Here is a 72,089-nt window from a genome sequence, read left to right as displayed (position 1 = left end):
AAAAAAAAGAAAAAAAAAAAGAAAGGGAATAAATTTGCTAATAAACTACCTTTAGAAGTAAAATTTGGGCCACAAAGTAGTGTCCATTTTGGGACCATTTTGAGGCAATATTGTAGCCATATGGCTGTCAATATAGAGGAGATTCTATTTGCATCAAAAAAATCAATACGTTCAATTTTTTAATATTCTCTATTAAATTATTTAGAGTTATAATTTATTTTTAATATACCTTATGTTTTTTTTTTTTTTCTTCACAAATTGCCCTTCAAGATAAAATCATAATTTGTGGTACGCCCAAATAATAAACAAGTCAAAAACCCCCAAATTACAGTACTTTGAAAAACTTTTTCAAAAACCCTTAAATAGAATTCATTACACCTATTCCCTTTGTTCACAATTGGCACACCGAATTCTCGCATAGTTTCAACATTAGGTATCACACAAGCTTCAAGATCAACCAAAACAAGTCTCACATAGCATTTAATAGCTGATACCATTTCCTCTTTGGATTGAATCAAAGTTTTGTAGGTTTAGAGTTTAGGGCTTTATTCTTTAGGGTTTATTGTAAAGATTGTTTCCCATCTGTTCACCTTTTTATTTTTTGATTCATTTTCTATAATACATACGAAACCTTAACGTAGTAAACATGTTTCTATCTTTGTTTTTTCTTTAATAAAATGCTCTGCATCTAGCAATTGTTTGTTGTGGCGAGGTGATCAAATGCCTTGTCTTCTCTTAATTTATTTAAATCTTTATTTTCTATTACATTGCATACTATGGAAAAGTTTAAAATTTCACTCTTCCTTGATGCTAAGAAAGTCTTTCCTAGAGGAAACTCACAAATTTATGAAGTAAGTCACTGCGAATGAGTGTTGACTTGGAGTGGTTTCGAGTGATGATGATGATGAAAAGGGGTAGATTCGAATGAAATAGAGATTGTGGTGGGTTGGTGAAGAAGTTCTAACAACAACAGATCTTATATGGTGTAAAGTTTTGCAGATTAAACAAGACATTGATTAAATTCTAGCAAAGGAAAAAGAACTTACCTATTCTTCATATATAAACTTGGCCTTAAACCCAGTTCTTCTATGAACTCTAAAACCTTCTCAATTGAATATGTATAAGTAATTTGGGTGTATGAAAAAAAATTATTTTATTTTAGAATTTAATATGCATTGTTCTTATTAGTATGTTTACATTAGGGTATGAGATTATCTTGCTCACTATTGTTCCGTAAAAACAATCATTTACAAACAGCCAATTATAACATGCCACGTTATTAGTTTCCAAAGCCACCAAATCATCTTCTTTCTCTTGCACTTTCTTTCCCTCACAATCAATGCCTTCACTACAATTAATACGAACCCAGCATAAGCATGTAGATTGAAAATTCCAACATAATCCCATTCGCTGGAGCACCACCATTAAAGTTGTTGAGTTGGAACACAACAACCATACTAAAGTTAATATTTATTTAGATACAAAGATATATTTAAATATACAAGGAGATTCTCAAGGATACCTCACTTTGGAATCACTCACACATGAGCACTTGACTACATTTCTTGTTGTTGTTCTTGTGTCTTGTACCTTCCAAATGATGTCACTTCCCTTTATATAGTTGTGGTAGCCCAAAAAACACCAAAACATCCCAACTTATTGGGGGTGAATCCAAACAAGTCCTAACAATGGGCCCAGTCCAAGTAAGGAAGCCCATCAAGCCACCTCTATAAAAGGAAGGCATCCCATAGAAAAGAGGTATGCCTCATCTCTACAACACACACACAAACACTTTTGAAGTTCTTCATCTATTCTCTTTGCTTGAAGATTCTGACTTTATCATTAGAGTGCCCCCGGCCGACAACCCTAGTTGGGTGGCGTCAACCATGTTTATTTTTGTAGGTCCATGAGGCCAAGTTCATATCTTCGTTGGATCTCTTCAACAATCCATGTGAGAGAATTTTTAAGGTCTCACAGTTGGCGCCGTCTATGAAAAAGAGCTAAAGAATTCAATGAAGAGAAGAACAAACACCACACTCAAGGTGCTCAGACTAGTGTTACATGTTACCATAAGTAAATATGGTCTACACACGAAGGTTAGTGATCTCGCTTTATACAAGATCAAATTTTAACAATCTCTCTCTAGAAAAAGTAGACCTACTACTAGGTCTTTGTCTTTTTTCTTTTTGATTATGTTGTTTTTACTGAAGTTCAATTTTGATATATATATATATATATGTATTTATACACAAATTTTGTCAAACCTTTGTCGAATATGTATCTTGCTTACTAAAAGTTGGAGAAACAAAACCAAGTTTGCAAATCTACAATAAAGACTTGACACTCTCTGTCTAGAAGAGGTTCTGGCAAGACGAAAAACCAAAACGAGTTGCCAAAGAAATGTTTCAACAAGCCAAAGAAGTTGCCAAAATCACTGACCAATAAAGTTTGGGCAAGGCAAAACCAAGGGGTTGCCGAAGAAAGTGTTTCGGCAAGCCAAAGAGGTTGCCGACTTACCAACCAAGCTGCTTTGGTAAACCAAAGAGCTAAGTAGAGTTGCCGACCAAGTGCTTCGGGAAACGAAAGCACAAAGAGAAGTTGTCGATCAAGTGCCTTGGCAAACCAAAGACAAAGAAGAATTGTCGACCACTCGCCTATCTCAGCTTAAATATTTGTTTTGGAGTATCTGAAGAACTAACATTGCAGCAAATTAACATTGATTGGGCAAGTCATCACCTTCGAGCCAGAGCAAAATCTACTGAGCAAAACAATCAAATGGGCTATTAAGCCATTTAGCAATGGCACTGCCGATCAAGAACAAAGACCAATGGAAGGGACGGACATCATTATGCTCTCACCGAACAAGCACACATACTCTTTGTTGAGTATAAATGATGCCGCTGAATCAACGTAGTTATGCTAAGGATATTAGAACACATTCAACTCAACATTCTTCCCGCCAAGATGACGCCATCAAGAATACATCACTTAACGACATGAACTAGCATCACTAAGCACATGTAAAGCACTCAAGTCCCTTAAACTTTGCTAGGAAAACTAAGAGAATTTGACTTAAACTTCATGATATAAGATTTTATTTTCTGTATATGTTCATTGTATTTGCATGCACGGTACACTTAAATCAATGTATTTGCCACATAATATCTTAGATAGCTTACCAGACATAGGCTCTGTCATGGTGGGAATACAAACCTCGAATCTGGATCACTAACGTACCGCTTGATCATTTTTTCACTTATAGGGGTTGGGAATGGTAGTGTAGACACCCAATTTTTGATCACCCTTAAGACTTGGGCACTTCAATCCAAACACTCGATGATGAAATGTTACGCTGTGCAATTGTTCGAATCTTCAATAAAATGATTCAGTTTTGAGCTTCAAACCCAAACCTTGCACCCCATTTGGACCAAACCCTATTTTTCTAGCCTGTCCATTAAAAAAGCAGCAAAAGCAAAAATGACTGGCAGGCCACACTATGTTGGTCGGCCGGCCATGTTTGTCGAGAACAGATGTGTTGCAAATGTAACAACTCCTATGCATGAGCTCCAAGCCAACTATTCTTTTTTAGATATTTTCGACGTGAAATGTCGAAATTCTATAAATACAGCACCTGTACTCAGTGTTTGGGGTTGAGAAACTTAGTGAGCAAGCCTCTTTCAAAGATATCCAAACCTTTCCTACCGTCTTGATATACATACACTAGATATACACCACTGAAGCTTGACTTTGAAGCTTTTTGCCGAGATTTTGAACACTGTTTCAGATACTTGAGAATGTTTAGCTTGTAGTTTGTGAACCAAGAAACTCTTCCTCTTCTCTAGAGATTGATTCTTCAACTCTTTCCATTTCTTTTTCTTTTAAGCTTCTTGTTCTTCATTTCATTACTGACTTTCAAAGTGTTTTTAGGCTCAAACATGTGATTTATACCTTGTTGAAGGTGGAAGGGTTAGCCACCCTTCCATACACTTGTTCTCTAATGTTGCTTTCTTGTTGTTCTTCTTATTTTTATTTCTTTTCTTTCATTTTCAGTACTATTTTAGGTAGATTTTGATTAAATATGACATGCATGTATGTGTTTAAAGCTTATATAGATAGTTTGATTCTTGTCTCATATCTCTCTTCTGGGAAGATATTGCAAAGCTCTCTTCTAGTTCCTTCTTTGTAGCATGAAAATGGATGTTTCATCCATGTTCCATGAGTAGGAAGATGAGCTTGCAATCATCTCTCTATCACTTTCATTTCTTGCTTTTACTTAGTTTAGTTTTGCTTTTGCTTCGAAGCTACATGAGAGCTCTTTCATCAAGACCATTAGAGACTCTCTTTTAGTTCCTTTGAAGCATAGAAATGGAGGTTTCAATCCATCTTCCATGAGGGGGAAGAGAAGTCTCTTTAGTTTTCTTAATGATGGAACCTCTTGTGTATGAGCTTTGCCTCCAAGAATGGCTCCTTTTAAACCTATTCTCTCTAAGCTTGAGTATTCATTTGCTCTTGTTTTCCATAAGATTCAGTGGGTTTTGGCCATATCTTTGATTGTATATTTCATAATTAGTTTTAGTTAGCTTTGAATCCATTAATTTCTATCCAGTTGCTTCATTAATCATCATTTAAATACCCTTGGGATGTTTGATGATTTGTGAAGCAAACCTAGTCTCTCCTTGAGAATTTTTCATAACAGGAGACAAAAGAAATGATGAACATCCTTCGGAAACCCCTTGTTTTGCTCAGTTTCAGTTATGTCGCAGCAGGTGTTTCCCCAACAATAGTGGCTGGTCAGCCATCACTTTGTACAGTCGACCACTTCTTAAGGCCGGCCGACCATCCCTTTTTGTACAGTTGTGGTAGTTTTCCAGATAAACAGAGCAGATCGTGAGGCCCAAAACAAATCCATTTTCAGACTGTGAACAGAGCAGCTTCTAGCAGTGGGGGTTTCCGGAGGATGTTCTTGCCCACACGCACGCAACTCCCCACCTTTCGTTTAATCTCTTTAGATTAGTAGCATAGATAACTATATTTGTAATTAATTAGTTATTTTCATTCGAATTTGTAATAATTAATTAATTAGTTTATTCATTAGTGTTTGTAATAATTAGTTACATAGGCCATTCGGACCCTTTTGTGCCAAGGCAAACCTGTAATATTTATATGTCTTCTAACCCTCATTTCTTTCTCCTTTTTATTTAACCGCTTACCATTAATTGTATAGCATCATGTTTTCTCTATCATTTCCATGATTTGCATCCATCTTTGCATACATTAGGGTTCAGCTAATCATCCTTGATATCATCAATTATTTCTTACTTGAATACGTGCGCTACCACATGCCTTGAATTGATTCATATGTCATGTTAAGAAGCCAAATCCGATAGTTACATTTTTGTATGTGTTGCATTAATCATGTACATAGTTAAGGTCATGTATTATTTTACACTAACTTCTTCTTGGCTTGCCTCAGAGTACTAGGTAAGCATTTTTGGCTTTAGCATATTCATGTGCGTAAATTGTTGCCATACTTAGCATCTTACCATGAGGCTACATACTTAATCAAAATAAACTGCTTGAATGCCTATGGATAAAGGTTATTTTACTTGCATTGGGGATGATTTTGATCAAATGTGTGTACGAACTAATTTCTTTCCTTTTGAGTTGTGTGCACTCAAAGCCCTTTTAAAAATCACATAAAATCAAGTCATTTCCAAAGCAAGAGAAATAGTCTATACTTGTGTGCCTCACATAGTAAGTTAGCATATTAATAATCAGAACAAGAGCATGTAATGTTGATAAAATTCACATCATGATTAGTAGAGGCCGATCTTTGATCGGGTGAGGGGATGCTTAATTCATGACCTTCCCTTCTCATACCTAAGTTTCCGAACCGAGACAACTTTGGATACGACGGACAAGTTGCCTTTGGCACGAATCACAGGTTTCCTAAATTTCCTAAAAATATTTAGGTGGCGACTCTAAAATCTGGCAATGCAGTCCATTTTTGGCATCTCTGATGATTAATGGATTTTCTAAGATTTGTCAGATTTGGACTCTCATTTGTTTTTCTATTTCACATTGCACTTGTAAAACCAGATTCAGAACCACGGAAGTCTGAACTGTAGGGCTATCATACTCGAGGAGACTAAACCCCTCTGAGGAGCGCGAAAAACCAACTACAGTTTCTGGCAACTCTACTGAGGATTTTAGAGAACTTGACTTGGATTTAATGATGTGAATTTTATTTACATATATATGTTCTTTGCATTGCATTTGCATGGTGCTCATTAGTCACTGTGTTTACCATCTGATATCCTGGGCGACTTGTCGAAAGCTTGCCAAAAGACTGGTCAGACGTAGGCAATGTCATGTTGGAAACATAACCCTCGGATCTGGGTTACCGCCGTATCGCTTGATCTTCCTTTCACTTTTCAGTGTTAAGTGTGAGAGGAATATTAGGTAACCTTGTTGAGGTACCCTTTTGACCAACTGGCCTAGTGCATATAATAAAGCTCTAGTGATTGTTCCAACATAGGACAGGGTACTCGCCCATATGCAGGATGTCGTGATATCACTTCTTTGAATAGTAAAGCTGTAGATCACTCCTAAAGCTAGGACAGGGGAACCCTAACCTCTCATAGGGGTGTTTTGAATGCCTTTTGTGCAAAATGTGAAATCTTTGGCAATGTGTGATGCAATCCTGAGAGAGTCTTAATCTTGTGGCGATTCCTTTCAACCCTAAGGGCCATATCAAAATCAGATTTGAGTCAAAACCCAAGGGTTTGTGTTTGATATGGTGGAAATCAAAAAATCAAGATCTGGGGATTGTATCTAAATGGGCGAATTTTCAGCAAGATCAGAACCAAGGACAAAAATTATGTCTTGCTTTCTTTTGACCAACATACCCGGTACCCTGATCTGATAGGGCCTTTGTTTTTAATGCTAGGTTTGTCTGAGCCAAAGAAGAAGCAGTACCTAACTCAGCAAAGGCCTAACCCAATCCGACCCAGAAAGCCTTAACCCATCACAGTCCATCCCATCCCAGAAAAAACCCACTCAGCAAAAGTCCAGTCCATGTGATCCCCAAACGTCAACTTAGAAAAGATCCATCCAATGCCAAAAGACCCATTCGAAAAAAGCCTAATCCAGTCAAACCCGTCTAGACTAATCCAGTTTAGGTACATCAAAGTGTAATCAAGTCAAAATCCTTGTTAGTTAGCTTTCAGGTTACACCGATCCATTTCCCCAATAGCCAACTCAGCAGACCCGTGATGGCATAGAGTTCAGAAGAGGTTGTGGCCATGATAATAGCCTTTCAAAAAACCATGGATACACTAAACCAAAGAATTGTCGTGTAGGATGAGACCATTGCTAAAACGCAACGCCCATCTAGGGACATCTACCATATATCCAGTCCTGGCTACCCCGCCGAACCTCGATCCACCTCCGCTAGCTGAAAATCTCCAATCACAAATCCTCATGAGGTATTAACTCAATCACAAGCTGTCCGGCCTCTGGGGCACAACACCATGGGGGGGGGGGGGAACTCTCCATGATTTTGATCCCGCCATGATAAAAGTCTCCCAACTTGAAAGAATGCTTAAAAAGTCTCAAGGCTTTAACTTAATCCTGGGCATCGAGGATGGGTACACTAAGGCTTCCGTAAGGTTGCCAACGAACTTTAAGATGTCACATATTGACTGATTCGACGGAAGTGGGGATTCGATCGTCCACATCCTGTCTTCTCATATGTCTTGAAACCAATGGGCTTGACATGAGCTCAGAAACTATCATTGTTCAGAAGGACTCTATTGGAAGTGAAAGCCACCTGGTATGCCAAACTAGAGGACTCGACCAAGTAGAATTTAAGAGAATTAGCTATGGAAATTGTTGATCAGTAGTCCTACAACACTCAGGCAGAGGTGACAATTAGTGAGCTAGAGGCAACTTCTCAAAATCCCAAAGAACCCTTCATAGACTTTGTTGTGAGATTGAGGGCAAAGGCTGCACAAATGACCAACAAGCCCTAGAGAAAGAGCAAGTTTGGATAGTAGTGTAGAATCTTGAGCTCGATATGTTACAGAAGATGATAGTTGTCCCACTATTCACCTTTAAAGATTTGTATGAATTGGGGGTTCAAATTGAGAGAGCATTTAACAAAGGGATTATTCCTAGAACAAGCGAACCAACAAGGAGGGTGTTTTCCAGGAGTACCAGTGCTAGCAGTAGCATTATTCCTAAACCCATTGAAATCAATACCGTTGCCACCAATCCCAAAACTGTTGACCCCCTTGCCAATACCAATCCACAAATAGCCGGCCCAACCCGAGCTCAAGGCAGAACTTTTAACCCCCACCATATGAGCCTAACTCGCACACTAGAAGTCCTGATGGAAAGAGGGCATCTTAAACCCCTTGATCCTCGACCTCTTCCTGACCCACTCCCTGCTAGACATAACCCCACCAAATATTGTGCGTAACATCAGTAGCGCGGTCATGAGACCAATCGTTGCTACCACCTTCGTCATAAGGTTCAGAATCTCATCGACAACCAGACGATAGCTCCACCTCAAGAGCCTAATGTTACCACCAACCCACTCCCCGTACATAACCGTGTACCTCCTTCTCATCAAAATCTGAACCTTATCCATACACTTCCACCTACCTTTAACCCCAGCATATATATCACCCCAGCCCATTTACCCAAGCCTAAGGTGTTCATTCCAGAAAGCACGTACTTATGTATGATGGATGCACTTGAACCCTAATCGTCTCGAACCCTAATCATCTCAAACCCCAAAACTTGAACTCCACAATAGCCCAATTCCAGTCCAACCTACTCTAAAGAGCCCCAACCCAAGCAATTCATCAAGACCAAGTCGATTCAAATACACTGCAAGCACCAATGGCCGAACCCACTACTTTTGAGCTGATGAGCATGATTGAAGATCTTTAGAGAACTATGGCAGATTTAACCTTTGGGGTTTTGGCTCCATCATTGACCGCATCATATGCCACAAAGTTCACATCAAAAAACTCTGCAATCTTGGGGAGAGTTACAGTTGGAAATGGCCAACCCGAAGCTATCTCAAGCTTGGGTGATGGCATATTAACAACAAATGGGCCTTGCGTCGGTATAGCCACCCAATCCCTTGGCTAAGATGAAGCAAGTGGCAAGAACAAGGCTGGGGCAAGTATTGATCCCTATGCCCATCTTCGGTGGGCTATTGAGACTTTGAAGGTCAAAGGGTTAAACAAGCAGCAAGTGCTTGCAGTTGTTGCAAATCCTATGGATGACACTTTTGACACTCAAGTTGGGTGCATTTTGAATCAAGGGTAAGCCATGAAATGGGATGCTTTATCAGGAACACGCATTCTAATTCCAGTCCCAAGCCCATGAATACCTAGCCAACACCCGCCAACCCATTTGCCAATGTTTCTAAAACTAGTACATCCTACTCCTAAAAATAAATCGGCCCTCATCTCTATATGAGTCATGTCTGCGTCTTGAAGGTACTAATAGAGGAAGGGTATTTCAAACCTCTCAATCCTCGACCTCTCCCTAACCCTCTCCTACCTAGACATGACCTTACCTAATATTGCACATTCCACTAGCAGTATGGTCACCATACTGACCATTTCTTTCGCCTTCGCCATGAAATTCAAGACTTAATTGACAATAAGGTCATCACCCTACTTGAAAATCCCAAGGTTGTCAATAACCCTCTCCCTAACCACAATAAATTGCCACTCCATAACATAAATCCCATCAACGACTTGCTGACAACCAACCATTACCCTAGCCAGCACATCATACTCGCCAATGAGCCCAAACCCATTGTGTTCATTCCAGACTCTTCCGATTCCGATCTGAGCAAAAGGAAAAAAATCTTTAGAGAGATGGAAATTTTACTCACTCTTAGTGAGTTCAAGCTTGATGAGCAGTGGGCTCCCTTAACAAATGCCAACAATGATGGTTGGAATGATAAACCTCAGTCTCAGCTAGGGGAATTGTCGAAAGCACTAAGGGCATAGTGTGGAAAAGAAGTTGTTTCAGTCAAAGAGATGTGTGAGGACAACTAGGGTAATTGTGAGGCTCAATTTGTGAGACCCAATTTGGAAGTTTGAAATCAATCCCACTGGGTGTGGATGTTAGTAATGCTGAATTGAAGGCAGGTTTGGACCCTACCATGGGCTACTTGAAGTTTTTCATGAATTCTGCTGATAGACTTGGAGAGTGAAAACCCCTTTTGTCTCAAGGATACTAATTTTGTTTTAAGCCGCGTCCTGTGAATAGTTGAGTTGTGTATCGAGTTTAGAGTTTTATTTATTTTTTATTTTTTCTTGCGTCGTTGCATCAGTTGAGTCTTTTCTTTTGAATCTCTCTTGTATACCTTTAGGTCTTCGTTGTTGTTTTAATAAAGTGAAAGTCAAGTTTTGGATCATTTTATTGTGCCTACAGTAATGCATATGTGACCTTTTCAAAAAAATAGAAAAAGGTTCGAATTTATTTTTTGACTGAGATTCTGTTAATAAGCTTGAATGTTGAGAAGGATCCCCCAAATGGTTTGAGTGGATTCTGGATTGTCATCGCAAAGTCCTTCATGATTTCAACAAAGGTTAAGTTGTTTCTTTTGCAAAACTTGCGAAGACAGATTTAGCATTATGCGTGGTATTCTACACTGTCCTGAGGATTATCTTCATCTTTAGGCAATCATTTTGGCAAGCACAAGACAACTTTCAGACATCACAATCATATAATTTCTCTCCCTGGTAGTTTCATTACTTCAAAGAGAAATGGATAAAAGAAACCAAAAAGAGAAAGAAAAAGGAAAAAGAAAAGAAAAGAGGAATCAAAAAAAAGAGAAAGAAGAAAAAAGAAGAAAAAAAGAAAAGAAAAGAAAGAAGTCAACCATCAAGCCAGGGGTATTCATTGGAATGAAATCCAATCAACCATGAGAAAGGAAACTTTTGTCTAAATTCGGGGAAGCCAATGCGAGGAGATACCATATCGCGAGAAGAACCAACTTTAAAAATTGGAGCAAAAGAAAGGAATAAGACATGTATAAGGGAATGAAGAACCAAGCTCAAATCAAGATGAAGCCAGTTCCAGTATTAGGACAAGGATGACTATTGATCAAATTTCCTACAAATGCTGTAACACTATCCTTGAGAGTCTCGCTAGGCTGAAAACTCGAAAGGACGACCTAGGCAAAAGTTAGAGCATGAAAAAAAAAATGAGAAATCAAATAAATAGAGCTCGCAAGGTTGAAAACTCGAAGGGGCAACTTTGGCAAGAGTTAGAGTGCAAAAGGATAGTGTCAACACCTAAGTGAACCTTAGCCCATGAACTACGTTGGCCTGATTCCCATTCTTGGGAGACGTAGGCAATTTCATTCTAAAGTTCAATCTCAACCACATCCATCTTGACCCAATAACCTTGTCCAATTCATGTCGTCAGCTTCACGTCAATCCCTGAGCTACACCGACTGCTACGTATATCATACTTGCATTGGGTAAGGAAGAACTAGTTTGAATCAACAAGTGGAGACATTTTCAATACTTGAACTTATCAGTAGAATCTTTAACTTGAGCAAAAAAAAAGAAGAGAGAAACGAAACTCGGGTTTTGCGAAACTGAGTTCTAAAGGGAGCATAAGTAATACTAGGGGCACTACGAATAATCAGTCACCTTGAGTCTTTTTCTTCTTTTGGGTCAGTTATGAAGTTCAGTTGTGAAGTTCTATTGTGTTGTGCCTATTGTTTGTCTCGGTCTACGCTTTTCATTGAGTCACCCTAGCGTGTCTGTCGCTCAAAGTTCAACAGAGTGGCATGGTCAAAATTCCATATACGAGTATTCACTCCATACTAAAAAACAAGTTCATGTGTGGAATTTATAAACAAATTGAGAGTGCCCATACAAGGGGCATCGCGTTCATGATCATTAAAAAGTGTATGTGAGGAATTCGTCACTACGTTGGAGGGGACTGGAGTGAGTTCTCAACAGGCCGGGACAAAAAAGAAGCATGAGTCTAATTGGTTGGCAACTGTTCCAGGATCTGATGATCCCCATCACACATGCCTGCATGATGTTAAAATCGATGGCTAGTGACTGGACACTAGGGTCAATTTTTAGTACATCTGATCGAGTCATCAATTGTACAAGGGGCATGAACCCAACCTTTCTCTTAGTTTGCTCAAAGCCATTTGTCGGGCACTTTTCCCTAAGTTAGGGTGAGCTCACCCCCATGATGATTTTGATATGATTCAACTTTCAAAAGTTGTCCCCGACCATTTCAAAACCCTCTTGGGATTGCCCTATTCCCTCTGATTAATACACGTGCTTTGGATTATGCATGCATGCTCATACACTCAGGTTGATTTGAACTGCGTGATTGGTTGCTCTTACTCTTGACTTTGTTTTGTACATAATAGAGTTTCGTCGAGTTGCCTCCCACGGTGTTTTTTAGTTACATTTCAATAAGTTGTGGCAAGTTGCTCTACACTCATTTCATAATGTACATGATGTAGTACTCTATGTACTGCTCATTTTCCTCTGCATACCATACATCTTTCCCCTATATCACACTGTCTTGTGCACTCTACACAGCACTGTCTCATGCACCTCACATCACACTATCTTGTGCACCTTGCATCGTACTGTCTTGTACAACCTGCATCGCACTGTTTTGTGCATTCACCTCACATAGCACTGTTTTGTGCACTTGCATAGCACCGTTTTGTGCACTCCCATAGTACTATTTTGTGCACCCACATAGCATTGTTTTGTGCATTCACCTGTATCGCATTGTTTTGTGCACTCACCCCGCACTGTTTTGTGCACCTTGCACTTTTTTGTACATTCACCTTGCATCGCACTATCCTATGTACCCCCCTAACACTATCTTGTGCACTCCCATAGCACTATTTTGTGCACCCCTATAGCACTGTTTTGTGTACCTCGCACTGCTTTGTGCATTCACCTTTCATGGCACCATTTTGTGCATCCACATAGCATTGTTTTGTGTACCTATATAGCACTGTTTTGTGCATTCACCTGCATCGCATTGTTTTGTACACCTCACTCACACTATCTTGTGCATTCACTGGGTCTAGGTGACCTTAAATCCTTTAAAGATGCAATTCCTTTGGTGTTTTTCATGCCCAAACAATTTCAGGCTATCCGGTATAGTTACTTAACTGTGTTTGTAGTGAGTTCCTAGGCGACCAACTAAGACGGTGAAAACTAGAGTTCGAGTGGCTGAGTCCTAGAATGTAAATGTTTGGAATTTCCAAGGCTAAAGTCTGGTTTAAATACCCAGGGGTGTATCCTCGGCTTGAAATCTGTATAGCACCCCCATAAGTTAAGGTAGCTTGTATGCACCTCAATTCTGGATACTGAACCGAACTAGTTTGTCACCCTATTGGAGAATAGGGAAAGTTGCAAACATAGCCGGGAAGAAAAGTAGTACCCGTGGTTTTCGCATGAAAATGAAGAAAGAAGTCTTAAAATCAAGAAGAAGAGGAAGATCCCCAGCAGAATAAGGTGAAACATCGCCAATTACCCCTATAAGGTGCTTTTTAAGGCACCACTTCCTACCTGCTACATCATATCTATTATTATCTATTACCTCCATTGCATTGCTTATAGCATTTGTCCCATACATCCATTTTATCCATTGTTGTAGCTGGCCTTTCGTGCTCCTTTGAGGGGTTTAGTCTCCTCAGATACAATCGCCCTACAGTTCGAACTCCCGTGGTTCTGAATTTGGTTTCACAGGTACAATATGAAACAGAAAAATGAATGAGAGTCCAAATCCGGCAAATCTTAGAAAATCCATTATTTATCAGAGATACCAAAAATGGACTGCATTGCCAGATTTCAAAGTCGCCACCTAAATAATTTCAGGAAATTTAGGAAATTTGTGACTTGTACCAAAGGCCACTTGTCCGTTATAACCAAAGTTGTCTCGGTTTGGGAACTTAGGTATGAGAGGGCAAGGTCATTAATTGTGCACCCCGCTTACCCAATCAAAGATCGGTCTCTACTAATGATAATATGAATTTTATGTACATTATATGCTCTTGTTCTGATTATTAATATGCTAATTTACTATGTGAGGCACACAAGTATAGACTATTTCACTTGTTTTGGAAATGACTTGATTTTATGTAATTTTTAAAAGAGATTTGAGTGCACACAACTCAAAAAAAAAGTAATGAGCTCTTGCATACGTTTGATCAAAATCATCCCCAATGCAAGTAAAATAACCTTCATCCACAGGTATTCAAACAGTTCATTTTGAGTAAGCACGTAGCCTCATGGTAAGATGCTAAGCATGGCAACAATCACACACATGAATATGCTAAAGCCAAAAATGCTCACCTAGTACTCCAAGGTAAGCCGAAGAAAAAGAAAACAATTAGAAAAAATGCATGATTCTAATTATGCAAGTGGCTAATGCAACACATACAAGAATACGAAAATTAGGTTCGGTTGATTAACATGTCATATGAATTAACTCAAAGCATGTGGTAACGCACTTATTCAAGTAAGTAGGAAACGACAATGATATTCAAGAATGGTGAATCAAACCCGATGAATGCAAAAGTGGATATGAAGCATGGTAATGATATGAAACGAAAACATGATACTATATGCAACCATGATAAGCATATAAGTAAAAGGGAGAAAGAAATAGGGTTAGAAGACATACAAATATTATAAGCTTGCCCTCACACAAGAGGGTCCGAATGGCCTATTTAACTAATTATTACAAACACTAATGAATGAACTAATTAATTAATTACTACAAATTCAAATGAAAGCAACTAATTAATTATAAATATGGATATCTATGCTACTAATTTAAAGGGATTAAACAAAAGACGGAGAGTTAGGTGCGTGTCACGACCCACACTCGACCCTATGGGTTTAGCACCGTAACCGGCCAGTAATCCGAGATTACCGAAGGCCTGCTTAACAGTAATACAGTAAAACAGAGTACAGGGCCTGGCGGAAGCCAAAACAGTAAATAAACAATGTCCAATGAGCTGTGACAGTCTGTATGCAAAAGACTTCATACATATATACATTCAGTACAGAAAAGTATACACAATATATACAATCGTTCGGAGTAGGGACTCAATCCCTCATACAACAGTACAATACAGTCTATACATTCTATTCAGTTAGAACATAACAGTTACAGAGACGGACGGGGGAAAAAGACCCCTAAGCCCTAGCATGGCAGGCTCGGAACCTCGCAGTGAGGCACAGTAGTTGGCTTGACAAAACTGGAGTTTACCCCGACACTTCTAGCCGCGTTCTGGTGCCTGTCCACCTATATATATATATATGAGCAGTGAGCTAAAGCCCAGTGAATAACACAGTGCGTAAAGGGGTTAAGAATGAATGTCTTTACAGTAATGAAAACAGTTCATTGATTCAGTATAACAGTCATTCAGTCATATGTGGTACATCCTTTAGCATAGCAGTACAGTAAACAGTAGGTCTTAAAAGACCGAACAGTAAATGATGGCCATCAGTCAGTAAACAGTAGTGGTTCCAATGAGGGAACCGACAGAGATCTCTGTAACAGTAACAGTCAATAACAGTAGGTGCTAAGGATGCCACAATACAGTTCAAAATATAGGACATACATTCAATCAGTTAACAGTAATCAGTTCAGAAAGCAGTACAGTTCGATTGTTCAGAAGACAACCATTTTTGAACATATCTTTACACAGTTGTTACTCACAGAGTTCTGGGCTACAGTAAAGCTAGAGCGCGTCCCCAGTCGCTAACCCTACACAGTTTACAGATTGAACACACACTAAGCTACACAGTTGGGAAAGATAAGAACTTAATCCCTAATTGCCTCGGTGTGTTCTACATCTATATCCTCAACAAGATGCCTTAAACTAGGCCTAAGAATGCCTAGGATGGGATGAGGATGCAATGACGTGATCAGAAAACAGTTTCAGAATTTTCAGAAAAACAGAGTCTCGCCCGAGCTCAGGTTTTCCCGCTCGAGCGGACAGGTAACAAAGGTACACGCTCGAGCGTCAAATCCCCCGCTCGAGCGTACTGTAAAAGTACTAGATGAGTGAAATCTCCGCTCGACGGACGCTCGACGCCCGCTCGAGCTTGAGACACATGCATCCGCTCGAGCGTCCAATCCTCCGCTCGAGCGGATTGTAAAACAGTGCAAAGATGCTGGATGCTCGGATTCCCTGCTCGAGCATTACTTTCCCTGCTCGAGCGGGAGTGCAAAATCTGGAAATTCCATATTGCACCTCCAAGCTCAAACTCAAGTTTAAAAGCATCAAAACCGATCCTCTTGGGCTGAATTTCCAAAAAACACTTATAAACTCATAGTTAAACATGATTCAAAACTCAATTTGAGAAATCAAAGCCCAAGGGTGTTTAATTCAAACCCAATTTCAAGCCAATTTCATGAACATGGAGAACATGCAAACATGCATGAATTCAAACCAATTCAAAGCTTCAATTTCATGCTCTAGTGAGCCAAATCTTTCAAAAACATGATGAGTTCATGGTCTCTTGTAAAAATATGGGCATGCATGTACAATTTCACGAAGAACAACCTCAAAAATGCAAGAGTATGCCATGCATGCAACAATTAAGCTTCAATTCAACCATAATGAACCAATTCTAGACTTAAATCACTAGAGGCTCAAGAACTAAGCATGAACAAGTTCAAATACATTAATAGAAGGTTAAATTCTCTTACCTAAGTCTTGAATTATAGGCAAGGAAGCTCAATTATGCAAATTTATACTTCAATCCCTTCAATTTCCAAGCAAAACTCAAGATGGAATCCAATTTCTCTCACTCTCTCCCTCTCTTCTCTCTTGGTCGGCTAACGGGTCTCAAAATGGCTGAAGAAATGTTTTGCAATGCAAGGCTAAGGCTTAAACAAAGTTTGGTGTAGTGGCCCACTCAAGGGCAAAGTTGTAGTTAAGTCAAACTATGCAATTTAACTTACTTTAATCTAATTTAATCATACCTAATCACATTTTAACTGAATATGCCATAAAATCATATAATTTCTACTGATCATGAAACACTAATCAATTCCCGGTTCGGCCGCCGCTAAGACCTTCAATTACCAGTTTAAATATAAAACATGAACAGATAGTCAACAGTCACACAAATAGAATTACAATTAAATAGATATACTCAGTCAATTCGGTTTCAATTTCAGTCAATCAGTTCTGTATTTTGTTCAGTTCAGTTATCAGTCATAATCAGTTCAGTTTGACGGTAATCAGTGGTTATTCGGTAAACAGTGACAAGGGTTATTACAGTGCGCGCAAGCAAGAACATCCTCCGGAAACCCCTACTGTTCACTACTAGAAGGTGCTCTATTCACAATCTAAAAATGACTTTGTTTTGGGCCTTAGGATCTGCTCTGTTTATTTAAAAAAACTACCACAGTCGTAGAAAAAGGGGTAGCCGGCCGGCCTTGAGAAGTGGTCGGCCGTACAAAGTGATGGTCGGCCGACCACTATTGTTGGGGAAACACCTGCTACGACAGAACTGAAACAGAGCAAAACAAGGGGTTTCCAAAAGATGTTCATCCCTCCTCCTATCTCCTGTCATGAAAAATTCTCAAGGAGAGAGCATGTTTGCTTCACAAATCATCAAACATCCCAAGGGTATTTAAATGATGATTAGTAAAGCAACGGGATGGCAGTTAATGGATTCAAAGCTAACTAAAACTGATTATGAAAGATACAATCAAAGATATGGCCAAAACCCACTGAATCTCATGGAAAGCAAAAGCAAGTGAATACTCAAGCTTAGAGAGAATAGGTTTAAAAGGAGCCATTCTTGGAGGCAGGAGGCAAAGCTCATACACAAGAGGTTCTGTCATTAAGAAAACCAAAGAGACTCTTCTTCTTACTCATGGAAGATGAATTGAAACCTCCATTTCCATGCTTCAAAGGAACTAGAAGAGAGTCTCTAATGGTCTTGATGAAAGAGCTCTCATGTAGCTTTGAAGCAAAAGTAAAACTAAACTAAGTAAAAGAAAGAAATGAAAGCAATGGAGAGATGATTGCAAGCTTATCTTCCTACTCATGGAACATGGATGAAACATCCATTTCCATGCTACAAAGAAGGAACTAGAAGAGAGCTTTGCAATATATTCCAAGAAGAAGGATATGAGACAAGAATCAAACTATCTATATAAGTTTTAAACACATATATATAGTTCATATTTAATCAAAATCTACCTAAAACAGTGCTGAAAATGAAAGAAAAGAAACAAAAACAAGAAGAACAACAAGAGAGCAACACTAGAGAACAAGCCTTTGGAAGGGTGACCCTTCCACTTTCAACAAGGTTTAAATCACATGTTTAAGCCTAAAAACACTCTGAAAATCAATAATGAAATGGAGAACAAGAAGTATAAAAGAAAATGAAATGGAAAGAGTTAAAGAATCAACCTCTAGAGAAGAGGAAGAGTTTCTTGGTTCACAAACCACAAGCTAAACACTCTCAAGTATTTGAAATAGTGTTCAAAATCTCAGCAAAAAGCTTCAAAGTCAAGCTTCAATGGTGTATATCTTATGTATCTATATCAAGAGGGTAGGAAAGGTTTGGATATCTTTGAAAAAGGCTTGCTCATTAAGTTTCTCAACCCCAAACACTGAGAACCGGTGTTGTATTTATAGAATTTCGATGTTTCACGTCGGAAATATCTGAAAAAGGACAGCTGGCTTGAAGCTCGTGCATAGGAGCAGCTACAACTACAAAATATTTGTTCTTGGCAAACATGGCCGACCGACCAAGAGAAGGGCCTATCGGCCAACATAATGTGGCTTGCTGGTCATTTTTGGTTTTACCGCTTTTTGAGTGGTCAGGCTAGAAAAATAGGGTTTGGTCCAAATGGCGTGCAAGGTTTGGGTTTGGAGCTCAAAACTGAATCATTTTGCTGAAGATTCGAACGATTGCACAACATAACATTTTATCATTGAGTGTTCGGATTGAAACGCCCAAGTCTTAAGGACGGTCAAAAATGGGGTGTCTACAGTTGCCCCTCTTTGACAGAGCTCGAACTCATGAAATGACTTGAGTGAATGTCAAAGGCCAAAGACGACCCATTTGACAATGCCATAAGACTTGGGCAAACAAAGAAAATGCAGATGACAAAAGCCTCCTAAGTCACCCCAATGCGCCATCGCACATACTTCCACCATTGACCTACATCTCCCTTAAGTTGGAAGGATGCCAAGGTGTAGACACCCCATTTTTGACCGACCTTAAGACTTAGACGTCACCAGTTGAGCGCTCGGTGATACTACATATTATGCTCGTTCAGAAGTCTCAGAGTCTCGGCTGTGAACCCTGCCTCCGGACTTCCGAACCCTCTTTTGTGCTTTGCCTCGGTTTGCGAACCAGGCTCAGTTTTCTCTGTTTCTTTTCCTGAGGGGAGGGAGAGGTCTCGTAGACCATCTCTTAATGGCCGTGGGCTACATTTTGTGGCTGTAGGCCATTTTTCCCATTTCGGAGCCCGGTTCCCGGTTTTCGGAGCTGTCAGGCCATGTGCCTCGGTTCGGGACTGCTCAACCATCTCCATTCGCTCTGATTTTTGGGCATGCATCTTATTTACTTCCTTTTGAGGGACACTGGGGTTTGAGAAACCCACTTCGTAGCCGAACGCCACTTTCGGTGCTTAGCAGCCCATTTTTGGGACCCCGAACTGCGTGTTTTGGCCCCCGAGCATTCGTTTTGCATCGGTTTTCGTTCATTTTTGGCAAGTACCTCTGTTTTATCACCAGGAAGGTCACTGGAGGGTGGGAGGCCAGCAATTATCTTGGCAACCAGTTATATTCCATTTTCGCCCTCCGGCACCCGTTTTTCTCACTTCCGAGCCAATGTTGAACACCTTGGAGCCACTTTCTTCAACCCCAAACCACATATTTGTGTTGTACACACATGGGAGGATCCTAATATGATATGGCCGGCCAGAAATTCCATTTGACCCTTTTGAACCCCTCTTAAAAATGGCTTGTTCTCTCTCCTGTTTTACAGTTTCCAAAATCGAACCACAGGGTTGTGATGAGGGGACCTGGGAGGACACCTTTTTGTTGTGGCCGGCCAAAAAATCAACTTGACCTTTTTGACCCCTAGCCGGCCGGCTAGGGGGTGTGGCCGGCCGGCCACCTGCAACTCCAAAAGGTGGCCAGCCTTGATCCATGCAATATGAACTTTATAGCTGTATAGCTGTTTCCCCCAGAAAATATCTCAATCCGGGGGACAGCTGTTGGGGGAGAACTTGGTCTTTTTTTCCCCCACTCTTTCCCTCCCTTTTCTCCCTCTCCTTGGTCCATATAACCAGCTGCCAGCATTTGTATTAGAGGTTAGAAAAAATTGCTTCAAGCATAGGCATCCAAATCTCCCTCTATCTCTCTCATTTTCTCAAAAACTCCTAAGTTCTACCCCATTCCTTCATCACCACCAAGCACCACCACCACCACTCCATTTCCAGCAACTTGGGAAGCTATCCAGCAGCTAAGAGGCACCACTTCTCAAAGCCAAGAAGCAACAAAAGACTTGTCTTCAAGGGTGAGTACCATTTCCCCCTTTTTGAGCTTATTTTTGCAACATTTCTTAGCCATATATGCTTACTGTTTTGAGCTCCGGCCCTAACTGAGAGTGGCCTTATTTTCTGCTCTTTTTCACTTTTTCTTAAGGGCTCAAACCTGTTTGAGCCCCCCATCTTGCACTTGCTTCAATATCTTCCTTGAATGCTATTTTCTTGCATGCTTTGGCAGCCCATTATGCTTCCATTTTTGGGCATTTTACAGAACTAAAAATAGTCTTATTTTGAGCCCCTCTTCAACATTGAAGAAGGGCTCATCAGTGTTTGGGACCTCCATGTGCCACTTCATGTTATATCCCCTCTTTGGTCCCCATTTTTGCATGCTTTGGCAGCCCATTATGCTTCCATTTTTGGTCATTTTACAGCACTGAAAATAGTCTTATTTTGACCTTCTTAACATGTTTCATTAAGGGTCCCTGGCTGTTTGATGAATGTTTTGTATACTTGCTTCTTTGGCCACCTTTTGGCCCATTTTCTTGCATAAGAGCTTAGCCATATCTATGTTTGTTTTTGGGGTTTTTAAAGTTCTGTAAATATGCATATTTTTGGTCCCGCTTCAATGTTGTAGAAGGGAATTTTTCAGTTTGGGCTTTGCATATACCACTTGCTTCTTTGGCCACCTTTTGGCCCATTTTCTTGCATAAAAGCTTAGCCATATCTATGTTTGTTTTTGAGGTTTTTACAGTTCTGTAAAGCAGCTTATTTTTTTCCCCTCTTCAATGTTGTTGAAGGGCCCTAACCTGTTTGGAGTCAGCAGCTGTGAGTTGCTTCATAATCTCATATTTAGGGCCATTTTTGCATACTAGTTTTGCCCTATTTATGCTTGCTGTTTGGCCATGATTTGTACTGGTAAAATGCTTATTTTGGGGCTGTCTTGCTTCTGTCTTTTCATTCCATGTACCAATTATGCATGCTTTGTATAGCTGTAAGCCATTTCACGTACTTAATCTTGCATTTCGGGAGAAATTCCATGCATTGGGTATCATTTCGCCTCGTTTCGGGGCTGCTTTCCCCCACATTTCAGTGCTGAAATCCCATTAGCATGTTTGCATATCATTTTCCATGCCATTGCATTGCGTATGCCATTATCTCGGTTTGCGTGCCTGTGTGCACGCATTTTGAGGCGCTTCATTTTCATCCATCGGCCTCTTATGTGAGTGTGGCTGAGGCTCTCTCATGTTAGTATAAGTCCATGTTACATTCTACATGCCATTTTAGCCATATTGCATTGCGTATGCCATTGTCTCGGTTTGCGTGCCTGTGTGCACGCATTTCGAGGCGCTTCATTTTCATCCATCGGCCTCTTATGTGAGTGTGGCTGAGGCTCTCTCATGTTAGTATAAGTCCATGTTACATTCTACATGCCATTTTAGCCATATTGCATTGCGTATGCCATTGTCTCGGTTTGCGTGCCCATGTGCACGTATTTCGAGGCACTTCATTTTCATCCATCGGCCTCTTATGTGAGTGTGGCTGAGGCTCTCTCATGTTAGTGTAAGTCCATGTTGCATTCTATATGCTATTTTAGCCATATTGCATTGCGTATGCCATTGCCTCGATTTGCGTGCCCGTGTGCACGCGTTTCGAGGCACTTCATTTTCATCCATCGACCTCTTATGTGAGTGTGGCTGAGGCTCTCTCATGTTAGTGTAAGCCCATATCACATCTCCATGTCATTTGCATTGCGTATGTCATTTTCTCAGTTTGCGTGCCCGTGTGCACGCATTTCGAAGCATCTCTTTTTTACAGCATAGTGCATACTAGGTTGTATCTTAGATCGCATTCAGTCATTTTCCTCGGTTTGCGTGCCCGTGTATACGCATTTCGAGACATCTCATTTTCATAGCATTGTGCATGCTAGGCTGTATCTTAGTTGCATTCATGCATATCATGCATATTGCATCGTGTCCGGGATAGGAGTTAGCCCGGGCACGGGAAACGAGGTGCGTTTCGTACTCCGAGTGACGGAACGTGTCTCAATTCCCTAGTCACCGACACTCCGGATCATCCATGATGGAGTTAGGTTCTTGTTGTGTTTACACGTACATTCATTCTATATTGAGTTACACATTTCGACTCCTCGGCCATCATGCATCGATATGCGTGATTGGTGGCACGAGGATCGAGGCATGCATATATCTGTGAAAATACATTGCCATGCCCCTTTCCTGCTCTTTGTTGCAGCAAAATGAAGAATCAGCAACTTTTCGGAGCATGGCACGCTTTCCAAGAATAACTGCTAAACAGAGGCTAATTGGGGCATCCCAGTGGATTTCCGCGCAAGGCAGCCCAGACATGCATCATTCATCAGAAGCAAGGCTGTCCCTGGCTTGTACGCCAGTTTTACAGCTTTCTTAGTTAATTTGATTAATTAATTAGGAATTTGTATATTATTTGGACTGTATTATTTGGACTGTAATATTCTTTTATTCGGGACTGTACTATTTATTCGGACCCTCCGAGCGAGGGCAAAACTGTAATAAGTGTGCGTGTGTGTGTTGTATGTCTTCCAACCCCACGTCTTTCTCCTTTTTATTTACAAGCTTATGATGGTTAGATTAGGGCATATTTCAATTTAGCATACAGTATGACAGCATATTTGCATCATTCATCTGTTTTGCATGCACCGGGCTCGGCGCATCATACTAACTGCATTGTATTTCAATTTCAAAGTTGAATACATGTTAGTTGTAGCATTCCATATGTCATGTTTAGAATAGCCGAGCCTGCTATAGTTGCATTTTTGCATGTGTTGCATTAGGCATTTTTGTATACTTAGGATCATGCATGATTTCTAATGTAGTTTCTATTTTGGCTTGGAGTACTCGGTAAGTTCTATGATTTAGCATCCTTGCATGCGTGTGAGTGACTGCCCTGGATAGCATGCTTACCATGAGGCTATATGCTTATGTGACATAACTGCCTGAATGCCTGTGGGTGAAGGTTGGGTTGTTTAAATTGGAACAAATCATTGACTGTGAGTTTTAAGCCCACTAGATAGTGGCGAAACCATCTTTTCCTAAGCCCACCTGAGGGTGGCAAAATCTGTATTTTAAGCCTACTTGCGAGTAGCAAACCATCTTTCAAAAACAAACACGAAATGTTTTGTTCCAATTCGAGCGACCTAGTCTATACTTATATGCTGTGCGCATCACATAGTAACCTAGGCTAAATAACCGGAATAAGAACATACAATGTTTTCAAAAATAGATATCATGGTTAGTAGAGGCCGATCTTTGATCGGGCGAGCGGGGGTGCACACGAAGTGACCTTCCCCAATCGTACCCAAGTTCCCGAGCCGAGACAACTTTGGTGATGACGGACACGTGGCCTTTGGCACCGAGTCAGGGTTTCCTAAATTTCCCATTAAAAAAACATTTAGGTGGCGACTCTGTATCTGGCAAAGCAGTCCATGTTTGGCACTTCTTTTCAAAAATCTGTTTCTCAAAACGATTTGCAGGATTTGGACTCTTTGGTTCAGACTTAGAACCGTGACAAATTTGAGAGTCCTGAGCTGTAGTGACCCCAAAAATGAACAGAACGGGAGCTCGTTCCTCCCGGGGCGTTCAGGGACGTCTACACAAGGTCGTCCTTAACCCGTCATCATTGATGCCAAGCATCTCAAACGTCTTCATCATCTACTCTAGCCACTCATCAGCCTTCAGTGGCTCCTTTGGATCCTCGATAAACTTATTTTGATTTGATCAGAAGAACTCCCTCTTCAAAAATGATGGCCCTGTTTCTGCAATGTGGGTTTGGACTTAACTCTTAGCCCTGAGAATGTCCATGGATTCTTGCAATGCTCTAGTCATTTAGCAGGCTAAAGCGCCCATGGCTTGCTAACTTGTTGGCTCAGCCATTTTGGCCTGACCAACTCCCTTCTCCTGCATCGTAATTTCATCCAGTATTGGCACCTCCTGCCTCCTAGGCCTGCCACGCTAATCACCACCACGTCCGCGTCCTGACATTCTAATAAAGGTAACACAATTGATTAGCATATTTATAAATTTTCCGAAGCTAATTCACTCACGTCCTAATACGGTGGACAACAAGTAATTCATTCCACATAAGCACTGAATCACATAATCACAAACAATTTTCTTTTCTAGATAATAATCGTCCCGCGACATTGCTAGAGTTCCAGTTAAAAATAGTAGTGATCAAGTGCACTTCTAACAAGACATCTAGAAACTTGTAGATCCAATCAATATCTTAGAAACCAAATCTCATACTCATCTAGTCATATAAACATGTTATCACATAACATACCAGGTCTACTTCTAATATCATCTAGAGAGATAAACCCATTGTGGTAAAAAACCACATCTCACGATCCCAAAGTATCCAATCCCAGTTATTCTGATACCAAGTTGTAATACCCCCGAAATAATAACAACAACCCTTAGCATAATATTCTATAGAATATATAACTTGCGATGTTTAACGTTTCATTGATACTCCTCAATCGTACAAAAGATGACATATGCGTGTGTACATTCATAAATCCTAGATCTTGAATCTATAACATATTCCAATTGTAAATGAATCTAAACAAAAGGACGTACAAATTAGTTTATGCCCTAATGGCTATATCTTTCAAAGTCAATGCTTGGGTACAACAAAAGTAAGTTTAACTCAATACAAATAAAGCCCAAGGCTTGTACAAAATAATTACACAAAAGAAACAAAAAGAAATTCTCGGCTCCAAGTCCTCCAAAGCTATGTCCTTAGTCGAGGTATATCATCAGCACCTGAAAGTTATTTTCCACATAGGGTGAGCTAAAGCCCAGTATAGATACTTTAACATAATCTACAAAACTTAACAAAGTCATAAGGTGAATACATATGTATGCCATTTGCCAAACATTATACTTTTTCCATCTCAAAACAATGTATGCCAATATTAAATATCAATTCATGAAAAATATCTTTTTATATTAGAAAATAGGGCAATGGATACAAAACACTAGAAATCTCTAGATACATGTCTGCCAGTAGACTATACGAGCACTACAAAGCCATTTTACTGGTACTAACCAAAAGGATCGGCACCTAACTGCGCGAGTTTCTCGACTTTCACCAAAGACACACAGTCTAACATAATAACCACAAGCACACCCCCTAACCAGATTCACTAAGGTATACACCACTTTTTTCTCAAAACAATACATTTTCAATGTTTAAGTATGAAACAATGCTTAATGTAAGATATATGAGTAATTAGTTTCCATTCACCTAATCCTCATACAATTTGTACAACAATTAATGCTATCCTCCACCGATAGCCCAAAATAGATATTTCTACTCAACAAATAATTTTTCAACAACAGATATAATCTCATAATTTTCAAAATGGGAGCGATAATATATATCCAACTCCACTCTCATTATCAACAGATACATTCTTCTTGTCATCTCAATCCCACTAGCCCCCCTTTTTTTTTTCTTTCATAAATCAATTATCAAAGATTTTCAAACAAAACATCCTTTACTTTCAAAATCACATTTAAGTAAGGAAATTTTAACATTTCAACACAACCCAACATTTTATACACTCCCACAACATTTCTCAAGAATTTATTTGAATCAAACCCAAGGTTTAACCGAAAATCCCCAAATTACTAACCATTTCAAAGAGCAAATAACTAAGTTAAAAATCATACAAAAGGTTGAAAAAATTTCTACCTTAAGACTAGAAGAGAAAGAAAGCAAGGGTGAAAGTTTGACAAAGCCAAAAATGAGATCCTCTCTGATTAAAACGAAACTTTCGACGAGCTCTACCTTTTTCTCCAAGGAACTATGGTGGAAAAATCAATGGATTAGGAGCATTTGGGGTTTTAAGGCAAGAACTAGAGAGAGATGGTAAAGAAATTAGGGTTTTGAATATTTTAGAGAGAGAGAGAGAGAGTAAGTGAAAAAGTGACTAAAATCCCTTTTTTCCCAAATTGATATACACACAGATTGCTTGAACGACCAAACCACCATTTGAGCGTCAGACATAATAAATGACACTGCTCGAGCAACCAAAGTCGCCACTCGAGCGTCAAACACAATAAGTGACACTACCCAAGCAACCAAAGCCACAACTTGAGCGCACAATGACCCTCAAAAGACTGTTCGAGCAAAAAAAAAAGACCGCTTAAGTGAAGATCACCCATTCCTAGAAGTTTTACAGGCTTGCAAAAATACTGAGACATCTCAAAGACCGCTCGAGTGACCAAAACATCGCTCGAGTAAATCCACAGTGAAACAGACAGCAACTCTTTTGAAAAATTAACTCCTAACTTATTTCAAACACAATTAACTGTAAGAAATGGTTTGGGGAAAAACATATTTTTTCCAAACTTTGGTCTAATTTTTAAGTGGGATCCATGCACCAAAGTTGACGGGTCTAAGTAGTAACGCGTTCTATGCCGCGTTGTGATTCACGTAGTATATTTGGTTGCTCAAAACTATTATCAGGTAAATGAGAAATTGATACCAAAATGGGCCCCATGAAAATGGTGTGTTTGGTAAAATTTCCATAAAGGTTTGAGTTAAGGCTTGTCCTACATTGGTTTGGTGGGCAAACTTTGTGTGGGTTTTTAAGGCTTGTGTTTGGAACTTATGGAGGGCCCCAAGGGATACCCAAGTTTTGTGGAAAGGTGAGGTTATGGGCAAAGTGGGCTAGACCCATTGGATCTAAAACAAACACACACTCGCGCACGTACCGCCGCGGTATCCATTCAGTCGGTCGGGTGGGCTGGGCTGGGCTTGGGTGCGGGTGCGTGGTATGAGTTTGGGTTAGGCTTGTCCAGCCCAATACTAATTCTTTTGGGGCCAAAAACATTTGAATTTTATTTTTTTGTTTGAAAAATAAATTATGTTCATTTTTGTTTTCAAATTTTAGATTGGAAAAATTCAAATTATAGCTTGTACCTCTTCAAATGTTTTGTACAGGTTCCATACCTGTCCAAACATATTCAAATATGTTCAATTCAATCTCAACAGGTTCCTACCTATTTAATTTAAATTTAAATAGATTTTGTATCTGCTTAATTCAAACCGAATAGGTACTATACCTATTCAAACAGGTTTGCCACCTGTTGAATTCAAAATTGAAAAGCCACCATTGCACCTATAAATAGACAAGTTCCTTATTTGGATTTTCACTCAATTTCCATCCTTAATTCTGTTATTACTCTCTACATTTTGCTGCATTATTTTTTCTGTGAGAAAGAGTGTAAACACAAAGTGTGCTTGTTGTGCGAATAGTTTGTAGTGTTGCTACTATTCGTTGTTGATTATTTCATCATGGGAGGTAGACGTCCATAATTTGAAAGCCGAGGAAAGGACGAATCTGTCTTAAGGACACAGTGTTAAACACTAGACTTGATCAAAAATTTGTTTGAGAAAGTAATAAGGTAAGTGGTTAGTTTTCTTTTCTGTTTTATTTATTTTTCTTTATCAGATTTTGATTTTTTTTTTGTAACAAAATAAGAATTTGTTGTTTTATTTTTATTTTTTTTATATGTTGTTTTGATTTTTGTAATCAGACAGTCTCTCTCCTTTCTTTAATTTTTTCCTTGAATTCTTTGAAGATTGTCCAACAATCTTAAGACAGAACCTTTTGTGTCTTAATTGTATTAATAAAATTCGTTTTATAAACTTGATTTATTTGAATCCAATAAAATAATTTTTTTGGTTTTTGTAACAAGGAAATTATTGTGTTGTGTTTTATTTTTCTGGTTTTAATAACTAGAAAAAATAAAATTATTTTGTGTTATAATTTATTTTCTGGTTTTAGTAACTAGAAAATTAATTTTTGTTTTGGTTATGGCTACTACAACTGAAAATGGTACTCTAATTCCGATTGTTACAACGACTTCAATCCCTATCCAAAACCATGTTCAAGTTCCAATAAATCATGGAGAAAAATCGAAAAAATTTAATGGCACCAAGTTTAAAAGATTGCAGCAGAAAATGTTGTTCTATCTTACAATTCTGAATCTTGCCTAATTTCTTCGTGAAAAGGCTCCAGTGCTTAAAGAGGATGAAATTGATCGGCAAGTTGTTGTTGTTGTTGTTGTAGATGCCTGGAAACATTCTGATTTTCTGTGCAGAAACCACATCCTCAATGGCCTAGACAATATGTTGTATAATGTTTACAGCCCTTTAAAAATAGCAAAAGAATTATGAGATTCTTTGGAGAAAAAATACAAGGCAGAAGATGCCGGCACAAAGAAATTTGTTGTCTGTAAATTTTTGGATTTTATTATGGTAGACTCCCAAACAGTAATTTCTCAAGTTTAAAGTTTTCACTTAATTTTGCATGATATTTATGTTGAAGGTATGTCTCTTAGCGAGTCTTTCCAAGTTGCTGCATTAGTGGAAAAATTACCATCGGCTTGGAAAGATTTCAAAAATTATTTAAAACATAAACGCAAAGAGATGACCATGGATGAACTTATTGTAAGACTAAGAATTGAGGAAGATAATCGTATGGCTGAAAAAATGAATGGTAAAAATCCCATTGAGTTCAAGGCTAATGTGATTAAACAAGTGCCCAAACCATATAACAAGAAGAGAAAGTTTGCTGAAGATGGTCCTAAACAAGACGATAACAATTTCAATAAAAAGTTCAAAGGTAAATGCTATAACGGTGGCAAGACTGGACATCGTGCCTCTGATTGTCGACACCCTAAAAAGGACCGCAGAAGTACAAGCAAAAAGACCACCAATCAAACTAATATGACAGAATTAGATTATATCTCTGACAGGGTAAATGACATCAATATCTCTGCTGTGGTGTCTGAGGCTAATTTGGTTGGAAATTCCAAAGAGTGGTGGGTCGACATTGGGGCAACTCGACACATTTACGCGGACAAAAAGATGTCCACTACTTATAATGAGGCTGCAAATGGTGAGCAACTATTCATGGGAAATTTATTTACTTTTGTTGTGGCTAGACAAAGCAAAGTAATCTTGAAGATGACATCGGGGAAGGAACTGGCCCTCAACAACATGTTGCATATACTTGACATCCAAAAGAATTTAGTTTCTGGTTCTTTATTAAGTAAAAATGGTTTTAAGCTTGTATTTAAGTCTGATAAATTTGTATTAACAAAGAGTGATATGTATGTAGGTAAGGGATATATGAGTGATGGTCTCTTCAAGCTGAATGTAATGACTGTTGTACCAAAATCTGCTATTAATAAGAATAGCACAACTTTTGCTTATATTCTTAAGTCAAATTTATGGCATGGTAGATTAGGACATGTGAATTTTAATGCTTTGCGTAGACTTATTGGTTTGGATTATATACCGAAGTTTGAAATTGATCCTAATCACAAATGTGAGATATATGTAGAAGCAAAACTAACTAAGGCTCCTTTTAAATCGATTGAAAGAGAAACTGAACCTCTAGAATTAATTCATACTATTGTGTGTGATTTTAAATTTGTTCAAACTAGAGGAGGCAAAAAGCATTTCATAACATTTATCGATGATTGCACAAGATATTATTATGTATATTTACTTAGAAGTAAAGATGAAGCCTTGGAAATGTTTAGACTCTACAAAACTGAAATTGAAAATCAACTTGGTAAAACCATTAAAATGGTTAGAAGTGATAGGGGTGATGAATATGATGCACCTTTAAATAAATTTTGTACACAACATGGCATTATTCATCAAACTACAGCACCCTATTCTCCACAGCAAAATGGAATTGCAGAAGGAAAGAATGGAACCCTTAAAGAAATGATGAATGTCATGTTACTAAATTCAAACTTACCACAGAACTTGTGAGGAAAAGCAATATTGTCTGCTAATTATGTTCTTAACAGAATACCCTATAAGAAAACAAATAACACTCCTTATGAATTGGGAAAAAGTCAACCACTTTCCTACAAATACTTAAAAGTGTAGGGGTGTTTGGCAAAGGTAGAAGTTCCTATTCTCAAAAAGACTAAAATAGGACAAAAAACAGTGGATTGCGTATTTATTGGTTATGCGCGTAATAGTATTACCTATCAGTTTCTAACTTATAAATCAGAAATACCTGATATACATGTGAACACTATTATAGAATCAAGGAATGCTGTGTTTTTTGAACATGCATCGCACGATCTACAATGGAATCTGAGTTCATTGCTTTAGACAAAGCAGGAGAAGAAGCAGAATGGGTTCGCCACTTCTTAGAAGACATTTGCATGTGGCCAAAACCTGTGCCATCTATTTGCATTCATTGTGATAGTCAATTTGCAATAGGCAGGGCATAGAGTCATATGTATGGTAAGTCACGACATATTCGTCGTCAACATAATACCGTAAGACAATTGCACTTAAGTGGAATAATCTCAATAGATTATATTAAATCTAAAAAGAATATTGCGGATCCGTTAATGAAAGGTTTGACTAAAGAGCAAGTGTATAGTTCATCGAAGAGGATGGAATTAAAGCCTATTACATAAGAGTTATCATATTGGTAACCCTACTTAGATGACTGGAGATCCCAAGAACTAAGTTCAAAGGGACAACTAAGTTATGTGTGGCTCGTAAGAAATCACCAAGGGATTAAAATTACCTACCCACTCCTATGGTAAGAGTGATATCTGCAATATGTGTTATATGCAGGGGTTTAAAGATAAGTTTTGCTTTTAATGATTACTTATATCTTGATTTAGGCATAAAAATCAAGATGAGTATAAGAGATACTCACAATAAGAATCACCTATATGAGTGTCAAACTGGAGCCGGTTCTATGAGAATGAAGAGGCTAAATTCTCTAGAAGCACTCATGAACATCCAGGAGAATTCAAAGACAAAATGAACACAACCGTGAGAACCACGATGTGTCAGAAGATAGTTTGTGTGAAATCTATTGTCTTGGCTTACACAAATAGCTGCACAATTCAAGGCATCGCATTCATTGGTTAGCTAGTAAGTCTGATAAGTTATTACTAGGGAAGGTTCAAAGCCGAAAGCTACCTATCCTGATGCAACATATTTTCGATTTATACTCTTTCGACAAATTCTGCATATTGTTGCCTTTCTGTTGTCATCAAATTCCATTCAGATGGGGGATTGTAATAAATGGTTTGAGAAAAAATAGATTTTTTTCAAATTTTGGTCTAATTTTTAGGTGGGACCCATGTGCCAAAATTGGTGGGTCTAAGTGATAACGCATTCTATGTCGCGTTGTGATTTACGTAGTGTATTTAGTTGGTCAAAACCATTATCAGGTGAATGAAAAATTGATGCCAAAATGGGCTCCATGAAAATGGTGTGTTTGGTAGAATTTTCATAAAAGTTTGAGTTAAGGTTTGTCCCACATTGGTTTGGTGGGCGAACTTTGTGTAGCTTTATAAGGCTTGGGTTTGGAACTTGGGGAGGGCCCCAAGGGGTACCCAAGTTTTGTGGAAGAGCGAGGTTATAGGCAAAGTGGGCTAGACCCATTGGACCAAAAACAAACACACATGCTCGCGCGCGCCGCCGCCGCCATCTGTTCGGTTAGGCGGGCTGGGCTGTGCTTGAGCACAGGTGCATGATGTGAGGTTGGGTTGGGCTTGTACGACCCCATACTAATTCTTTTGGGGCCAAAAACATTTGAATTTTATTTTTTATTTGGAAAATAAATTCTGTCTGGTTTTGTTTTCAAATTTCATATTGGAAAAATTCAAATTTTGGCTTGCACCTCTTTAAATTTTTTGTATAGGTTCCATACTTGTCCGAACAGATTCAAATATGTTCAGTTCAACCCCAACAAGTTCCTACCTGTTTAATTTAAATTCAAATAGGTTCTATATCTGTTTAATTCAAATTGAATAGGTACTAAACCTATTCAAATAGGTTTGCTACCTGATGAATTCAAAACCGAAAAGCCATCATTGCACCTATAAATAAACAAGTTCCTCATTTGGATTTTCACTTAATTTTTCGTCCTCAATTCTGTTATTACTCTCTACATTTTGCTGCATTTTTTTTTCTGTGAGAAAGAGTGTAAACACAAAGTGTGTTCGTTGTGCGAATAGTTTGTAGTGCTGCTACTATTCATTATTGATCATTTTATCTTAGGAGATAGACGTCCACAATCTGAAAGCACCGAGAAGAGGACGAATCTGTCTTAAGGATACAGTGTTGAACATTGGACTTAATCAAAAATTTGTTCGAGAAATTAATAAGGTAAATGATTAGTTTTCTTTTCTGTTTTACTAAATTTTTCTTTATCAGATTCTGATTTTGTTTTGTAATAAAATAAGAATCTGTTATTTTATTTATTTTTTTATATATTGTTTTGATTTTTATAATCAGACAGTCTCTTTCTTTTCTTTAATTCTTTCCTTGAATACTTTGAAGATTGTCCAACATTAACAACTTAACTCAACTATCAATAAGATGATACAAGAGCTTGAACAACAGTTAACGGTACAGAATCTCGGATCTGAGAGTATGAAAAGGGTTGGATCTAAACTAGAACCATTATAGGGTGGGAGAAAAGAAGGGAGGAAACGGTTGGTTTTTGTGAGTTGGCATATTTGGCAACTGCCAAAACTTGTACCAATTTGGCACAAGTTTTGTCATTTACCAAATATAATAGTTGTCAAAGCTTATCATTGGAGAACCACTTTTGCTCCACACTTGCTATAAAATGGCGTTGGCAAGTCCAATGACAAACCATTAGAAATGATCTTAATATTACTATTTATTTTATTTTATATTATATTTTATAATATAATATATATAATTTAATACATAACAAATATATATGGTGATCATTCACCGAATTCTCTTATTATAATAATATCATATATATATATATATATTATAAAATTAAATTATAATATATTATTTATAATAATTTTATATAAACACTTCAAATATATAAAGCACAGAAAATCATAAAATAACACATATTATTGTATTATTAATGTAAAAATGTACAAATAAATACTATTTATCTTACATCTCTAATTTAATACTATTATGTTATTAATTTCCTCACTCAATTTTAGTACAATCATAACCATCTAACCTAATTTGTTAAATAAATATAGAGAGCAATGGGTCTAAGGCCCCATTTATTTGGAGAGTTAGAGGGGGGATTGGTATTGATAGCGAAGTAGGACCCACTAATATTGTGTTTGTTTTAAGAGATGGGGAGGGGATTAATAGTGAACTCCGGATTAGGATAGGCCTTCCAAGGGGATTCAGATGGGCCTCCATAACTTGGTATTAGAAAAATAGTTCGGCGGACTAGAAATTTTTTATTTTTATTTATTTTTTATTTTATTTTTTACATGTCGGGCATTTTTTTTGAACATTAATGTTTAATTTTTGTATTTTTTGTTAAGTAAAAATCATTATTTTATTATTTTTGTTTTTTTCTAAAAATTTTTTATTTTATTTTTATTTTTTTAAAATTTTTTACATGTTGGGCATTTTTTTAAAAATATTAATGTTTAATGTTTTTGTATTTTTTTTATTTATTTTATTATTTTATATTTATTTTATATAAAAATAATTTAACAATCCCTATGCTAACAACTATCATCAAAATAAACAAAATTTTACTTAATTCCCTCGCTATCAATGCCCTCACTATCAATCTCCTCCATTTCACCTCTGAAAACAAACGGGGCTAAGTTTTAGTACATTGCTGTCTAGGCAATTTACTGTCGTGCTGCAAGCGTTGTTCGAGGTGTTTCACATGGCTCTGTTTCATCAAACTTTTTAATGGTTCAAATTTCACAAGAGCAATGCGTCATAAAAAGAATTATCCAAACTATTCTAAATTATATTTTATAATATATATATAATTTAGTATATAATATATTTATGGTGATCATTCACGGAAGATTCTCTTATTATAATAATATTATATATATATACATATATATATATATATATATTATAAAGTTAAATTATAATATATTATTTATAATAATTTTATATAAATACTTAAAATATATAAAAGTACATAAAATCTTAAAATAATACATATTATTGTATTATTAATTTAGAAGTATACAAATAAATACTATTTATCTTACATGTCTAATTTAATACTATTATATTATTAATCTCTTTATTCAATTTTATCATATTCATAATTCATTTAACCTAATCCATCAAACAAATATAGATGCCCTGTTTGTTTTCAGAGGTAGAATTAAGGGGATTAATAGTGAGGAGATTAAGTACAATTGTATTTGTTTTGATGATGGTTGTTAGTATAGGAATTGTTAAATTATTTTCATATAAAATAATAAAACAAATAAAAAAATACAAAAAATTAAACATTAATGTTCAAAAAATATTCCCTATATGTAAAAAATAAAAAAAATAAAAAAATTTCTAATCCCCTCACTATTTTTCTGATACTACCTCCACCTCCTTCATTTCAATCCCCCTTTCAACCTCTATCTTAATCCCCTCTTCCATCCTAATTCTTTTCTCAACTCTACAAATAAATACAACAATAAATAGTCTCATTTCTATCCTAATCCCATCACATTCTTTACGCTCCAAAACAAACGAGGCCAGAGAGCAATGGGTCTATGTCTAGTACCTTATTGTCTAGGCAATTTACTACCGCGTTGCAAACGCTGTTCGAGGTCTTTCAGCTGGCTTTGTTTCATCAAGAAAAATGTTTGGAAGCTTTAAAGGAATCTTAGGGGTGGGCTACAACCATTGATATGATATTTTGAATTTGGGTTTTTTTTTTTTTTTTTCACGTCATTAAAACTCAATTAGAATTTCAAAATTAAGGAGATGTATCATTGCTAGTTTCATTAAACTTTTTAATGGTTCAAATTTCACAATGATAGTATGCCATAAAAAGAAGGATAAATTACAAATATATCCCATGAGATTTAATTAAAATACAAATCACTCTTATGGTTTTGAAAATTATATTTCACCTTTTGAGGTTTTTAATTTTATAACAAATCGCTAATTTTATTAATAAATCATGAAATCAATCAACAGTTTCTAATAATGTTATAAATATGTTTCAATTAATAATTTAGTTAATTTTATTGTTATATAGGAGAGCAATTATGAATTTTATTTTTTTAGTTAATTTTGTTAAATAAAAAAATTCTGACAAGAGAGTATTTATAATTTTTCAAATTATGAGTAATCTGTATTTTAAATAAATTTCCAGGAATGTATTTATAATTTACCCTAAAAAGAATTACCTAAACTATTCTAAATTATATTTTATAATATATACATATATGGTGATCATTCACTGAAGACTTCCTCTTATTATAATATATATATACATATTATAAAGTTAAATTATAATATATTATTTACAATAATTTTATATAAAAACGCATAAAATCATAACGTAATACATATTATTATATTATTAATTTAAAGGCGTACAAACAAACACACTTTAATAAATACCACTATATTATTAAGGACAAATTACCAATACTCCTTGAGGTTTGACTAAAATATTGATTCTTTCTGAGATTTAAGAAATTACAAATTACCCCTTGAGATTTATATTTACATAACAAATGAGGGGACAATTTGTTATACAAATATAAACCTCAAGGAACGAGATGTAATTTCTTAAACCTCAAAAAAAATCTATATTTTAGTCAAACCTCGAAGAAATATTAATAATTTACCCTATTATTAATCTTCCTATTCAATTTTACCATTGTCATAATCCATCTAACCTTAACTGCCAGACAAAATTTGAGGTCAATGGGTCTACTAGTACCTTATTGTCTGGGCAATTAGCTGCCGTGTTGCAAACATTGTTCGAAGTCTTCAATTAATAATTCCACAATTCAATTTGCTTTTAACATTACCATTTGTAAATGTCGTGTAATAATAAATGTGTATATAATACTTCATCTTCAAGTGTAATTTATCCAATTTAATGTAATTTATCCAGATTAATCTTAACATTATGTTTCTTAAATGAATTTAATTTAATAATTTTATTTTGATATATATTTTAATCTCATTATTAATTATATCGTGCCGTCAGTATGAAGATACACTAATATATATATATATATATATATGGTGGTCATTCACCGAAGACTCTCTTATTATAATATATATATATATATATATTATAAAGTTCAATTATGATATATCATTTATAATAATTTTTTATAAATGTTTAAAATCTATAAAAATATATAAAATCGTAAAATAATACATATTATTGTATTATTAATTTAGAAGTGTACAAATAAATACTTTTTATCTTATATATCTAATTTAATACCATTATATTATTAATCTATTTATTCAATTTTATTATATTCATAATCCATCTAATCTAATCTGTCAAACAATAAGTCTAAGTCTAGTACCTTATTGTCTAGGCAATTTGGTGTCGTGTTGCAAACGTTGTTTGAGGTCTTTCAAATAACTTTTTTAGAATAAATTACAAATATATTTCTTGAGATTTGATTAAAATATAAATTGTCCTTTATAATTTTAAAAATTATATTTTACCTCTCGAGATTTCGAATTTCATAACAAATCACTCGTTTTATTAATAAATTATCAAATTAATTAACAATTTTTAATGATGTTAAAAATATGTTTCAATTAACAATTTAGGTAATTTTATTATGATGTAGGAGAGCAATTATGAATTTTATTTTTTTAATTAATTCTGTTAAATAATTTTTTTTTTAACAAAGGATATTTATAATTTTTCAAACCACAGAGACAATTTGTACTTTAAGCAAATTTCATGAGGTGTATATATAATTTACCCAACTTTTTAATGGTTTAAATTTCACAAGGATAATACTGCATAAAAAGAAAGGTAAGTTACAAATACACCCTATAAGATTTAATTAAAATATGAATCACTCTTATATATGATTTTGAAAATTATATTCTATCTTTTGAGATTTCTAATTTTATAACAAATTGTCTATTTTAATAATAAATCATGAAATCAATTAACAGTTTTTAATGATGTAAGAAATATGTTTCAATTAATAATTTAGTTAATTTTATTATTATATAGGAGAGTAATTATGAATTTTATTTTTTTAATTAATTTTGTTAAATAAAAAATTGTGATAAAGGAGTATTTATAATTTTTAAATCACAAGAAGCAATCTATATTTTAAAGAAATTTTAAGAGATGCATTTATAATTTACCCTAAAAAAAATTACCCAAACTATTCTAAATTATATTTTATAATATATATATATATATGGTGATCATTCACAAAAGACTTTCTCTTATTATAAAGTTAAATTATAATATATTATTTATAATAATTTTATATAAACACTTAAAATATATAAAAACACACAAAATCATAAAATAATACATATTATTGTATTATTAATTTAAAAGTGTAGAAATAAATGCTCTTTATTTTACATGTTTAATTTAATATTATTGCATTATTAATCTTTTTATTCAATTTCATCATACTCATAATCCATCCAATCTAATCCCTGCAATCAAGCAAACATGGAGAGCAATGGGTCTAAAGTCTGGTACCTTATTGTCCAGGCAATTTACTGTCGTGTTGCAAACCTTGTTCAAAGTCTTTCAGATGGCTCTGTTTTATCAAACGTCTCTAATGGTTCAAATTTCACAAGGGCAATAACCATAAAAAGAATTACCCAAACTATTTAGTTACATAAAGCATCCTAAAAAAAACATACTCGATTCATTAGAAACAAAGTAATGGCAAAGTGGGTCAGTGTTCTCTACACTGCCTGTGTGTGGTGGTGCTTCTTCAGCAGCACCCCTGCCACTTGCTTGGTGAATGAGACAGATAGATTAGCTTTGATTGCTTTCAAGGCTGCAATTGATCAAGACCCATTTGGGGCCTTGAGATCCTTGAATGATACAGTGCACTACTGTGATTGGAATGGCATTTGGTGTAGTCGTCAACATCCTGATTGTTAGGTTTTATTATTGGCAATCCCGTTTGACAAGGATTTCTTTAAGAAGTTGATTTTCTTTCAAAACTCGGATTACTTTTGGATTTCTATAAATAATTGGATTTCTTCCAAATCTAGGATTATTTTTGGTTTTCTTCCAAAACTACACTACTCCACAATTCCTCCAGATCTTCTTTTTGGTTCTTAAGGTTTATATCTGGGGATATTTTGTTAGTTTTCTTTGATGTTTTATTGAGTATTTAACTCATGGTTTAAAGAGAGTACATCAAAGATTTTGTTTGTTATACACAAGAGAGAGAGAGAGAGTTGTTCTTCGGTGGATTCTGAAGAATTCGAGCCTGAAACTTTGGTGGATTCCGGAGTGGCTCATCGTAAAGACAATTCCGAGGTAAAGACGGGGTTGGAAGAGGCACATAGAGGTTGGTTCAATTAGGCGTGAATTCGCTAGGTAATTGAGAGTATACCTGTGTAATTCCTTTAAATCTTCTTAGTGGATTGTCTTGTGGCTGTTGCCCGTGATTTTTTTATCACGATTAGAGGTGTCCAATTGTGGTTTTTCCACGTAAAATCGTTGTGTCGATCTGTCTTGATTGTTTGATTGAGATTGTTATATTCTGCTTAAAATTGATACATAATCACAAATCAACATCTAGAGGATTTCTAGATTTTTCAATTAGTATCAGAGCGGGTCGTTCTAGTTTTTTTAAAAAATTCTTTTAGAACGAGATCTTGTTTGATTTGTGATAATGGATTCAATTCGTGAAGGAAATTCTATGGTTCGACCACCCTTACTTGACGAATCCTCGGAGAGTGATGATGAAGAACTTGAGCAAGCTTATGAAAAGTTATATAATGAGTCTCTTAACTTATTCAAATTAAATGACAAACACACAAAGAAACTCAAAGTATGTGAAAGTGAGAATGTCAAACTTAAGGAGGAAATTTCCGAGGCCAGGATTGATGCCATCAAGATAGCTGATGATCGACAATCTCTTTGTGCAAAACTATTGACTTGTGAGACAGAGAGGAATGAGCTACTGGAAACCCATGCCATGGATGAAGAAAAGATTGAATCTCTCGAGATGTCACAAGTTGCTTTGGAAGAACTATTGATCAAGAAAGAGGAAAAGCTCAAGTGTGCTATGGCTACCATTGGTCTTTGGAACAAAGGATCAAAGACTTTGGAGGATATCATTGGGTCTCAACAAATGAGTTGTGACAAGAGTGGCATTGGCTTTGGTGATAACAAAGAGTAAAAACAGAGTACATCTACATCTCATGATACAAGAACTCAAGGAAAAGGAGAACAAAAAATTCAACATGAGGATGGACTTCTCAAACTTTCTAGAGTTGGTAAGGTAAAAGAAAAGAAGGTACACCCTGTACACCCTGTTTTTATTTGTCATCATTGTGGTATGCATGGTCATATTCGCCCTTATTGTTATAAGTTGCATGTGAGAGTGTATTTGCCTAGACCTAAAAATAGGATGTTGGAAACCAAGTCGAGACGGGTTCCCATTGAAAGAAAAGGGAACCACAACGTCAAGACACCACCCAAGAATCGCAATCCTCACGAATTTGTTTATTTGTTTATTGGGTGAAAAAACTTGACTTGTGTTAATTTGTTTATTTGTTTTAGCTTTTGGGTTTCTGTGTGTTGTTTTTTAATGGAAAAAAAAAATCCCAAAAAGATTTTCTTAGTATGGTTTTGCAAGTTTGAAATTTTTGAGTGGTCCTTGGTGCATATTGGAATTGATGAGAATATCCATTACATGTTAATATATGTGTGCTTTCTGTGGTCATTACTCATTTTGGAATGCGTGTTTTTTTTATTAGTATGTCTCATTCTGTACACACTCTTGGATTAGCAAATTTTGGAGTCTTCCGCCTTAGTGATTATTTTTTTTCTATGAACTTCTGTCATTGATCCTTTGCGTTTCTAGAGGAATTGACCTATACTAGCATATCATGGGTGATGTTGAGTCTCTTAACCACCTTCCATCTTTTTGCATCTCCACGACTTTCCCCTCTATTCTTTGTAGTCCAGCCATGAGGAAAAGGCTACCTCAGAGTCACCAACCAGGCCATCCTTATTATATCCATGCTTCTCTGGTTCGGTTTCCATACTCTTGAGCGTGTCAGTCGCCAATGAATGTGCAAAATAAAAAGAAAAAGATAAAGATAAAGAAAAAGAAAAAGAAAGAGAAGAAGAAAAAATATGCAAAAGAAAGAAAAAAAATGTGCAAAAGAAAGAAAAGAAAAAGATGTGAAAAAAAAAGAAAGAAAAAAAATATAGGATTCATTGATTGAGGGGGGAGCCTCCGCCTTTACTCACCAAATACCCCTTGATTCCTAGTGGTTTGACTTTCCTTTGTTGTGCTTAGATTCTCTTGTCGGAGGTCCAGCTTTCATATCACTACTAGGATTTAAATCTCGTGTTTGTCGAACTCCAAGAGTCACACACACACTTTTTTCATGGGATCTATGCTTTTCACATAATGCATCACTTTCTTTCATGAGGAATCTTCTACAGACTGTGCACATTGTGTTTACTAGTAATTGTGCTTCTTGGATAATCTTGTATGTTTCAAGGTACAAATTAGAAATTCCTTGCTTGCTCCACCATATTATTTTTGTCGTTTTCTTCTTGTTCACTGTTTTCAGTGTTTGTGGTTGTTTTTAGTGAGGGGGAGTTTGGTTCATCTTGATTTGGGTTGGTAAGGGAGTTTGGTTTTCCATTTGCAAGAGTTGTTTAGCATGAACACTTTGATATGTTTTGTAAGGGAGATTGGCTTTAGTTGTTCTACATGTTGCTATGCACTGTTTGCTAGTTATTTGCTTCTTGCATGCCCCTGATATTTACATCGTCATATCATTGCTTGTGTGGTTTATGATCTTGCTTTTGTTGTTTGAGTCTTAGTTTTCATCTATTCATGTTTTGCATCTCATGTTTCAAGATAATTGTGTCATATGTCTATTGTTTTTTCATATACTGTTGTGGGACTAATAGTTGTTTTGGAGATTGTGGCACTAATAACTGTTTTGCAGATCATGACCTTGAGAAAGATGTTGGCTTTTGTTGGTTGTAATGGGTCGGGGTGTTTAGGATTTTATTTGTTAGGTGTGTTTTGTCACGGCATTGCCAAAGGGGGAGATTGTTAGGTTTTATTATTGGCAATCCCGTTTGACAAGGATTTCTTTAAGAAGTTGATTTTCTTCCAAAACTCGGATTACTTTTGGATTTCTATAAGTAATTGGATTTCTTTCAAATCTAGGATTACTTTTGGTTTTCTATACGTAGTTGGTTTTCTTCCAAAACTACACTACTCCACAATTCCTCCAGATCTTCTTTTTGGTTCTTAAGGTTTATATCTGGGGATATTTTGTTAGTTTTCTTTGATGTTTTATTGAGTATTTAACTCATGGTTTAAAGAGAGTACATCAAAGATTTTGTTTGTTATACACAAGAGAGAGAGAGAGAGAGTTGTTCTTCGGTGGATTCTGAAGAATTCGAGCCTGAAACTTTGGTGGATTCCGGAGTGGCTCATCGTAAAGACAATTCCGAGGTAAAGACGGGGTTGGAAGAGGCACATAGAGGTTGGTTCAATTAGGCGTGAATTCGCTAGGTAATTGAGAGTATACCTGTGTAATTCCTTTAAATCTTCTTAGTGGATTGTCTTGTGGCTGTTGCCCGTGGTTTTTTGATCACGATTAGAGGTGTCCAATTGTGGTTTTTTCACGTAAAATCGTTGTGTCGATCTGTCTTGATTGTTTGATTGAGATTGTTATATTCTGCTTAAAATTGATACATAATCACAAATCAACATCTAGGGGATTTCTAGATTTTTCAATTGGTATCAGAGCGAGTCGTTCTAATTTTTTTTTTAAATTCTTTTAGAACGAGATCTTGTTTGATTTGTGATAATGGATTCAATTCGTGAAGGAAATTCTATGGTTCGACCACCCTTACTTGACGAATCCTCGGAGAGTGATGATGAAGAGCTTGAGGAAGCTTATGAAAAGTTATATAAGGAGTCTCTTAACTTATTCAAATTAAATGACAAACGCATAAAGAAACTCAAAGTATATGAAAATGAGAATGTCAAACTTAAGGAGGAGATTTCCAAGGCCAGGATTGATGCCATCAAGATAGCTGATGATCGACAATCTCTTTGTGCAAAACTATTGACTTGTGAGACAAAGAGGAATGAGCTACTGGAAACCCATGTCATGGATGAAGAAAAGATTGAATCTCTCGAGATGTCACAAGTTGCTTTGGAAGAACTATTGATCAAGAAAAAGGAAGAGCTCAAGTGTGCTATGGCTACCATTGGTCTTTGGAACAAAGGATTAAAGACTTTGGAGGATATCATTGGGTCTCAACAAATGAGTTGTGAAAAGAGTGGCATTGGCTTTGGTGATAACAAAGAGTAAAAACAAAGTGCATCTACATCTCATGATACAAGAACTCAAGGAAAAGGAGAACAAAAAATTCAACATGAGGATGGACTTCTCAAACTTTCTAGAGTTGGTAAGGTAAAAGAAAAGAAGGTACACCCTGTACACCCTGTTTTTATTTGTCATCATTGTGGTATGCATGGTCATATTCGCCCTTATTGTTATAAGTTACACGGGAGAGTGTATTTGCCTAGACCTAAAAATAGGATGTTGGAAACCAAGTGGAGACGGGTTCCCATTGAAAGAAAAGGGAACCACAACGTCAAGACACCACCCAAGAACCGCAATCCTCACGAATTTGTTTATTTGTTTATTGGGTTAGAAAACTTGACTTGTGTTAATTTGTTTATTTGTTTTAGCTTTTGGGTTTCTGTGTGTTGTTTTTTAATGGAAAAAAAAAAAATCCCAAAAAGATTTTCTTAGTATGGTTTTGCAAGCTTGAAATTTTTGAGTGGTCCTTGGTGCATATTGGAATTGATGAGAATATCCATTACATGTTAATATATGTGTGCTTTCTGTGGTCATTACTCATTTTGGAATGCGTGTTTTTTTTATTAGTATGTCTCATTCTGTACACACTCTTGGATTAGCAAATTTTGGAGTCTTCCGCCTTAGTGATTATTTTTTTTCTATGGACTTCTGTCATTGATCCTTTGCGTTTCTAGAGGAATTGACCTATACTAGCATATCATGGGTGATGTTGAGTCTCTTAACCACCTTCCATCTTTTTGCATCTCCACGGCTTTCCCCTCTATTCTTTGTAGTCCAGCCATGAGGAAAAGGCTACCTCAAAGTCACCAACCAGGCCATCCTTATTATATCCATGCTTCTCTAGTTCGGTTTCCATACTCTTGAGCGTGTCAGTCGCCAATGAATGTGCAAAATAAAAAGAAAAAGATAAAGATAAAGAAAAAGAAAAAGAAAAAAAAAGAGAAGAAGAAAAAATATGCAAAAGAAAGAAAAAAATGTGCAAACGAAAGAAAAGAAAAAGATGTGAAAAAAAAAGAAAGAAAAAAAATATAGGATTCATTGATTGAGGGGGGAGCATCCGCCTTTACTCACCAAATACCCCTTGATTCCTAGTGGTTTGACTTTCCTTTGTTGTGCTTAGATTCTCTTGTCAGAGGTCCAGCTTTCATATCACTACTAGGATTTAAATCTCGTGTTTATCGAACTCCAAGAGTCACACACACACTTTTTTCATGGGATCTATGCTTTTCACATAATGCATCACTTTCTTTCATGAGGAATCTTCTACAGACTGTGTACATTGTGTTTACTAGTAATTGTGCTTCTTGGATAATTTTGTATGTTTCAAGGTACAAATTAGAAATTCTTTGCTTGCTCCACCATATTATTTTTGTCGTTTTCTTCTTGTTCACTGTTTTCAGTGTTTGTGGTTGTTTTTAGTGAGGGGGAGTTTGGTTCATCTTGATTTGGGTTGGTAAGGGAGTTTGGTTTTCCATTTGCAAGAGTTGTTTAGCATGAACACTTTGATATGTTTTGTAAGGGAGATTGGCTTTAGTTGTTCTACATGTTGCCATGCACTGTTTGCTAGTTATTTGCTTCTTGCATGCTCCTGATATTTACATCGTCATATCATTGCTTGTGTGGTTTATGATCTTGCTTTTGTTGTTTGAGTCTTAGTTTTCATCTATTCATGTTTTGCATCTCATGTTTCAAGATAATTGTGTCATATGTCTATTGTTTTTTCATATACTGTTGTGGGACTAATAGTTGTTTTGGAGATTGTGGCACTAATAACTGTTTTGCAGATCATGACCTTGAGAAAGATGTTGGCTTTTGTTGGCTGTAATGGGTTGGGGTGTTTAGGATTTTATTTGTTAGGTGTGTTTTGTCACGGCATTGCCAAAGGGATAGATTGTTAGGTTTTATTATTGGCAATCCCGTTTAACAAGGATTTCTTTAAGAAGTTGGTTTTCTTCCAAAACTCGGATTACTTTTGGATTTCTATAAGTAATTGGATTTCTTCCAAATCTAGGATTACTTTTGGTTTTCTATACGTAGTTGGTTTTCTTCCAAAACTACACTACTCCACAATTCCTCCAGATCTTCTTTTTGGTTCTTAAGGTTTATATCTGGGGATATTTTGTTAGTTTTCTTTGATGTTTTATTGTATTCAACTCTTGGTTTAAAGAGAGTACATCAAAGATTTTGTTTGTTATACACAAGAGAGAGAGAGTTGTTCTTCGGTGGATTCTGAAGAATTCGAGCCTGAAACTTTGGTGGATTCCGAAGTGGCTCATCGTAAAGACAATTCTGAGGTGAAGACGGGGTTGGAAGAGGCACATAGCGGTTGGTTCAATTAGGCGTGGATTCGCTAGGTAATTGAGAGTATACCTGTGTAATTCCTTTAAATCTTCTTAGTGGATTGTCTTGTGGCTGTTGCCCGTGGTTTTTTGATCACGATTGGAGGTGTCCAATTGTGGTTTTTCCACGTAAAATCGTTGTGTCGATCTGTCTTGATTGTTTGATTGAGATTGTTATATTTTGCTTAAAATTGATACATAATTACAAATCAACATCTAGGGGATTTCTAGATTTTTCACTGATAGAGTCGTGAAGTTGGAACTAAGGTCGCAAGGCCTGGTAGGATCACTCTCACCTCATATTGGAAACCTCTCCTTCCTCAAAACCATCATCCTTCGAAACAATAGCTTCCATGGCCCAATCCCACAAGAGATTAGTCATTTGTTTCGGCTTCGAAACATAACACTCAGAAATAATTTATTGAACGGTGAAATACCCACCAACCTTTCCCGATGCTCAAATCATGAAATCCTTAGCTTGATCGACAACAACTTGACTGGAACAACCTTTCAAATAGGTTTGGACTTAACTCGTAACAACCTTTTAGCAGGAACCAACCCTCCTTCCCTTGGCAACCTTTCAGTTCTTTCAGCACTTTCTTTAAGCGACTGTGGGTTGCAATGAGATATTCCAAAGGAAATTGCCCAACTTCAAGGCCTCACACTTGTCCAATTATCCCTAAACAGTCTATCTGGTACAATTCCTGCAGGCATTTACAACATCTCTAGTATCTCTGAGTTTAATATGTACCATAACCAACTTCATGGATACATCCCTTCTGATATAGGCTTAAGCCTTCCCAATCTCATGCTTTTTGCTCTTGCAGAGAATCGGTTTATAGGACCACTTCCTACTTCATTGTCAAATGCTTCAGGACTTCAACAAATAGTCCTCCATCTGAATGATTTTGTGGGGCCAATACCAAGAGATCTTGGAAAACTTTTAAGCCTTCGACATTTGATCCTTGGCGGGCATAGGCTCCAAGATGACCACAGTTTTTTTTTCGTCATTAACAAATTGCACGAGTTTACAATCTATTTACATGCACACCAATCTTATCAGAGGTCCGATGCCCGAGTCCATAGCTAATTTCTCTTCTGCGATTATTGCCATTGACATGGGAGACAATCAAATACATGGCAGCATGCCTTCAGGCATTGGGAACCTTCTTAGTCTCACTGTCTTCGAAATGACACAGAATCAACTTAATGGCCCCATTCCTACCACCATTGGAAAACTTTATAATTTGCATTACCTTTTTTTTGACAAAAACAATTTCACACAGCTACCATCTTCAGTAGGGAACTTAACTTTGTTAAATATTCTCAGCTTGGGGCAAAACAATATCTATGGAAGCATACCTCCGAGTCTCGGCAATTGTCATAGCTTGTTGGGAATAGATCTTTCTCATAATAACCTCAATGGTTCAATACCCACTGAAATTATGAGACTCTCCTCTATTTCAATTTTCTTTAGCTTAGCTAACAACAAATTGACTGGTGGTCTTCCATCAGATGTTGGGTATTTGAAAAATCTTGCAGAGTTGGATGTGTCCAATAATAGATTGTCAGGACCTATTCCAAACTCTCTGAGCAATTGTTTGAGCTTGGAATGGCTTCATTTGGAAGGTAATTCATTTCAAAGAATGATACCTCAAAGTTTGAGAGAGCTAAGGGGTTTACGAGAGTTGGATCTTTCACACAACAATTTATCGGGGTTGATCCCAAGTTATCTAGGTGAGCTCCACTTAGAAAAGTTGAATCTATCTTTAACAAGCTACATGGGGAAGTTCCAATGAAAGGAGTTTTTCAAAATGGAAGTGCTATTTCAGTGGTTGGTAATAATGATCTATGTGGAGGCATTCCACCCTTGAGTCTTCCTCCTTGCCTGCCCTCAAAGTCTAACAGCAATAAGTTCTCTCACAAGAAAAAAGTCATACTCATCGTGGTTATTCTTGTGTTAGGCTTAACAATGTTGGTTTGCTTATTTTTCATATTCCTTCATCTGTGACGCATTTCAAGAAAAAAAGCCTTTTCCATGCCATCGCTCAAGCACCATCTATTACGGGTTTCTTATGCAGAGCTTCTCGAAGCCACTGATGGATTTTCTAAGGACAATCTAATTGGTGTTGGAAACTATGGTTCTGTTTACAAGGGAATTCTCAATCAGGTTCAGACCGTAGTGGCAGTGAAAGTGCTCAGTCTCGAGCACAAAGGAGCTTCTAAGCGCTTCATGTCAGAATGCAAAGCACTAAGAACCATACGGCATAGAAATGTATTGAAAATTTTGAGCGTTTGTTCTAGTATGGATTTCCAAGGTAATGAATTTATGGCTTTGGTATATGAGTTTATGGTCAATGGAAGCTTAGAGAAATGGCTGCACAAAGATGGAGTCCAAAATGAAGGGCGGGAAGAAGAATCTAGCAATCTAAAGTTTATTCATAGGCTGAACATTGCCATAGATGTTGCTTCTGCAATTAAGTATCTTCACTGTCATTGTGATTCGACAATTATTCATGGTGATTTGAAGGCAAGTAATGTTCTCTTGGATGATGAGATGACTGCTCATATTGGAGACTTTGGGTTAGCAAAAATTATCTCCACTGTTTCAACTGAGGAGGTTCAGTACCAGAGCAATTCAACTGCAGTAAGGGGAACCATAGGCTATGTTGCTCCAGGTATGGGTTCACTTTTAATCCCCATGATCATGCAACCACAAAAGCGCTGGAATAAACATTACCCTTCCTACAGGCTTACTACGTGCTGTGCATTTGTTTTGATATCCTTTTGCTTTAAATGCTTTTTGAAACACAAGCCAATGAATGCTCCCTTATGTGTTGTATAACCTGGTCTTCAAAACATGTCTTTCTCATAACTTCCTAATTAAAACATATTCCAAAGCTAACTCAGTTTATCTTAATTCTAGACTCTGCTAATTAAGAAATAGAAATTCTCAAACTAGATAAGGATAAATTTACTAAACTTGGGCAATGCCTTTGATAAAACAGTGTTTGTTGGATTGAATTTTCAAGTTGACGTTGGACTTGGTTGCTTCAGCTAGTGAAAGTACTGCTTTGAGCTAGGTTGTGAGTCAAGCCTAAAGATTTACAATCAGTTTAATCATTTGCCAATCTACATCATATATAACGGAGACCTAAAAAAACATCAATTTCAAGTTTCATCCAGATTATTTTTACTGGTTAATTTCATATAAGATACGGCATTTTAGGATGATTTAGTGTATCGTCTAGAGAAATTTATTGTTGGGACATTGGCTTGTATTGTTTCAAAATGCAGGCAATAGCCCAATAATATAAATTCACACACACATAAAATGGGTGGGAGGCAGCCTTGAAAAATCTGACTTTTTTGTAAAAGACTCGTGGATTCATTTCCTTGTAGCTTTGTTATATGAGCATTTGCCTATATTTCGAAGGAGTCGTGCAAGTATATCCAACCTAAAAAAAACCTTTTTTTCTACGTAAAACTACCAGAATAGGGCCCTAGTTTTCCTACGACACAAGTGGTTTAACTAAACAGTATCCCGACCATTCATTGAACTTCTAGAGACAGTGATGGAAACTACCTGTAAACCACCACAACCTGTTTGTGCTAGACCCATTTATGTTTGATTTGGTCATAAGACACTGTTCATTTTTCTCAATATAACATATTGCATGCAGTTTTCTTGACGGTATGACCTTCCTACCTCACTTGCACAGACCAAAAAAAGAAAAATTGTAATTAATATACGTGAAACAAAACAAACATAATAGATGCCCTCAACCATATTGTTTCTTCCAACTACAATTGGGTTATATTTTAAAAATTATTTTAGGATTACAACTTTGTGAATTAATCAGATTTTCAGTTTGCAAACTGATGTGTACTAACACATGAATCAATTTGCAGAGTATGCCATGGGAAATAGAGCTTCCCCACTAGCTGATGTGTATAGCTATGGGATTCTTCTCTTGGAGATGTTGACAGGTAAAAAACCTACTGGTAATGTATTTACAGATGATCTAAGTCTTCAAAGCTTCATTGAGAGTGCTTTGCCTGACCAAGTGATGGAGATTGTCGATCCCCACATTCTTTCAGAAGATGAGCCAATAAGTTGGCTCAAGGACAACCTAGTTTCTGTGTTGAGAATTGGAATTGCATGTTCTATGGAATCACCAAGAGATTGAATGTAGATTCAATATGCAGTTAACGAATTGTGTAAGATAAAAAATGCTTACGAAAAGCTGGGTTGAGCAAGGACTAAGAAAACATGATATCCAAAGGTGTGTCTCCTAACAATGCTATTTGACCTATCTAAAATAAAAAAAATAAAAAATAAATTAAAAAAAAAAAAAACGATGCTATTTGAGAATTGAGCTTTCTGTCTCCTAGACAAAACATATTTATTACCCCTTCGAAAAAATCTATGTTGGATTTCTCATAGGTTTTTTGTTTTTTTGTTTTTTTTGGTTTCAATTCTGTTTGTGCAGGAAAGACTAGTAAACCAAAGGATTCTTATGACTACCCTATTTTCTCCGAGGATGCTTGGGGGACTATGTTGCTATGGTCCTCTTATTGTCTTCGTTGGCTGAGCATTTAATAAATAACTGCAATTTTAGTTCTTAGTTGAATATGTAAAATTTGCTCATGTGGGATCTTTAAGATTAAGTGTGTATGTGTTTTTCCTTCCTTATGTGATCTTTCTGGTGTAACGTTTTGCGCTTCGCTGAATAACTTGTCATCATTTCATTTGTGTAGGTCTGGATTCTTTTATGGTTCTTAAATTCCAAAACGCTAGATACCATGCTTCTATTATTGTCCGGTTTTAATTTCCCATCAATTTGAGCGGTTCTTCAGCCACCTAGATGAAAACTTGTTAAGGCCAAAATGCTTTCAATTTTCAGCAAATTTATTAATTGTGCCCAAAAATAATAAATGTCGATTTTTCTCACCTTCCTATGACAGATTTTGAATTTAAATTTAGTGTTTATTGTTGTTTTTGGTTTAGTTTTATAATTATGATTTGAGATTGAAATTGTGATTTAAGTGTGGAGTTGTGAGTTGAGTTTTGAAAAAATAAAATTTGTTTGGTTATGAGTTTTAAAAATAGTTTTTGAATTTTGAAAAAAGTTTTGAGTTGTATTTTGAGTTTTGAAAAGAGTTTTGAGTTGTATTTGAAATTTTTTGGATTTTTTTTTAAATATGTAAAAATATTTAAGAAAATTTTATTTTTTTCTTTTAAACATAATTTTTATTTAATTTTTTTTATTTTAAATATTTTATTTTATTTTGTAAAATTTTAATTTTTTTAATATTTTAAACTCAAAACACAACTCCACACTCGAATCATAACCAAACACATAACTCAAAATTCAATTCAAAAACTATTTTCAAAACTCATAATCAAACGCATAACTCAAAATTTCGCACTACTTTCAAAACTCTACATTCAAAAACTTGCGTTGGAACGCGCTAACAAAAACCTCCCAAGTCATTCCAACGCGTCCTTGCATGTACTTTCACCATTGACCCGTATCTCCCTTAAATTGGAAGGATACCAAAGTCACCCTCAACCCCTTGTCGTCGATGCCAAGCATTTCAAACGTCTTCATCATTTGTTCTAGCCACTCATCAGCCTTCAGTGCCTCCTTTGGATCCCCGATAAACTCATATGGATTTGACCGGAAGAACTCCCTCTTCAAAAATGATAGTCTGTTTCTAGAATGTGGGCCTGGACTTAACTTTCAGCCTTGAGAATGTCCATAGATTTCCGCAGTGCTTCGGCCATTTAGTGGGCTAAAGCGCCCATGGCTTGCTGACTTGCTAGCTCAGCCACGTTTGCCTGACCAACTTCCTCCTCCTGCGCCGTAATGTTATTTGGTATCGACACCTCCTACCACCTAGGCCTGCCGCGCTAAGCACCACCATATCCATGTTCTGACATTCTAATAAAGGTAACACAATTGATTAGCACATTTATAAATGTGCCGAAGCTAATTCACTCACATCATAATACGGTGGACAACAAGTAATTCATTCTAAGTAAGCACCAAATCACATAATCACAAACAAATTTCCTTTCTAGATAATGATCATTCCGCGACATTGCCAGAGTTCGAGTTAGAAATAGCAGTGATCGAAGCTCTTTTAACAAGACTTTTAGAAATCGTAGATTCAATCAATATCTTAGAAACCAAATCTCATACTCATCTAGTCACATAAACATGTTATCACATAGCATACCAGGTCTACTTCTAACATCATCTAGCGACATAAACTCATTGTAGTAAAAACCATATCCCACGATCCCAAAGTATTCAAACTCGGTTGATCTTATACCAAGTTGTAACGCCCTAAAATAATAACAACAACCCATAGCATAGTATTCCGTAGAATGTATAACTTGCGATGTATTAACATTTCATTGATACTTCTCAATCGTACAAAAGATGACATATTCATGTATACATTCATAAATCCTAGATCTTGAATCTATATCATATGTCAATTGTAAATGAATCTAAACAAAAGGACGTACAAATAAGTTTATGCCCTAATGACTACATCTTTCAAAGTCAATACTTGGTAACAAATGAAGCCCAAGACTTGTACAAAATAACTACACAAAACAAATAAAAAGAAACTCTTGGCTCTAAGTCCTCCCAAGCTATGTCCTTAATAAAAGCATATTATCAGCACCTGGAAGTTATTTTCCACATAAGGTGAGCTAAAGCCCACCAGAGATACTTTATTACAATATATAAAACTTAACGAAGTCATAAGGTGAATGCATATGTATGTCATATGCCAAACATTTATACTTTTTCCATCTCAAAACAATTTATGCCAATGTCATATATCAATTCATGAAAAATATCTTTTTATATCAGAAAATAGGACAGTGGATACAAAAACACTGAAAATCTCTAGGTACGTGTCTGCTAGTAGACTATACAAGCACTACCAAAGCCATTTTACTGGTACAAACCGAAAGGATTGGCACCTAACTGTGCGGGTTTTTGGATTTTTAGCAAGGACACATAGGCCAATATAATAACCACAACCACACTCCTAACTAGATTCACCATGGTATACATTCATTTTTCTCAAAATAATACATTTTCAATGTTTAAATATGAAAACAATGCTCAATGTAAGATGTATAAGTAATTAGTTTCCATTCACCTAATCCTCATGCAATTTCTACATCAATCAAAGTTATCTTCCACTGATAGCCCAAAACATATATTTCTACTCAATAGATAATTTTTCAAAAACAGATATAACCTCATAATTTTCAAAATGGAAGCGATAGTACATATCCAACTCCACTCTCATCATCAATAGATACACTCTTCTTATCATCTCAAACCCAACATCCCTTCATTTTCTTTCATAAATCAATTATCAATGATTTTCAAACAAAACATCATTTACTTCTAAAATTACATTTAAGTAAAGAAATTTCAACATTTCTACACAACCCAACATTTTATACACTACCACAACCTTTCTCAAGAATTTATTTGAAAAATCCATCTTTTACATTTCAAAATCAAACCCAAGGTTTAACTCAAAATCCCCAAATCACTAACATTTTCAAAGAGCAAATAACTAAGCTAAGAATCATACTAAATGTTGAAGAAACTCCTACCTTAAGACTAGAAGAGGAAGAGAGCAAGGGTGAAAGTTTGACAAAGCCGAAAATGAGATCCTCTGCGATTAAAACGAAACTTTCGACGACCTCTACCTTTTTCTCCGAGAAACTATGGTGGAGAAATCAATAGATTAGGAGTATTTTGGATTTTAAGGTAAGAACTAGAGAGAGGGTGAAGAAATTAGGGTTTGGAGTGCGTTAGAGAGAGAGAGAGAGAGAGAGAGAGAGAGAGAGAGAGAGAGAGAGAGAGAGTGACAAAAATCCCTTTTTCCCGAATTGATATACGCACAAACTGCTTGAGCGACCAAACCACCGCTCGAGCATTAAACACAATAAGTGACACTGCTCGAGCGCACAATGACCCTCTCCCAAAAATTTAGATTTGCAAAAGACTGCTGGAGCGAAGAAAAGACCGCTCAAGTGAAAATCATTCATTCCTAGAAGTTTTATAGGTTTGCAAAAATACTGAGAGATCTCAGAGACCGCTCGAGTGACCAAAGCATCACTTGAGTGAACCCAAAGTGAAACAGACAGCAACACTTTTGAAAAATTAACTCCCAACTTATTCAAACACAATTAATAACTCAACTCAACTATCAACAAGATGATAAAAGAGCATGAACAACAATTAACGGTATGGAATCCTGAATCTAAAAGTATGAAAAGGGTTTGGTCTAAACCGGAACCGTTATAGGAAGGGAGAAAAAGAGGGAGGAAATGGTTGGTTTTGGTGAGTTGGCACATTTGGCAGTTGCCAAAGCTTGTGCCAAATTTGGTACAAGTTTTGACATTTACCAGATATAACAGCTGTCAAAGCTTACCATTGGAGAACCATTTTTGCCCCACACCTGTTATAAAATGGTTTTGGTAGCTTCAATGACAAACCATTAGAGATGCGGATTGGGGGTGGTTGTTGTGCAGGGTGCACAACAGTCATTGTTGTGCAGTCAAATGGGCCCATTTCGGGGTCCATTTCGATAATCCAAACCGGTCACATTTTAGAATACATCAAGTAGAATATACCTGCAAAAAATTAAGTTAATCGGATATCAGTTACCCATTTATCCACTCACATTTATATCTACAAAAATAAATAACAATTGTGACTTAAAGTATTAAAATGAGTACAAAGGTGAGTAGATGAAAGTGTAAACGATATCCGATTAACTTAATTTTTTGCAGGTATGTTCTACTTGATGTATTCTAAAATGTGAACGATTTGGATTATCAAAATTAACCCCAAAATGGGCCTATTTGAGTGCACAACACGCATACCAGCCAACTCAAATCCTAGAGATGCTCTTAGTATTACTATTTATTTTATAGTGTTATTATATTATATTATATTTTATAATATAATATAGCAGAGTGGAAAAACAGGAGATAAGTAAGATAAGATAAGAAGACTTGAATCAATTTGCAGAGAAAGAAATAGAGAAGAATTACAAAGAAATAGCTAAATTAGAAACAAATGTGGCTCTAATACCAAATTATAAGAGAGCGGCCGAGCAACAGAAATAAAGAACCGCACAACAAATATTTATTTTACATCTCTAATTTAATATTACTATAATATTAATCTTCTTATTCAATTTTACTACAATCATAACCCATCCAACCTAATCTAAATAAACATAAAGAGCAATGGGTCTAAGTCTAACACCTTATTGTCTCGGCAATTTACTGCCGTGTTGCAAACGTGCTCGAGGTCTTTCATGTGACTCTGTTTCATAAAACTTTTTAATGGTTCAAATTGCACAAGGACAATACGCCATGAAATGAAGGATAAATTATAAATATACTTATGGGATTTAATTAAAATATAAATCATTTTTATGATTTTAAAATTTACATTTTATCATTTGAGATTTCTAATTTTATAATAAATCATTTTTTTTATTAATAAATTATGAAATCAATTAATGATTTTTAATGATATTAGAAATATGTTTTAAGTAATAATTTAGTTAATTTTATTATTATATAAGAGAGCAATTGTGAATTTTAATTTTTTTAGTTAATTTTATTAAATAAAAAATTCTAATAAGAGAGTATTTGTAATTTTTCAAATCACAGGGAACAATCTGTGTTTTAAACAAATTTCAAAAGATGTATTTATAATTTATTTTAAAAAAAGTACCAAAACTATTCGAAATTATATTTTATAATATATATATATATATATGGTGATCATTCACCAAAGACTCTCTCTTATTAATATATATATATATATAATATAAAGTTAAATTATAATATATTATTTATAATAATTTTATATAAACACTTAAAATATATAAAATATTATTGTATTATTAATTTAAAGGTATTCAAACAAACCCTCTTTATTTTACATTTTTAATTTAATACTACTATATTATTAATCTTCTTACTCAATTTTATCATAATCATAACACATCTAACTTAATCTGTCATAGAGAGCAATGGGTCTACTCTAGTACCTTATTGTCTAGGCAATTGACTGCCGTGTTGCAAACGTTGTTCTAAGTCTTTCAGAAGTCTTGTTCTAAGTCTTTCAGATGGCTCTGTTTCACCAAACTTTTTAATGGTTCAAATTTCACAAGTGACAATAACCATAAAAAGAGTTACCCAAACTATTCTAAATTACATAAAGCATCCTAGAAAAACATACTCGATTCATTAGAAACAAAGTAATGGCAAAGTGGGTTAGTGTTCTCTACACTGCCTGTGTGTGGTGGTGCTTCTTCAGCAACACCCCTGCCACTTGCTTGGTGAATGAGACAGATAGATTAGCTTTGATTGCTTTCAAGGCTGCAATTGATCAAGACCCAATTGGGGCCTTGAGATCCTGGAATGATTCAGTGCACTACTGTGATTGGAATGGCATTTGGTGTAGTCGTCGACATCCTGATAGAGTCGTGAAGTTGGAACTAAGGTCGCAAGGCCTGGTAGGATCGCTCTCACCTCATATTGGAAACCTCTCCTTTCTCAAATCCATCGTCCTTCAAAACAATCGCTTCCATGGCCCAATCCCACAAGAGATTAGTCATTTGTTTCGGCTTCGAAGCATAACACTCAGCAATAATTCATTTAACGGTGAAATACCCACCAACCTTTCCCGATGCTCAAATCTTGAAATCCTTAACTTGATCGACAACAACTTGACTGGAAACATTCCGGCCGAGCTAGGATCTTTGTCAAAGCTTAAAGGTTTGGGCTTAACTCGTAACAACCTTTTAGCAGGAACCATCCCTCGTTCCCTTGGCAACCTTTCAGTTCTTTCAATACTTTCTTTAGGCGACTGTAGGTTGCAAGGAGATATTCCGAAGGAAATTGCCCAACTTCAAGGCCTCACATTTGTCCAATTATCCCTAAACAGTCTATCTGGTACAATTCCTGCAGGCATTTACAACATCTCTAGTATCTCTATGTTTGAAATGTACCATAACCAACTTCATGGATACATCCCTTCTGATATAGGCTTAAGCCTTCCCAATCTCAAGCATCTTGGTCTTGCAGAGAATCGGTTTATAGGACAACTTCCTACTTCATTGTCAAATGCTTCAGGACTTCAACACATAGGCCTCTTTCGGAATGATTTTGTTGGGCCAATGCCAAGAGATCTTGGAAGACTTTCAAGCCTCCGATATTTGATCCTTTGTGGGAATAGGCTGCAAGATGACCTCAATTTTATTTCGTCATTAACAAATTGCACGAGTTTACGATATCTGGACGTGAGCACCAATCTTCTCAGAGGTCCGATGCCCAAGTCCATAGCTAATCTCTCTTCTGCGATTATTGTCATTGTCATGGGAGACAATCAAATACATGGCAGCATGCCTTCAGGTATTGGGAACCTTCTTGGTCTCACTGTGTTCGCAGTGGCACAGAGTCAACTTAGTGGCCCTATTCCTACCACCATTGGAAAACTTTATAACTTGCATGATCTTTCTTTTGACCATAACAATTTCACACAGCTACCATCTTCAGTAGGGAACTTAACTTTGTTAAATATTCTCAACTTGGGGCAAAACAATATCTATGGAAGCATACCTCCGAGTCTCGGCAATTGTCATAGCTTGTTGGCATTAGATCTTTCTCATAATAATCTCAATGGTTCAATACCCACTGAAATTATGAGACTCTCCTCCATTTCAATTTTCTTTAGCTTAGCTAACAACGGATTGACTGGTGGTCTTCCATCAGACGTTGGGTCTTTGAAAAATCTTGGAGAGTTGGATGTGTCCAATAATAGATTATCAGGACCTATTCCAAACTCTCTGAGCAATTGTTTGAGCTTGGAATGGCTTCATTTGGAAGGTAATTCATTTCAAGGAATGATACCTCAAAGTTTGAGAGAGCTAAGGGGTTTACGAGAGTTGGATCTTTCACACAACAATTTATCGGGGTCGATCCCAAGTTTTCTAGGTGAGCTCCACTTAGAAAAGTTGAATCTATCTTTTAACAAGCTACAAGGGGAAGTTCCAATGAAAGGAGTTTTTCAAAATGGAAGTGCTATTTCAGTGGTTGGTAATAATGATCTATGTGGAGGCATTCCACCCTTGAGTCTTCCTCCTTGCCTGTCCTCAAAGTCCAACAGCAATAAGTTCTCTCACAAGAAGAAAGTCATACTCATCGTGGTTGTTCTTGTGTTAGGCTTAACAATGTTGGTTTGCTTATTTTTCATATTCCTTCATCCGCGACGCATTTCAAGAAAAAAAGCCTTTTCCATGCCATCGCTCAAGCACCATCTGTTGCGGGTTTCTTATGCAGAGCTTCTCAAAGCCACTGATGGATTTTCTAAGGACAATCTAATTGGTGTTGGAAACTATGGTTCTGTTTACAAAGGAATTCTCAATCAGGTTCAGACCGTAGTGGCAGTGAAAGTGCTCAGTCTCGAGCACAGAGGAGCTTCTAAGAGCTTCATGTCAGAATGCAAAGCACTAAGAACCATACGGCATAGAAATGTATTGAAAATTTTGAGCGTTTGTTCTAGTATGGATTTCCAAGGTAATGAATTTATGGCTTTGGTATATGAGTTTATGGACAATGGAAGCTTAGAGAAATGGCTGCACAAAGATGGAGTCCAAAATGAAGGGCAGGAAGAAGATTCCAGCAATCTAAAGTTTATTCATAGGTTGAATATTGCCATAGATGTTGCTTCTGCAATTGAGTATCTTCACTGTCATTGCGATTCGACGATTATTCATGGTGATTTGAAGCCAAGTAATGTTCTCTTGGATGATGAGATAACTGCTCATGTTGGAGACTTTGGGTTAGCAAAAATTATCTCCACTGTTTCAAGTGAGGAGGTTCAGTATCAGAGCAATTCAACTGCAGTAAGAGGAACCATAGGCTATGTTGCTCCAGGTATGGGTTCACTTTTAATCCACATAATCATGTAACCACAAAAGCGCTGGAATAAACATTACCCTTCCTACAGGCTTACTATATGCTGTGCATTTGTTTTGATGTCTTTTTGCTTTAAATGCTCTTTGAAACACAAGCCAATGAATGCTCCCTGATGTGTTGTATAACCTGGTCTTCAAAACATGTCTTTCTCATAACTTCCTAATTAAAACATATTCCAAAGCTAACTCAGTTTATCTTAATTCTAGACTGTGCTGATTAAGAAATAGAAATTCTCAAACTAGATTGGGATAAATTTACTAAACTTGGGCAATGTCTTTGACAAAACAGTGTTTGTTGGATTGAATTTTCAAGTTGACATTGGACTTGTTTGTTTCAGCTAGTGAAAGTACTGCTTTGAGCTAGGTTGTGAGTTAAGCCTAAAGATTTAAAATCAGTTTAACCATTTGCCAACCTACATCATATATAACAGAGACCTAAACAACATCAATTTCAAGTTTCATCCAAATTATTTTTACTGGTTAGTTTCATATAAGATACGGCATTTTAGGATGATTTGGTGTATCGTCTAGTGTAGAGAGATTTATTGTTGGGACATTGGCTTGTATTGTTTCAAGATGCGGGCAATAGCCCAATAATATAAATTCACACACATAGAATGGGTGGGAGGCACCCTTGAAAAATCATATTTTTTTGCAAAAGACTCATGGATTCATTTCCTTTTAGCTTTGTTATATGAGCATTTGCCTATATTTCGCAGGAGTCATGCAAGTATATCCAACCTAAAAAAAACCTTTTTTTCAGCGTAAAACTACCAGAATAGGGCCCTAGCTTTTCTAGGATACTAGTGGTTTGACTAAACAATATCCGACCATTCATTGAACTTGTAGAGACAGTGATGGAAACTACCTGTAGACCACCACAACCTGTTTGTGCTAGACCCATTTATGTTTGATTTGGTCAAAAGACAGTGTTCATTTTTCTCAATATAACATATTACATGCAGTATTCTTGACATTATGCACAGACCAAAAAAAGAAAAAGAAAAAGAAAAATTGTAATTAATATACGTGAAAAAAAAAACCAACATAATAGATGCCCTCAACCAAATTGTTTCTTCCAACTACAATTGGGTTATATTTTAAAAATTATTTTAGGATTACAACTTTGTGAATTAATCAGATTTTCAGTTTGCAAACTGAAGTGTACTAACACATGAATCAATTTGCAGAGTATGCCACAGGCAATAGAGCTTCCCCACTAGCCGATGTGTATAGCTATGGGATTCTTCTCTTGGAGATGTTAACAGGTAAAAAACCTACCGATAATGTATTTACGGATGATCTAAGTCTTCATAGCTTCGTTGAGAGTGCTTTGCCTGACCAAGTGATGGAGATTGTGGATCCTCACATTCTTTCAGAAGATGAGCCAATAAGTTGGCTCAAGGACAACCTGGTTTCTGTGTTGAGAATTGGAATTGCATGTTCTATGGAATCACCAAGAGATCGAATGCAGATTCAATATGTAGTTAACGAATTGTGTAAGATAAAAAATGCTTACGAAAAGCTGGGTTGAGCAAGGACTAAGAAAACATGACATCCAAAGGTGAGTCTCCCAACAATGCTATTTGAGAATTGAGCTTTGTGTCTCCTAGACAAACATATTTATTACAACTTTTGAAAAATCTATGTTAGATTTCTCATAGGTTTTTATGTTGTTTTTTTTTGGTTTCAATTCTGTTTGTGCAGGAAAGACTAGTAAACCAAAGCATTCTTATGACTACCCTATTTTCTCCGAGGATGCTTGAGGGACTATGCTGCTATGGTTCTCATATTGTCTTCGTCGGCTAAGCATTTAATAAATAACTGCAATTTTAGTTCTTATTTGAATATGTAAAATTTGCTCATGTGGGATCTGTAAGTGTGTGTGTGTGTGTTTTTCCTTATCTTCTCATGATCTTTTTGGTGCAACGTTTTGCGCTTTGCTGAATAACTTGTCATCATTTCATTGGTGTAAGTCTAGTTTCTTTTGTGGTTCTTAAATTCAAATATGCTTGATACCATGCTTCTATTATTGTCTGGTTTTAATTTCTCATCAATTTGAGTGGTTCTTCAGCCACCTAGATGAAAACTTGATAAGGCCAAAATGCTTTCAATTTTCAGCAAATTTATTAATTGTACCCAAAAAATAAAGGGAAAAAAAAAAACACTCAATTTTCTTGTGGATTTTTCTCACCTTTCTATGATAGATTTTGAATTTAAATTTAGTGTTTATTGTTGTTTTTGGTTTATTTTTAGAATTATGATTTGAATATGAAATAGTGATTTAAGTGTGGAGTTATGAGTTGAGTTTTAAAAAAAGAAAATTTGTTTGGTTATGAGTTTTGAAAAGAAAAAAAAAATTAAATTTTGAATTTTGAAAAGAGTTTTAAGTTGTATTTTGAGTTTTGAGTTTTCAAATTTTGAGTTGTATTTTGAAATTTCTTGAATTTTTATTTTAATATTTAAAAATGTTTAACAAAATTTTATTTTTTTCTTTTAAATATATAATATTTATTTACTTTTTTATTTTAAATATTTTATTTTATTTTGTAAACATTTAATTTTTTTAATATTTTAAACTCAAAATACAACTCCAGACCTGAATCATAACCAAATACATAACTCAAAACTCAATTCAAAAACTATTTTCAAACTCATAACCAAATACATAATTCAAAACTCCATACTACTTTCAAAACTCTACACTTAAATCGTAACCAAATACAAACTAAAAAAATTAAAATATTTAAAAATAAATTTATAAAAAAATAAATATTTAAAATAAAAATAAAAATTATTTTAAATGAAAATTATATATTTAAAATAAAAAAATAATTTTTTTAAAATTTTTTATTATTTGAAAAATATATTTAAAATTTAAAAAAATACAACACACAAATGTATAAAATACAATGCACGTTAAAATAAATAAATTAATATTTAAAATATAAAATGTTTACCTTAAAAAATAAAATTAAAATTGTTTTAAATATTTAAAAAAAATTAATCAAAAAAATTTCAAAATACAACTCAAAATTCATTTTAAAACTCATAACCAAACAAATTTTTTCTTTTTAAAATTTATAACTCAAAATATAACTCCACACTCAAATCATGATTTTAAAAATAATTTTTAAAAGCAAAATAAATTTTTTTTTTATTTTTTTTAAAAATAATGTTTTGAAAAGAGTTTAGTTTTGAGTTTTGAAATGAGTTTTGAATTGTATATTTGATTATAAGTTTTAAAAATAGTTTTTAAATTGAGTTTGATGTGTTTTTCAATTATGTGTTTAGTTATAAGTTTTGAAAAAAAAAATTGATTTTTTTTTTTAACAATTATAATTTCAAAACAAAATCAAATGCGGTCTTCATTTTTATCTCTATATTCGTCCTCGAGTTTCAATGACACAACATAATTTCAATAATTTTAATTTTACTTTTAAAATTTTTGAAATCGTTCATACCATCATATTTCAACCAAAAAAAAAAATTAAAATTAAATTTTAACCCTAAATTATAAAATAAGATGCAAACTCATCATCTCTTCCTTTCTCCCGTCATTGTCTAAAAATTACCCAAATCCCGCGCCACCCTCCTCGGGTGATTTCCCTGTCAATGTCATTTTTAAAACTTTAATTTCACTTTGGGGTGAGTTTTTATCTTTATTTTTATAATAGGGGCGAAACAGTTTTAGTAATGTCATTTTTCGTAAATTAAAAAAAAATAAAAATGACTTTTGAAAGGGCGTGTTTTACGATTTAAATAATAATAAAATTTGAATCTAAAAAAGGGTTTTTGAAAAACGGGTTTTAATTAAGTTTTAATTAATTCTGAATTAATTAAAAACAGTTTTGGTAAAATTGTTTTTACACCATTTTTTAAAATTTATATTTTCAATTTATAATATTATAAAACAGATTTAGAAAAATTGTGTTTTTTTTTTTTTTTTTCCATGTAGAAAGGTTGAACTTGGGAACCGAAAGAAGAGTGAGAGAGAGCAATAATTCCAATGCATTCAAAGATGGATTTCTCTAGAAAATCACAACATAGACAAACAAACAAACAAATTCCATAAAATACTCCAACATAGGCCTGGGATTTGTTTGGTTTGTATCTTAAGATATAATTTTTGAGAAATTTTTTTAAAATTTTCTTTAGTTCAAATGTTTTGAAAAAAAATTGCAAAATACTTTTTCTCTCATACGCATCTACTCATACACATCAATCACTTTCAAAAAATTTGTTTGGTTCTCTTTTCTCTTTTTTTTCAATCATTTTTTCTCTCATACACATCTACTCAACTAAAATAAAATATTGTGGAGGCCGAATATAATCAATGAGAAAGGCCAAGGCATTTGAGACATCAGGCCAAAGGCAATTCGGCCTTGACCAGGGGCTCATGTAGCCAAACATGTGAATTGGCCATATAAGGAGTCGAATGGGAGCTAACACTCAACTAGAAGGCCGACTAAGTAATTATGTGCGAGATCAAGAGTGGGCCCGACCCTTGGGCCCAAATGTAATATAAAAAGGAAGGAATGTCAGCCAAAGAGAGATATGTGAAAACAAAAAGATAACTTGAGACATAAGTAAATTAGAGAGAATATTAACTTGTCTGTCGGAGTCCTAATTCCGACACTCCCAACAGGAGTGTTCATCCTTTTTTCAGGTAGCAATAAGAGGATCAAGAGCGTTCAACTGGATCCAAGAGTATTTCCAAACCACTTCACCACAACTGGCACCGTCTGTAGGAATACTCAAGTACGTCCATGGTAGACATGATAGATAATCCTTCGATAGTTGCTAACGATGTTACACCAAGAGATGACATTACTTCAAGAAGCATGCTTCGACCGGAGAATATCCCCGCGCGACAGGCCTTGAACTTCGACCCAATAGCTCAAACCTCACTATCAACTTCTGTGCAGGAGACTGTGCAGATGATCATGGATCAAGCAAAACGAAACGAACAGCGTCTAGAAAATATGATGACTGAGAACGAGCGTTTGCGTAAGGAATTGACCCTAGAATTAGCTAAATCCCAACAGGCCGCACGTCATGCCCAGGGTTGATCCCCAGAAAAGAAGAAGGATAACCGACAACGTGGACTTCAAAAACATGATAATGTTAGTGATTCCGACTAACCATCCCAGGAACCTAGAAAGAAGGGGCGAGTTGATGTATCTAGCTCATCTGAAGGAAGTCCTTATGTACAGCACAGGTGAGGGAAAGGAAGTGATGATTCGGATGAAGAAGACAGGCACGACCCTTTCGTACGACGCATTGCAAGGGCTGTGCTGCCTAAAAAGTTCAAAGCACCGACGTTCACCCTATATGACAGAAAATCAGATCCCACTAACCACATTCGTCATTATAAAGAAGCGATGACATTGCATGCTGATGATGAAGCGCTCATGTGTCGAATGTTTCCAAGTAGCCTGGGACTGTTGGCCGTTAGATGGTACTATAAACTGGAGCCGGCATCAATAAGAAGCTTTCATCAGCTCCAAAAATCCTTTAGGGCAAGATTCATCACCAACAAAGTTCAGTCAAAGTAAGGCGACTCTCTCTGGGCAATGTAAATTAAACCAGAAGAGACCCCCCGTGAGCATTCGGCGCGTTATTGGGAGTGTTTCAACTTAGTGGATGATGCCTGTAATGATTCCATAGCCATTACCGCCTTTAAGATAGGATTACGCCCTGATAGTCCTCTCCACAGGTTGTTGACCAAACGGCCTCCCAAAACAGTCTAGGCACTGATGAAGAAAGTTCAAGAGTACTATAACGTGGAAGATGATGCCCTACATGTCAAGGCTGGACATAAAGTCGTTAAGTCGGCTCCATCTGGTCTGGTTCAGTTGATAAGCGTCGTGCCATCAAGAAGCCCCGAACCTCAGACTCGGGCTAAATGAGACAACCATCAACATTCATGCCGATCAACCGGCCAATGTTCACACCGTTCAAACGAACAATATCAAGTGGATAGTAGAAGCACTAGACGTTCGAACAAGAAGTATACGGAATTGGCGGAGCCGATCAGTAAGATCCTACCCAAAGTCCAACATCTTCCGTTCTTTAAGTGGCTGTCCAAAATGATGGGACCCCTTGATACAAGGAGAAGGGATAAGCGGTGCGAGTATCACAAGGACCATGGCCACAACACTGACAGCTGTTATGCATTGAAGGACCACCTGGAACAGTTGATACAAGACGGCCGGCTGGCACAACATGTTCGAAAGAACAACCCATCGAACACGGTAGCCCTACGGCCGGATTCACCTCCACTTGGTGTAATTCACATGATATACAGCTTACCGTCGTCAGCCGAGGTACATACAATTCAGTTGCAACCTAGCCTACCCAAGCCAATCACACCAGCCAAATGGCCCCATGAAACTGGCATGATTAACTTCGATGACACCGACCTAGATAGAGTAACTCTTCTCCACGCTGACATCCCCTCGTCGTCGAGCTACGCGTTAACAGATTCACAGCTGAGCGTGTTCTCATCGATCAGGGAAACACCTCAGAAATAATGTATTACAAGACGTTTGTTAAACTCGGCTTCACTGATTCGGATCAGTTACCGGCCGATTACCCATTATTCGGCTTCAATGCCAACCCCGAGTATCCCTTAGACAAGATTACACTACCAGTACGGGCGGGTACCAGATCAGTAGATGTGGAATTTCTGGTCGTTAAACTCCCGTCACCATACAATCTTATCATAGGAAGGACTTGGTTGCACACTATGAAGGCTGTGCCGTGCACCTACTATCAACTACTCCACTTTCCAACAGAGTATGGCATTGAGAAAATTCGGGGCTACCAGAAATCGGCACAGGCATGCTATCTTATTGCTGCTACAAAGAGGCCAAATGAACTGGAAGTGAACACGATTAAAATACCGGCTCGAGAGAGCCTCGAGGACATTGGCAAAATCCCCAGTGAAAAGGCAACTAAAGACCTTGATCGGATCGAAATCAATGGGAGTCCTGACCAATTCTTCATGATCGACACATCCCTAAACGACGTTGATAGACGCGAGCTGGTGTCCTTTTTACTGGGTAACCTCGACGTGTTTGCGTGGACACCATACGAGATGCCGGGAGTGGATCCAATCGTGGCCCAGCATCGTTTAAACATTGATCTAAAAGTCAAACCAATCATTCAGAATAGTCGGCGGTCAGCCGCAGAGCAAGCATCAGCTATTGTTGATAAAGTTGACAGATTGCTTGATGTCAGGGCAATTCGTGAAGTCACTTATCCTATGTGGCTATCCAATATCATGGTTGTAAAGAAGAAAAATGGATCATGGTGCATTTGTGTCAATTTCACGGACTTGAACAAGGCCTGTCCAAAGAATTGTTTTCCTCTTCCCAAAATCGACCAACTTATGGATGCAATGGCACATCATTAGCGCATGAGTTTCTTGGATGCCTATAGGGGTTATCACAAAATTGCCATGCATTCGAAGGATCAAGAAAAGACCACATTCTGCACCCCAAGGGAGACCTATTGCTACAAGACCATGCCCTTCGGACTGAAAAATGCGAGGGCAACTTACCAGAGACTGGTTACCACTATGTTCGAGGAACAACTCAGCCGCACCATGGAAGTATACATTGATGACATGGTAGTAAAATCCAAGGAAAAGCACGCCCATCTAGCCTATTTAGCAGAGACCTTCGACATTCTCCGAAAGTACAAGATGAAACTGAATGCCTCGAAATGTGTATTCGGCATCAGATCTGGCAAATTTCTCGGCTATATTGTCAACCATCGCGGAATAAAGGCCAACCCAAGGCAGATCATAGAAATTCTAGAACTCGGCTCCCCCCAGTTGGTCAAAGAAGTTCAAAAGTTGATGAAAATGGCCGCCGGCCTCAATAGGTTTATCAGTCGTTCCTCAAATCACTGCCGACAATTCTTTCACACACTTCGGCAGAGCAAAGCGTTCGAATGGACCCCCGAGTTCTAGGCCACGCTGGATGGCTTGAAAACTTATCTCCGATTAGTACGACTCTTGGCAACCCTATCGGCAGGCAATCCGCTCATCTTGTATCTAGCGATATCCAACCGGGCGGTCAGCGCCTGTAGACACCCCATTTTTGACCGTCCTCAAGACTTGGACGTCATCGTTTGAACACTCGGTGATCATCCATGTTCGTGTTCGTTTTGAGATCCCGTAGGTCTCGGCTGCGCCCCTTGCCTCAAGATCTCTCAACTCGGTTGTCTTGTGCTTGGTTAGACCAAACACTTGTTGGTTTTTTCTTTGGGAGGTAAGGAATGGCTTGTTGGCTATCCCCACGCCTCACCGGCCATGGCTTGAGGCCACCGGCCGTGTGTCATTGCCACTGGCCATTTGTGATGGCCGGTCGGCACTTGTGAGGTCGACCGACCATTTAGTTGGCCGATGGCCTTCTTTTCTGGCCGGTACCACATTTTCGCCTCTTGCAGGCATGGTGCATGCCAGCTGTGCCAGCTGGGATGCACAGACCCTACCCCTACACACGTGTGTGGCTGTTTTGGTCCCTTTGCACCCTTTTTGAGCCAAACTTCTTCTAGAAGATTGCACCCTTTGCTCAAGCTTCTTGAGGAAGCTTGACCCTTTGTCTTAGCTTCCTCAAGAAGCTTGCACCCGTAGCTTAGCTTCCCTTGGAAGACTTGACCCCTTTAGGATAGCTTCTCTTGGAAGTTTAGCCTTTTCCCTTGTCTATATAAGGAGACCTCTCTTCTCCATTAGAGAGGTTCAGCAAAATCAGACCATATATGATATATATTTGATATATATCACTCTCTCTCTATATATATCTCCCTCTCTCTCTTCATTTGTATGTGTTTGAGGGATGAAAAGTGTAATTTGTTCTTAGTTTTGCACTAGAACACCTACTATTACACCATACTTCGACTTGGGAGGTTTTCAGAGGTTGTTCCTGGAGTTTTGAGCTGGTTTTGATCGTAAGGAAGAGGCTGAGGTTGCTGTTCTTCAAGTGTTCTTCAAGGGTAACACTATTTGCTTTATATTTCCCAATCTTGCACTAGTTTTTAACCCACTTTGCGTGCTGTTTTAGACTTTGTGTATAACTTGAAAAGGTCTTGTATTTGCATTCTTAAAATCTTTCATTAAGGTCATTTTGTGGTTTGGGGTCGACCTCCCCTTCTTAGGCCTTGTTTGGCCCATTTTGTGCTCTCTTTGTTAAGCTTTGAATACTATTGTGTTTTGGCCTTCTCACCATTGAAATCCAGTGGATTTTCAGTGGTGATGAAGAGGGTTTGAGGTCTTGTATAGGGGAGGGACACCCCTCTCCCTTTGTCTCTCTTTTGTTTGCATTTTTGGCTCATAAGGGTAGCATGCATGCTTAGTTGCTTTTGGCTTCATTTCAGAAGTTTTTGGGTGTTATTGGGTCATATTACATCTCTGTTTTTGGTCGGATTTATAACCCTTTTCATGCATGATATACTTGCTTTGTATTCCTCATCTTTGCCTAGAAATGCATCTTGCCTTTAAGACCATCATGCATATATGTTCTTGCCTAACTTTGCGAAGTTCTTGGTCATATTTCATCATGTTTAAGGTCTGTTAGGCACTGATTTGATCATATTTTCCATGTTTGGTATAGCCTTTTTGCATTTTGGCTCGTGAGCCTTTAGTGTGTGAGTCATGAGCATGCTTGAGTTGGGTTGTTTTAGTGATTTGGAATCATTTCTCATGCCATTTCAGTCACTAATCCATGCTTGTATACTTGCATTCATCATCCCTTTCATGCCTCGAAATGTTGTTCTTTTATACCTTGAAATAGGTCTTAATGCATGCCTCTTGGTTTGTGTCCCTTGGCTACCATATCAGTGGGTTTCGGAGGCCCTTTTTGTATGCTAAAACTTTGTTTTGTATTGAAAAGTTCATGCCATGTTTGCTTGGGATAGGTGTTGAGTAATGCCCTCTTTTGTGCCCTTGAATGCCTTCAATCTTACACCCTTCCCCTAGCATGTTTTGGCATCATTCTTCGCATGCTTTTCAGAGTTTAACATGAGTGTTTAATGTCCATGTATATCACCTTTGAGTGTTCTTGAGAGTAGCCTTCCATGCTTGGGTTTTTGGCTCATTGGTGTGCATGTTTGCATGAGCACTTGTCCATCATTTTTGGCACTTTTAGCCACTGTTTTGGGGTATGGCTGAGGCCTCCCATTTCAGTTTAAGACCACCCTTGTATATAGTTTCATACTTAGCATATTGCATGTTGCATGTTGCATTCCATTAGTTGCATGCTTGCATTATGTCTTGTTTGCATGTTTGCATATTGTTTAGTTAGTTGCATCACATAGTCTTGTTGCATGCTTGATATGTTCATGTTTAGCTTGCATGAATAGGTAGCATGGCATTGCATTAGGAGCATTACTTTGCATTGTATATGGCATACATCGCATTACATTTTGCTTGGATAGGGGTGTCAAACCAAGTATGAGGGTTGAGAAGTGTTCGTACTTGAAGTGACGAAACACGTTTCAATTCTCGGTCGCCAATGCCCTTGATCTCAACATGATAGGGCGTTGGCACTCATTTGTTTTGTTGCATGCATTTACATTAATCGGCAAACTTAGTGTCTTAGGACATCATGCATTGGAATGCGTGATTGGTGGCTCGAGTACCAAGGGTCACACTCTTATGAGTTCATAGCATGATTGGGAGAGTGACCATGCATACATTGCTTTGAATTTCCTTACCATGCACTGTCTGCCCTCTGCTGCTGTCAAAAACAGGTTTCTGCAGGAAGAGATGGCCGGCCGGCCACATACAATGCCGACCGACCATCAATGTCTAGCCGGTGGTGTAATTTTTGGCCGATAAGCCTATCCCCATGGCCGGTGAACTTGAATTGTGGCCGGTGAAACCCCAGAGCACTCAGAGGGTGATTCAAAATGGGTCTGGGGACTTTCAGAATTTTCAGAAGAGCAAGGCAATGTAAACAGAGGCAACAGTGGCATGGCACAGGTTTCCGGGCAGGGCGAGTCGAGCATGCATCATCCTAACATTCCGAGGCAGGGCTGCGGCCATCCTCTTTCTGCATTTAATTTGTTAATTAAATAAAAGATATGTAATATTTAATTAGTTAGAAGAGTTAATTATTTATTTGTTTTGTAATATTTATTCGGACCCTCCGAGCGAGGGTAATTGTGTAATAAGTATCCGTGAGTGTGTGTATGTCTTCCAACCCCACGTCTTTCTTCCCTTTTATCTACTAGCTTTCGATGGTTAGTTTAGGGCATGCTTCAATTAGCATACTTATGATAGCATGTTTGCATACATTCATTCGTTTTGCATGCACCGGGCTAGGCACATCATACTAACTGCATTTATATTTCAATCCCAAATTGAATACGTGTTAGCTGTAGCATTTCACATGTCATTTTAGAATAGCCGAGCCTATTGTAGTTGCATTCCTGCATGTGATATATTAGGCATTTCTGTATAATTAGGACCATGCATGGATTTCTAACATAGCTTTTGTTTTGGCTTGGAGTACTCTGTAAGTCTTTTCGCTTTAGCATCCTTGCATGCGTGTGAGTGTTGCCATGACAGCATACTTACCATGAGGCTATTTGCTTATATGATATAACTGCCTGAATGCCTGTGGATGAAGGTTGGGTTACTTAAATTGGAACAATGCATTGAATGCAAGTTTTAAGCTCACTTAAGAGTGGCAAAATTATATTTTCTAAGCCCACTTGAGGGTGGCAAAATTCATGTCTTAGCCTACTTGCGGGTAGCACCATCAAACCATTTTCAAACAAACAAACATGAAATGTTTCGTTCCAATTCAGGCGACCCAATCTATACTTGTTTGATGTGCGCATAACATAGTAAATCTAGGTTAATAACCGGAATAAGAACACGTAATATTTTTAAAACAAGATATCATGGTTAGTAGAGGCCGATCTTCGGATCGGGCGAGAGGGGTGGCTCATAGCTGACCTTCCCCTATCGTACCCAAGTTCCCGAGCCGAGGCAACTTTGGTGATGACGGACACGTGGCCTTAGGCAAACGAGTCAGGGTTTCCTAAATTCCCCCATAAAAAATATTTAGGTGGCGACTCTGTATCTGGCAAAGCAGTCCATGTTTGGCACTTCTTTTCTAAAAATCTGTTTTCCAAAACGATTTGCCGGATTTGGACTCTTTGGTTCAGATTAAAAACCGTGACGATTTGAGAGTCCGAACTGTAGTGAGCCCATAATGAACAGAACGGGACTCATCCTCCCGGGGCGTTCGGGGACGTCTATAGTTTCTGGCGACTCTGCTGGGGAGTTAGAGAACTTGACTCGAACTCATGATATCTCGTTTTGACTACACTTCTGTGTTTCTTTGCATTGCATGTGCATTGGTGCGTCTAGGACACCGTGTTTGCCATCTGCTATTCCTGAGCGGTTAGCCTGAGGCTGCGTGCCATAAGGTTGACCGGTTACGGGCTTTGCCAGTATGGGAACACAAACCCCGGTTTTATCGGGACACCCTTTTTGACCATTCGACCTAGTGCATATTCGAAATCCATAGTGACCATTCCAAACTAGGACAGGTTGCTTACCCGATGTTAGGTTATTTGAAACCGCTGTGTGCGTAGTGAAACCCTAGCTCCTAACAAAATAGGACAGGGAAACCCTACCCCGACATAGGGGCGTTTTGGCTCTTACTTGTTTGTTATGTGCTTTAGAGTTGGCCTCTACAAGAATGCATGTATCAGCTCACAAGTTTGGGTATCAAGCTTGCGGGCACCAGCTCAGTATTTTGGGAATCAGTTATCTGCGGGTATCAGATCCAGTTTTCGGGAACAGTGATTCGGGGACAATAATCAGTATTGAGGAACAATGTATTCAGCTTATCAACCGTGTGTTGTGATGCCCAACTGTGTGTTGTGTGTTTATTTTACACTGTTACGCTGTCCGTTTGTCTAGTTATTTATTTTCTTATTATTGCTTTATTTATCTTCTTACTAGGTAGTTTAGCATGATTGCTTCCAACCCAGTAGATCTTCCCCAAGCACTCTGGACTAGAGGTTGCCGACTCAATCGATCTGAGGATCTGGTCGACGGACAACCAGTGTTTTATTCCTTACCCCCGGTTATCAGAGGAAGGTCGAGAAGACGTAGTGTATCGGTACCGAGATTGCCAGATCAGTGGTCTTTGAACAGTCGGGTTGAGATTTCCGTACCTACTACAAAGGCAGATACACCGGCAGTTCAGATAAATCAGGGTAGTATGTCAGGGATGGAAGATATGGTACGCCAACTCCAGGAAAGCATGAAAGCCATGCAAGAGGACGCTGTTCGTCAAGCAGAATTCGCCAAACAGCAAGCCGTTGTCATGGCCCAACAGGCAGAGCTAATTACCCGGTTACAGCAGCAAACCGGAGCATCTGCTTCACACCAGGTTCCTCCTCCAACAAGAGTCCCAATACCTGAGGAGACGGCAAATGTCCAGAATGCCCAAGAAGATACAGACATCCCAACGGGGCCGGCTCCGCCCCCGATTCTACCGCAACTATCCAAGGCACCCACACCTATCAATGTACCGGATTCTCCCTTCGAGTTCGAAGTGGACCCCACAGCATTAAATCTGAGCAAGCTGGAAAAGATGTTTAAAAAATCCCAGGGAGTCAAGACCATCCCTGACATTGAAGATGGATATACCGACGCAGCTGTGACGCTGCCTGACAGAT

General features: G+C 37.0%; 3 protein-coding genes across 3 annotated transcripts; all 3 read left to right on the top strand.

Annotated features, from left to right (window-relative positions):
• Positions 1-43,701: 43,701 nt before the first annotated feature.
• LOC114321316 (putative LRR receptor-like serine/threonine-protein kinase At3g47570) lies at positions 43,702-50,169 on the top strand. Its single transcript, XM_082920529.1, has 3 exons — positions 43,702-48,004; positions 49,239-49,612; positions 49,820-50,169. The coding sequence occupies exons 1-2, from the start codon at positions 47,365-47,367 to the stop codon at positions 49,514-49,516; spliced, it is 918 nt and encodes a 305-aa protein (XP_082776655.1). The 5' UTR covers positions 43,702-47,364; the 3' UTR covers positions 49,517-49,612; positions 49,820-50,169.
• Positions 50,170-55,548: 5,379 nt separating this feature from the next.
• Positions 55,549-60,408, top strand: LOC114261764 (uncharacterized). The gene is made up of 3 exons (XM_082920528.1): positions 55,549-58,335; positions 59,567-59,940; positions 60,084-60,408. Exons 1-2 carry the CDS (start codon positions 55,659-55,661, stop codon positions 59,908-59,910), a joined length of 3,021 nt encoding a protein of 1,006 aa, XP_082776654.1. The 5' UTR covers positions 55,549-55,658; the 3' UTR covers positions 59,911-59,940; positions 60,084-60,408.
• Positions 60,409-64,911: 4,503 nt separating this feature from the next.
• On the top strand, positions 64,912-65,796 carry LOC145821751 (uncharacterized). Its single transcript, XM_082918313.1, has one exon. It carries the CDS (start codon positions 64,912-64,914, stop codon positions 65,794-65,796), a length of 885 nt encoding a protein of 294 aa, XP_082774439.1.
• Positions 65,797-72,089: the final 6,293 nt, after the last annotated feature.

Source organism: Camellia sinensis, chromosome 3 (genome assembly GCF_055761805.1).
Source record: "Camellia sinensis isolate YWXY chromosome 3, ASM5576180v1, whole genome shotgun sequence".
Classification (NCBI taxonomy): Eukaryota; Viridiplantae; Streptophyta; class Magnoliopsida; order Ericales; family Theaceae; genus Camellia; species Camellia sinensis.
This window is presented reverse-complemented; position numbering and strand designations above follow the sequence as displayed.

Excerpts from the sequence above, each read along its gene's own strand:
- LOC114321316 (XM_082920529.1), top strand. The coding sequence starts at position 47,365 with ATGCCATCGCTCAAGCACCATCTATTACGGGTTTCTTATGCAGAGCTT. Across the intron at positions 48,005-49,238 it reads CATAGGCTATGTTGCTCCAG|AGTATGCCATGGGAAATAGA; the intron begins GTATGGGTTCAC and ends ATCAATTTGCAG.
- LOC114261764 (XM_082920528.1), top strand. The coding sequence starts at position 55,659 with ATGGCAAAGTGGGTTAGTGTTCTCTACACTGCCTGTGTGTGGTGGTGC. Across the intron at positions 58,336-59,566 it reads CATAGGCTATGTTGCTCCAG|AGTATGCCACAGGCAATAGA; the intron begins GTATGGGTTCAC and ends ATCAATTTGCAG.
- LOC145821751 (XM_082918313.1), top strand. The coding sequence starts at position 64,912 with ATGTATTACAAGACGTTTGTTAAACTCGGCTTCACTGATTCGGATCAG.